This window comes from Haliotis rufescens, unplaced genomic scaffold (assembly GCF_023055435.1).
Source record: "Haliotis rufescens isolate VD_foot unplaced genomic scaffold, xgHalRufe1.0.p SCAF_3, whole genome shotgun sequence".
Taxonomy (NCBI): domain Eukaryota; kingdom Metazoa; phylum Mollusca; class Gastropoda; order Lepetellida; family Haliotidae; genus Haliotis; species Haliotis rufescens.
The window spans coordinates 42,143,345-42,215,433 of record NW_025964001.1 but is presented as its reverse complement, the minus strand read 5'-3'; the positions used below and the strand labels follow the sequence as shown (position 1 = coordinate 42,215,433).

The 72,089-nt window shown below is 41.4% G+C and overlaps 1 protein-coding gene across 11 annotated transcripts; it reads right to left on the bottom strand.

The window, feature by feature from the left end:
• Positions 1 to 12,362: 12,362 nt before the first annotated feature.
• LOC124123194 (homeobox protein OTX2-like) lies at positions 12,363 to 68,761 on the bottom strand. Of its 11 annotated transcripts, none has more exons than XM_046486513.2 (6): positions 68,709 to 68,761; positions 23,319 to 23,387; positions 21,110 to 21,166; positions 17,459 to 17,734; positions 15,349 to 15,503; positions 12,363 to 13,760 (listed from the first exon to the last, which is right to left on the bottom strand). In XM_046486513.2, exons 3-6 carry the CDS (start codon positions 21,114 to 21,116, stop codon positions 13,188 to 13,190), a joined length of 1,011 nt encoding a protein of 336 aa, XP_046342469.1. In that variant the 5' UTR covers positions 21,117 to 21,166; positions 23,319 to 23,387; positions 68,709 to 68,761; the 3' UTR covers positions 12,363 to 13,187. The 11 variants fall into 11 exon arrangements, with proteins under 11 accessions (XP_046342469.1, XP_046342476.1, XP_046342446.1 ...); XM_046486520.2 differs by lacking the exon at positions 68,709 to 68,761 and adding an exon at positions 45,934 to 46,060; XM_046486490.2 differs by lacking the exon at positions 68,709 to 68,761 and adding an exon at positions 23,587 to 23,857.
• Positions 68,762 to 72,089: the final 3,328 nt, after the last annotated feature.

Genomic DNA, 72,089 nt, shown 5'->3' with positions numbered 1-72,089 from the left:
TGCTTTACTCGCTACATTACGTTAAGTCGTCACGCCCGACATCCCCGCCCGCCGTGACGCTGCCGTCATTGGAGCAGTCGCTGTCGACCCTCGATACCCGGCTATAAATGTTCCAGCGTCCAGCAGCATACAGAGACAAATACTGCCTCATAAATCCCTTATTAATCTGATATCTACCACGCACAATCCTCATTACCTGCCAATCCGTGCGCTGACATGCCCCATTGCAGCCAGGATCAGATCAAATGGTTATTTATCAGCGTACATTAGACTCCTATCATATTTCTAGCTGCAGAGGGAGTGGTGTATTGATCTCATGAAAACGGACGGCACACGAGGGGATCGGTTGAGAAGAGGGGACACAGAAGTATAACAACGTCACTTCCGGGAATATCAACTGCTGAAATGAGTGTAGCGATGCCTAGGCCGGACATAACACATTTATTATATACTACTTAAAATAACTTAAGGAACACACGATCTTTTTTTCATTTGACTATAATTAATCTTTCAATTCATGGCAGATTAACTATAGTCATCTTTTGAGTAGTATTGTTTTTCAACGATAAAGTTTTCGAAAAACATTAAATAATAAAGAGGCTAGCACGCTTGTCTGTTTTGAAATGGTAATTATGCTGTATTTGGAATAAACATTGTGCATTTAGCTCCCAAAGGCTTGCATAATACGATGTTTATTCCTAAAACAGGATATTTACCATCCTCATCCCACTTCTCTGATAACCTCTGTGTATCATTGAGTGAAAAGGGACCCGTGAAGATTCCGGGGTTGAATAGGCCTTTAGCAACCCATGCTTGCCGTAAAAGGTGACTCTGCTTGTCGTAAAAAACGACTAACGGGATCGGGTGGTCAGGCTCGCTGACTTGGTTGATGCATGTCATCGATCCAAATTGCGTGGATCGATGCTCATGATATTTATCACTTGATTGTCTCCTCCAGACTCGATTATTTACAGACCGCCGTCATAAAGCTGGAATTGCTGAGTGCGGCGTTAAACAACAAACCAACCAACCAACCAACCAACCAACCAACCAACCATTGAGTGAAAAGGAACACGAACAAAAAATAACTGAATAAATGGGATGGGATACATTAACGAAAACATTAATAACTAGGTAAATAGAACGGGATGCACCGGGCCGATGCGGTTACTAAGAGTTTTTTTTATGAAAAAACGAAATTTTCAAAGACGGGAAACAAAACCAATCACAACCAGTTTTAAAAATAACATCATAATTTATTATCATTTAGGTTTCTATAGCAAATTGTTATGGCCTTTGGACTTATTTTAGGCAAATATATTACCCCCATGTATTTTTGGTCGCGTAACATTGTCGCAACCCTAGCAACATTGCAATGACCAACTCGTTCCAAAGTTTGATGCTGGCGTCATGGAGAAATGAGTGAGTGAGTGAGTGAGTTGGGTTTAACGCCGCTTTTAACATTATTCCAGTTACATCACGGCGTGTCAGCTTGTGATGCAGGTCTCAGACATTTACCACTTCGGTGAAACCCACGAGCACGGGTATGGTGCTGACAACCCTCGAAACATAATCGGGGCGAACCGGGATACGAACCCACAATCATAGGTTTCTGACATGCCCAAGGGATGCAACTCTGTGCTGCGAATCGCGGCGCCTTAGACGACTGGGCAACCCGTGCCCCCTTCATGGAAAATGCCTAGTTGGAAATAATGTACATGCACTTAGTTTAACCATTCATAAGTTGCTCAAAATAAGTACCGTCAATTGAAATACATACATAAGAAAACAAGAACATTGCGTTTCTTTACCAGAAGATATTAAAACCTCATTAAACCCGAAGACCATTCGTACTTGATTCCAAATCGCAAAAGTGGACATTGCAGTGTCCATCAAATAACTGTCATAAAAAAAACTATAACCTTCAAAACAATCACGAAAGGAATGTCTTTATATTCACAGAAAGTATTTGAGACAAGTGGAATTAATACCATGTTCATTCTCAAAAACCCAAAGGATTTTCGTCAACTTATAAAATCTCAGAAAAGAAGTTCATTTCTGTCAAAACGTTTGATTTTTCAACACGGTATACCTCTATCTCATAACACAAACTTAGGGAGAAACTTCATTCTCGGATCCTTCTAGACATCCCATTCTTCCTCCCAGGCTGATCTGATTCTTTACGCACATCAGTCGGAATTTCTGTTCGGATTGGCAAGGCCAAAACATGGGAATGTGGCCAAGAAGTTTAGCTTCAGGAATATCAGGGGCCTGATATCATTCAACCTCCTTCCACAGCTTTACCCGTCTGACCTGGAGATGGAGCAGTACAGTGTTTCCTGTATCGTCTGTGTTTCGTGTTTGAATCTGTGCATAGAGCGTTACAATGGGGTATCCACGGGACTATGTGTTGACTTCAGCTTTCCAATGGTCGAGTTTCCGTTCGTGTCAAGCTCTACTCCAGCAGCTCCAGCCTTTGGTGTCTAGAACCTATTTCACAATTGTTTTCAGTTTTGTTGTTTTGTTGTTTGGGGTTTGTTTTTATGGGGGGGGGGGGGGGGGGGGGGGGGTAGGCTTTTTTTTGGGGGGGAAGGGGGGGGGGGGGGGATGAGGGTAGGACTCTCGAGCTTGCATCTTCTATGAAACCTTCAAAGAGCGCCATACGACTGGTGCCCAAAGGTTTCAAAAGAGTTGCAGCATCCAAGGCTTTGTATGGGCTGTCGGAGAGTTTCGTATTGGACATGTGACGGACATTTCCAAGTTTGACGCATCTGTGGCCCAAGTGATATCCTATGCGGCTCCCTGTCCTGAAATTGTGCTACGGGTGCCACGGGTGTTACGGGTGCCAACCGCTGGGGCAGGATACGCTCACTTCGACATCGTCACTTATTGTTCGAAATTTACAGGCCCGTGATTGTGATATAAGCCGTAATCGTACAACGGACTCTGCATTTACCAGAGATTTCTTATCATTATGCTTTTTGACATTTTCATTCATATTAAGCGCGACTTTACATAGAGAAAGACCCGTGAATATCCGGGGTTGAATAGGTCTTCAGCAGTCCATGCTTGCCGTAAAAGGCGACTATGCTTGTCGTAAGAGGCGACTAACGGGATCGGGTTGTCAGGCTCGCTGACTTGGTTGATGCATATCATCGATCGCAATTGCGTGGATCGATGTCAATCACTGGATTGTCAGGTCCAAACTCGATTATTTACAGACCGCCTTCATACATTTACGGCGTAAAACAACAAACCAAACAAACATAAAGAAAGAACGAATGAGAATAATTGAATAAGAAAAAATAATTAAAAGCTAGATAGATAGTTGAAATAAATAAAGAATAGATGAGTGAGAGAGTGTATCGGTGTCAGTGAGTGATGGACTCAGTGTATTAGTGCAATTAAATATATAAATAAATATATATCAAGAAAGAAAGAATGTGAGAAATGAAATGTTTGAAGTAAACAAACAAATAAATGAATATTAATTGTCTATGCTTTGAGTATTCAAACAATTCAAGGTCGCTAATGCGCCGGTATTCAGTAACATAGTCTGCAGAAGTTCTGCCAGCTTGATGTACCGCTGCCATCTCACCGCTCTGCGTGTGATGCTAATCAGCAGATGGAACTTGCCTTGAACCGATACGTCAATACCCTTATATAACCCACAGAAGGTGCCTACAGGTTAAACACGACCCAATGTTTCCCATAGATTTCTATAGAACGTTATATATGTTTTAAATGACAAGGCATTAAACGGCTATTACATGTTTGCACAGCCTGACTTTAGGCATTAATAATAAAAACACAAACTTAGCCGATACTTTTCCTAGGAAAGGATGCTAAACACATCAACCCCACTTCTGAACCAAATGTCACCAACTTGAATATATCTGTGATCACATTCACCATAAGTTATCATGTTAAAAAAAGACAGTGGTAATATTGAGAAACGTGGTCAGTTTGAATTACGTGATCGATGTACAATGTTTTTAAAAAAAGTTCCATAATATGATCCAATCACAGCTGCCAGATATATCACTGCACACTCAATATTGTGAAAGGGGCTGTCCGAACAACTGATTCTGATTTGGTGTAGTAGAACCTGTAGCGACAGTCTCCTTGATACACATTGACAATGGGTCTGTCCTATAACCGCACACACATATTCCTTAAATAACCACACACATATGCATCTTTTAACATGCACTTATGTTCCTTATATAACCACACACATGCGTAGCTGCTACAACCACACACAAGTGTACCTCCTATAACACATATGTACCATATATAACCACGACACATATGTACCATATATAACCACGACACATATGTACCACATATAACCACGACACATATGTACCACATATAACCACGACACATATGTACCATATATAACCACACATATGTGTACCACATATAACCACGACACATATGTACCATATATAACCACACATATTTGTACCATATATAACCACAATTATTTGTACCATATATAACCATACACGTATGTTCCTTATAAATTATAACCACGACACATATGTACCATAAATAACCACACACATATGTACCGTCTATAACCACGACATGTACCATATATAACCACATATGTATTTACCATATATAACCACACACGTGCATATCTTATATAACCATGCAGACACACATGTACGTGGTGTGAACCGAGCATGAGCTACACAGCCCTACACCCACGATGTATGAAATAAAATAAATACGTATATGTATCATATATATAGCTTCACATATGTACTCAAACCTACAAGCTATGTCAGAAATCAAATAAATTCTTATGTATCATGTCAATTATTTTAAGTGTGTACATAAATCGACCACAAAATATACACGTTTCTTTAAAGTACGTCCGCGATGTATTAAATCACACACATACACATCTTTAATTACACATTTGTTCATAAATCTAAATGTGGTCACGATAGTACGTCCGCGATATATTTCATCAGTCATAGACATCATTAATTATACATGTGTACATAAATGTAAATAGGGACACTCTATAACTAAACACGCATGTCAATATGCACTTTTCACAAATACATGTATGTGTATGCGCTAAAAAACCACCCACGTGTGCACAGGTACTGCATGGAGACACGCATGTTTTGTCGGGCGTATTTTCAAAGTCAGCATAGATAGAACTGATCACGCTAACCATTAGCAGCGTCAACCTCTCCCTGACTCCCTCCCTCCCCCGAGAATCCTTTCGCGGAGTGGTCGCCATGCTGTTCATCTCGAAGCCTAAAAACCTTAAATGGATTCCCGCTTTTAGATATTCATCGAGAGAATGAGTTGTCTGTAGTATCAGTCTACCCGAAACCCGCCGGTGCCAACTAGGGGGATTAGTTGCTATGGTAACAGTTTTAAGCTTGAGAGCGAGCGAGAGAGGTAGAGTAATTCCTTATTTTCAGAATGTCTGGGTTCGACAGTGCAATGTGACAGTCGGGCCTGGGAGAGAAGAGATGAAATATTAATGTTACCGTCAACTGCATGGGGGAAGGGATGAGAGGGGAGGGGAAAGATGCTTCTACAGCCCATCACACACACACAATGGGGTTGAGTAATTGTAAATGCGATCTGAATAAGGTCTTTAAAACATTATGCCCAAACTTGATGATATACAAGTATATATGGTCAAAACAATGGTTATGCTAAAACAGTATTTTACCTAAGTTACATATACGTATTTTAATATACATGTATATAATTATCAATTTGGTTTGATTCATCTATGTGCTCTCTGTTACCTGCTTGTGTTGAAAGAGTCAGGACTTATGGCAGATCAATGCAATGACTGAGGGTGTAGGGCGTGTCTGCATCCACGGTCACCGAAATCACGTGATATCACGCAGATTCGACTCAATATGTCTGGTAGTCTTACCGTAACTTACAAAAATATCTTCATCTACACATTAACAACAATTTTAAATACTACTATTTATACCTTTATCCGAAACATATTATTGCGTTATCTAATTTTACCACAAACTCGTAACTTGCTGGGACAGCGAATATCTATCAATCTGCCCGATCACTTATAACAAAACATACCGATAGATATAACGACCATTGTCTGATTTGCTCCTGTGTGTCTTAATTTATTCCACATGACTATTTAACGGAAGGGGTGACGCGCCACCTGTGATACAGTGATAAATTTAACTAATTAACTTAAAAATAGGAAAAGAAAAAAATTGAAGTCAGATTTATTTCATAATATTATAATTACATCTGATTCATTCAGACTAGATAAAAAACGAATGATGAACACCATTCAACAAGATAAATTTCATCTCCTAAAATTCTTAAAGCTTAATAATCTCACGATGGTCTTGTTTACAACTCGTGTGTATTTTATCCTTACAGAACTTGCTTCCTCGGCCTCTCAAAATTCTGTTTTCCTATTTAATTCAATTTTAGCACATAAGTACAATTATGATACATTTAAAAAAATTCTACTCCTCTCCTAAAGTTTAAAATTCATCAAAGAATGTACCTCATTTAAATAGGCTTATTAATTTCAACAAGGAAAAATATAGCTTTTCAAGATCAATTTACTTCTGTTGTATAGAAACACTCAGTTGTGCTTGAAGGTAGTGAATAGCAACGCAGCGTCACGTGCAGATTATCTTAATCCAACTAAATCGGATCACCATTTCCAGGTATTTGCTATTTTACACTAGTTACATTAGTCACATTTCAGTTGGTAGTATTTTCACTAAACACTTAATATTAGCGTAATTACAATTGATGAGAGCCGTTGTATTATATGTAGGCTGACGCTAAGATGATTGGCTCCGCGTCGTTGATGCCTGGAGATATTCCGGAATCCAACGTTCAACAAACAAGAGCTGTAACGCTCTTTAATTGACATGTCAAGCTTTATCATTTCCTAAAAATCCTTTAAAATTTTTGATCGAAGTGTTTGGAATTTTTTGCGGAGTAAATGTTTAAGAAGACAGGCGTACTGCGTTAAAGTGTCAAGTCTGATAGACTAAAATCGGCTTACCTCCGTGTAGCGAGTGTCCGTATATTCAATTACCCGTAGAATGATAACATCTTTCTTACAGCCTGCCTTCTTGGGGGGCTTAAGTTGTCTTTAACAACATTTAATAATCAATCTTGATAATTACGTGATTTTCGGAGAACGGAGAGATGTTGTTGATGTTTCAGTCGTTTCAGAACAACATGCGGCCTGCTATTCAGTTCATATATTACAATTAATTAATATTTACATAACAAAATAGTACTACCTTTGCTGTGCGAATTTACAATATCATACATATGTAAAAAATCAAAAATACACTTTGATTTTTTTCTTCTAATTTTAATTTTCTTGATTTAACAAAGAAACGAAGAGAATAAATTTAATATATATTCTAATAGAAAATTCAGGGCACATAATAACATTTGGATGGTAAACACGCATTTTTTGTTTTATTTATTTTATTTATTTACGCGCGGTAGCAACCACAGTGGCAGAATTCCGTCTCCCGCTCAACGTTCAGGGCAAAGATTTGGGTGATGTCATCGATACGCCGGAGAAAAGTGATCAATGTGCCCCCAATTTAATCCCCCGGCGTTATGCGTCCCCTCAGTCTCCCTGCGTTATCAGCCTCTACACCTTGTCCCCCCTCCTCCTCCCCCTCCCGGCGGAGATTACCCCACACTCGCCTAGCTCAGCTTCCAAGTTAATCTTCATGGTACTAATCAATAAGATTACGGAGTTTTTCCTTCGGTTATAGCCTTCAAATTTTATTCCCCTGTTTGAATGATACTTTATTGCAGATGTTTTTCGTTTTTTTCAGTTTCTGACGATTTTTTAAAGTTCGAGAATTAGCCCGAGAATGTTTATGTGTCAATGTGTTGTTTATTCCAATATTAAATTGTAAGCGCATTGTTATTTACTTTTCGGGTTATATTCCAGAAAGTACATAAAACAAGCCTTTGATTCCCACACAAACAATATAAAAGATGGAAACAGTTTCTGCCGAATCATGAAACCTAATCTTTTTTCGTTTCAGAACATGTGTGTCCTTTTGGTAAAATGACTATGAATGATCTATAGTTACATTTCGAAATGAGTATCGTTTTACAGGGTGGGAGAGAGGGGATTATGTGAGCGCTATACGGGTGTCAATATCCCGGTTAATATGCGTGGAAACATATCGCGTTTCTCAACTTCACAGGAAATATAATTCATGTAGAAAGACCACAAACGAAAATGTTGAACATATTTGGATTTAATAAAACAGTTCACAATCAAACCTCTTTACTCGTTTAGCATGTGTTTACTGTAAAGAAAATGAAATAAATATAATAATAAACAATATTAAAATCGTATTTTTTTTTCTTGAATTCAAGCAATGGAGTTGTTTTTCGTATCTTCAAATTGTGAAACAACACAATTTGATTTTTCTATTTAATAAAATTCAAATAAAGTAGTGTCACGGCTTTGAACCTTATAAAGATAAAATCACGTGAAATCAGAGTAAAACAACTTATAACGAGCGGAATTTCTGCAAGGATATTCGACTAAAGCTTATCCTTACGGTCAATTGGCCGGGCTAAGTTTTAGCCGAACTAGCCCCGGTGTGAACTAGGGTCAACCACATGGAGCCACCAATCCCAGCGAATATATATTCCACGAGAACAATCACATACAATTCCATCACAGTAAACCATAAACACACAGGAGTGGTTGGATATTACATGAATCAGCGTTATAACGATGACAGTCTAATGTCCTTGTCCAAAATACCAATATTGTTCTGTATATTAGCAAGGTAAAATAATTATTTAAAGATAGGATACTTCTATAGATCAACGGTACATGTATTTGTTTTGTTCTAACATATACGGATTGGGGTTTGTGATGGGTTCAAGCGGTGGGCAGGATACGCTCACCTTTTCGAGAACACCTCCTGCCTTGACTATTTGATAGTGTTTCAAGAACGCATGTTATGATGTAGTCGGAATCGTACAATCGACTGCTTTTGGCAGAGATTTCTTATAGATATTAATGATTTTTGTCTCTTTATTTATATAAATATTAATTAACTGTAATTGTGGCAGTAACGTGGGGCGTTAAACTCGAGGCGTCACTGCAATCTTTCGCTAATGTCACTGGCGCCGGAAGCGTTAAGAACCGATTCCCTATAATTTTCTATTCAGGAAGATTTCATTTTCACAGATATATGTGTACATCTTTTACATTGAGTAGACTGCTTTGCACATGACGAAATGTGATATATGTCGGGATATATAGCGTCATATCTCTTTCACAGATATATGCATACCCATGCAATGTACACCACATAATGTGATCATCAAATATTAACATTGCCGAAACTGACATTGAAAGGATGCTTATACCCATATAGAATAAGAATTAATGTTTATTTCAAATGACTGAGCTTTCCTTTTCTTCCAGTCAGGGATAGTTAATGGGTACCTTTGTTATTTTCTGCGGCGGTATGATAAAACATATGAGAGGCATCGACATTCGACAGAGGGGCAAGAAAATTCAGACATAAATATATCAGATCTTCAGAATTCATTCGGATTAATGAAACTTGATTGAGCATACAATATTGGGTGTTTAAGACCATGGGAAAGAATTTAATTTATTGAAACACAATTAGATCTCAGTGTCAACATCGCCGCGCTCATTACAATAATGCCAGGAAAACTAGCAACAACACCTCGGCAATATTTCGTTAAAAATTTAAACTGTTGTATTCATAATTCTTAAGAACGTATTATGAGACGGAGACAAGGATGTTCACTGCATACGTAATTGTAAACAAATATTCATTGCATACATAATTATTGATAATAGGGTATTAAAGAGCTTACATTCTGCGAAATGGTAACTGTTGTGGCCAGGCTTAGTTGAATTACCAGGATCTGCGAGCACATGAAACGAAGTAATCCATTTATTAAAGCAACTTCAGAAAATGTCAGAAAGCGCATAAATACTTTGCCTTGAATCAAATAGGCACATATACACAGGTGCCCCGTACAATTCTTTTTTAAACAGGGAAAATGTATATTTTTTTTAATACAATCTCCATGATGTGGTTAGTAAGGACTCCGAGCAAACATTAAATAACAAAATAATGTTTATTTAAGTTGCGCTTCTGTAAATCCGGTTATAGAATGCCATATTTCTAAAACACTCAAATGGCCGTGAGTTCATATTTCCGATAAACAATTTTTTTGCATAAAAACATGATTTCAAACTGAAAACACGATCCGTTCTTAACCATTGTAGATTCTGCCTCTGTTGAAGAAACCTGGAGTATTCCACAGAAATGCATTGAACTGTAGACACAAGCTATTTAATTTTTTTAAAATATTTAAAAGCACAATACAAGTAAAATCAGCCCCATTGTTGACTAGTGGTTGTATTGGTGGTTGGTGTAGTTGTAATATTGGTCGTGGATGTGTGTGTTGTCCGAGATGTCTGGAGAGCGGTGACGGACAGTTCAATACGTACACGAGAGGTCCAGAGTCCTGGGTTCGGAGTCTGCAGGTGTCGGATGTCAGACCTACCTTCCTCATCACAGACACACAGACACTGACACCGTGTGTACAGACATACAATACAGACACACGTCAGGGTGGGGCTCCGAGGGTCGCGGTGACTCCGGGGGGAGAGGGCAAGGAAACTACACGTCTTGCATGGGAATAGATGTAGATCAATATTGTACATGCACTAGCAATAATCATTGCCACTTCAAACAAGTCTACAAATTGTGGTTAAAAGGGTCATATTGATATTTACCCGGACGTTAAATAAATAAGTACACAAGTGTATAAGAAATGCGAGCTTCATGTTTTATCGGTAAAATGTGACCCCGTACAGTTGTCATGATTGATCTGTATAGCCTAACCTATATATCACAGTCCAACTTTTATTAGATTGTTGCCGTTGTTGACAGCTGGAACATTGTCCTGGGCAGACCGATGGCACAGCTTATGCATTGTTCAAAATACATGCATAGTTATTTTTCATCTATTTCTTCCGTTTCCACGGTTACCGATGTACAGTACTCGGCGTCGTGCATCCGGCAGACTGGCACGGCCAGGTGCTTGGCCAGCTTCCGGCATCACGATGCCATGCCTATTGTCATCCGGACAATATCGACACAATGTTTCGTTGCATATCTACCCCATTTGAAGATACCCGTGCCGTTAGTTACCCTGATGTACATCTCGAACCCGTAAGCCCCATGTCGTCAGGTTACCGCCTCCCCCTAAGCCCACCCCTTCCCTTCCCCACCCCCTCAGTTACCACGTGTCTGCACATCCCACCCGCATACCGCCAGTTAACCTGATGTGCACATCAAAATACCCCTGCCGTCAGGTAACGCGTGATTGTAATGAATATGGTAATTATCCGTGGCATAAGTCCACCCTCTTGCACATGGTATAATCGTGAGAAACATATATACACCTACATAAGTATATATTAAATATAGACTCTATTAAAAAAATGACAAGTAACCAGCTTATGGAATCTACAATTTCTACTTGTTCTCAGTATTCGTTTCAAGCTTGAGTCGGTGACTACGTCGTTGACGTTTCCGTAGTATAGCGTCTTGCCCCTCAGATATGCGGGTCCCCCCTCTTGTATTGTGTGGGGGTACAAAACCCGAGCACAGGGTTATTGTCACGAGGAGGGTTGAGAGTGGCGGCGCATATCTTCCCCAGACACTCTACACATGGTGTACAACGGACACACGCACGCTAGCGAATTGGGATAAAATATGAAAATTAAGTCATATCGATAACAGATTCATGGCTTGTTATTGTGCCAGTACTTGATAGAATATCATTTGTACTTTGTCCGTAAGGAACACTCTTGAAACTAGTCCTCGTTAACAACACGGAGAAGAACTAAGGACAAATAGTTGCACGAGCAGGGAATCACCATGGCAACCAGAGGTGTGAGATCAAAGCAGGATATACGACGAGGTCATACAGTGACCGTATTTAAAGTCGTAGAATAATCCTCAATTGACAGATTGGATTCAGATTCGGTCCCTCTTCAATACATGATTTTTAGCCATCAGGATACACCACTCTGTCCACGAAAACATCCCTGTGGTTCGCCGATTAAAGCCTAAGTTATGCTGCGCTGAGGATGTACATGAAGCAATAGGGATCAGCATCTAGGCCAGATGTTGTATTCGTGAACACAGATGGGTGTTTCGGCTATTGATATATGATCCTATACAAATATTAACTTGAATAAAGCTCAGTTTACAACCTCAATCACTTGAAACAGTGAAAATGAAAACAAAATATATTTCTTTCATAAAACAACGATTTATTCACTAACTCAAAATTTCTTGAGTCACACTAAATATATTAAAAGTGCTTAATGGTCATCGCTTTGTTGCACCTTCTGGTGCCATAAATAGAGAGAAATGACAAAGAAAACAATTCAAGAGTACAGGTGTAAAGTAATACTACATTGCAGCTCAGGTCACGTGGCGATTATAATTTACAATTGATGGACAGGGCATTTCGTTGTCGCTACAAAGTAGAATCGGGCGACGACGTCGCAAGCTCACGTGGTCGTCGAGATGGTGTCGTGATGGCGGGCGGGGTGACGTTGTGACCGTTTAATACTGGTGGCGTGTGCCCGGGGTCGTAGCGTGCCCCTGGGGTGGAGCACAACTTTTTCTCTCTGAGTATATACAGGCTTCTTACACAACAGCCCTCTCTGGCCGTCTTTGGGGGTGGAGGGCACATCGATGGACGACACCGGCAATAATGTAGTGCGCATATAAATAATGGTGTTCCCACCGGAGCGGGAACTTGCACGTTTCGCTGGGCATAGAGGTTGTAACGAAACACACAGACGGGTAGGATTCCTGACGTCACACGGATGACGTCAAACGGATGACGTCACTGGTCACAAGACTGTGATTCACAACATCTGTGGTCGATTGTCTGATAGTGGCCATGTAACTGTGGACTTCACGGGAAGCACGATTGTACAACCGCGCTAGGATGCAACTCAACCTAGGTTGTTGCCATGCCAACGTGGCCACCAGACTAGCTTAGTTTCCAGTGACGGTAGTCCCGAAACCTCACTTGGTAAATGTTCACGAAGTGTCTCATTGCACGGCTCATAGGACCTGGAACTTGGGCCACGAGGATGTTGTGTCTTTGTAGTCCAAGCAGTCACCGTGGTTACCTCTTGAGAGCGTTTGTGCGGAGGGTAGCGTACCGTATGAGGCCATTTGGTTCCCGTGTGTGTTGGACATGCTGCCCATACCATTGGTCATCTGATTGGACATGACTGGGAGCTGCATCTGACTCAGGTAGTCCATATTGCCATAGTAGGACGAGTGACCGTAGCCCTGGGGGTTATAGGAATGTGCTTGACCATTGCTCATGGGATAAGAACGTTGCATGCAACTGTTGTTGGACATCAATTCGTTCATGGGTGGCATGGATGCTGCTGGGTTCCAGATGGAGGTTGCGGCGTTGAGGGAGCTGCCGTTGGGGGGTGTGGTGCTGACGACTGGGGGTTTGTACGTGACTGGGGAGGGAGCCTGGGGTGGGGGTGTCTTCGGCTCCTTCTTGGGGGACTGTGACGTCTGGGGTGGGCTAGGCTGACCCCCCTGCTGTTGTTTGGTCTTCTGTTCCTGGGCCTTTTGTTGCTGCCTGCATTTGGCACGGCGGTTCTTGAACCAAACCTGCAAGATAAGGGAGAAGGTGAGAATTGGGGCAGGTCAAGCAGTCAAACATAACCAGGTTGATACAGGTGCAGTCAAACATCAGATTGATACAGGTGTTGAGAAAAACAATACTTCTCACGATGATTGCATAATTACAAACAAGATGCTCACGCGGCTGATGTTAATCTCTCATCGATAACAAAATACAAAGGTCGACCAAGTCATGGATTAGCGTGTTATCAAAGATAGAAGTAAGCATTTAGAACAAAACAATCATGTTTAACACGATACGTATTTATCGCCTAAAGATATGCAGGAGTACCCAAGTGTGAGGGAATGGTCAAGTTTGGGGGAGGGGTAGGATGGTGACTGGAGAGGCCACTAGAGCCATGCAGGGGGAACAGGGGTGGTATAGCTGGAGGCAGAGGAATAAAAGGGTCGGGATTTCTAGTATCACTAAAAGAATATATAGTCTTTACAATAAAGTGTATTCGCCGTCCGCTGCCTCCATGGGTGTAAAGGATTAATGGTGTTGTGTACAGGGCAGCAATTAACACACGAGTAAGATGGCCAACTAGCAAGGTCCAGTTGGGGACTGGTTGGCGTTGAAAGGAAGTCTTACAAAGGGTAGTTTTCAAGAGGGTGGACGGGGCGGGTGAGGGGCCCCTCGGGGTCGGACCATTAGGAGGTGTTTACAGGGCCTAATTGACTTGTCCAAAGTAAGTGTACACACCACCCCCCGGGGCACACATACCGGGGCTGGCCCACTGGTCTTGCATCATACCCGTCAGGAGAGACAATGTCCACACCCAACACACTACACGGTCAAACAAAGACCAACTCCAACAAACTGGTTCTTATACAATTAATTTTTACCCTTCAGCGGAGGGCATCATTGAATTTGTGCCTATCACAACAACCCCCCATTAATACGTCATTGATAATTGTGTTGTTCCTATGTAATCGAAAATATACAAAATATGCCGCCAGGTTTCTGGGTGCACAGTCTGTGAAGAGAAAGAGGTGTTTTTCTGTGCATCATCGTGGTTTCACAGCCACCGGTATAAGAGATAATAATGTGCGACAGATTAGCGCTAAATGATGTGTAATTGCCGCGTGAGAGAGACTGTGATCCCTGCCTATTACAGTAATGAAGTGTTGATGAGTGATTAGCGATATGGGACCCATAGCGGCAGAGTCTGGGGTGGGGCGGGGGGCGGTGAGAGGGTTCCGTTACCCTGGCTCCTGTACCAGATGGTCTTTACTGCACTACACAGATCCGACACAGACGGTTAAACCAGGAATTAACTTGTAACAACCCTGTCAGATCCTATCGTTGCCTTGTTTGACTTCATTATGAAGACGTCAATAATATGAAAGAAATATTAAGCACTGGATTGTTTAATGCCTTGTGTATTGGTTATCACACTAACAGATACGGACAGTTAGTAGATTCGGTGTTTACGCGATTAGCGAGTTAAATGCCGGCTTACAGGTTTAATTATCATCAGATATCAGCAGTGTCCATGGTTGATGAAGCTGAGGGACAGTGTTGTGTATGCAGGAGTCGGGTGGGAAAGGTAAGGCATCGGGTATATATATTTACCTGGACTCTAGACTCGGGTAGGTTGATCTTAAGGGCGACTTCCTCTCGCATGAAGATATCAGGGTAGCGTGTCTTCTGAAACAAGCCTTCTAGAACGTCCAACTGGGCGCGGGTGAAGGTGGTACGCTCACGTCTCTGCTTCCTTGGATTACCGCCTTAAGAAAAGAAAAAAAACAGTGAACATACTGCAAAGATAAATCTCATACCAGGTCTGGACGTTTCGTGAAGAATACCCCTTTAATCTTTCATTTCCCCTGATTGGAAATGTCAAACCCACGTAACGCCCTTTCTGTGAAGCTCGTTGCTTTCTGACACCTTACACAATGTATTGTGGAGCCTCCGTGAAGATGGCCCGGGTCCATAGAATCTATGCACGTCTACCTGCTCAATGATCTACATATTCCCCTGATGGTGATTAAATCATTCAACACCACCTTTTATTGTGTCATAAATCCTTGAAATTGCCATTTCGATTTCTATAGAAATCTGTTGGTTTTTAGGTTGTCCGCAACACATCTTAAAAAGCCGGAATCTTTGATGGAAATAAATGAGGCATGGAGTGAATGAGTGTAAAATTGCTTCCATTAAATCGAAATTTATCTGTTTGCTTTGCCAGTTGAATGCCGAGAGAGAAGCGGACAAGGGACAGTCGCGCTCGTGACTCGCAACTCAGATACATCCGGGCTTTTACTGCCGCATGCAATAATAGTTTTAATTACAGATACACAACAGGGCTAAATTGACAATTTCAGTATTTTGTTAATACTGGTCCGGAGACAGTGATATGGGGTGGGGGGCGCGCTCCCCGTCCCCATCAAAGGCCCCCTTCAATCTGCCCAGTACACAATAGCACCCATCAACGCTGCCACTAGCTTCGCTTGCCCCCAGAGTACCGTCCACCCACCCTCAGCGAGTCTATCTCATAAAAATGCAATTTTCTTTTCAGTTAGGCTAGGCAGTTTTAAATGGAAGTCGTGACTGTCTGAATACCCGTGCTGGGGGCTGTGGGATCCCATGCAGGGCCCATGGACAACAACGCACTATTGACGCGAGTTTATTTTTCCTGCAAAACGTGTGAATTGGGAGAGCCCTACCCGTCTTTGAACGCCAGATGGGAACAGAGTAGTTAGTGGGTCTGTAATCCCCAGTACAGAAATAGAAATTTGGGAACAAGTAGTGTTTAGACCGGGAGAATCGAGGGAGAGAATAGGTTTACATGGGATTATGAAAACTGTCAACAGACCTGTAAAGAGGCCCTCGGAGTATGGACACCATTACCCCGGATTACAACTCTCGTCAACAAAGTACCGCAAATAAAATATGTCGTACTGTATTAATACTGGGTCAGTAAATCCAACGAGGAGTCGATATCAGGATTAACTCAATGCATGTCAATCAAACCGTAAGCCGATCTTTGACATTTATTTGTATATATTTCAACGAATTGTTTGAATAAACAGGTGTATGTAATCACATTCGACTAAAACCATGTTCTGCGATATAAAGTTTTAGGATATAAATACCGCGGCTCTCTTATAATTATGAGAAGGTTGAAGTCGATGTGAGGTCACAGATAGCATTGAGACAGTTTCCAACACGACTGTCCTTCATTCTCTACCCTTTCAGGCGAAAGTCGACAATACGGCTTTACCTGCCGCCCAAACACAGGTATAAAAGGTATGAATGTTCCTCAGTAATGGACACCCTACACCCTACCGGGCCTTCTTTCAACCTATGTCTCAAACACTCTAACCCGCCACCGCTAGAATTGCTATATAATTACTTCTTTGACACCCAACCATACAACTTGCCTCGCCTCGCTTCAGAGTCCTAACGCCGCTTTTCTCCCAGATCGTCTAATACATAGACGCGAACACTACATTTTTCAACTAGTAAATAGAGTTAACATTTGGATCATTTCTTCGAAATCATTCGTATAATTTGCAGAAAAATATATTTATTTCTTATGAAAGGATATGCGATATAATCGGTAATAAAATTATATTTCAATTCTAAATATACTTTTGAATAATTTGAATTAGGATTGAAAAGCGAGGTTGGCTTTATGGGTGGTGGAAGTGAAACGAATGGAGAAAAATTGTTTTCTTACCTTGGTAGCCCATAGCTGGATGGAGCAGGTCCACGTTAGGGGAGGTCAAGCTGATGCCGTTGACGGAGTAGGGGTTGCCGGCCTTGGACATGTGAGAGGATGACACGGGTGGGTAGGCCATGGAGGCCATCCTCAGGTCGTCCGTGGGGAGAGAATCCAGTGTGGGGATGAGACCACGGGACTCGGTGGTGGGGGTGAGGTAGCGATCGGACCACACTGCAAGAGAGACCGGACAGTCAGCGGCGATGGTCGGGGTGCAGGTTGAGGGGTATAAGTCTGTGGGAGGGAGAGGAGGCACCGTGAGAAAAATCACCAGGGTAAGGACAGAGTCCAAGAGAGAAAAAAATAAAAAAATTGCTTGGAGTACGGGTAAACGCAGGCAGTTCGGGTATGGCTGTAAATGGATGTTAGCTCCGTGTTAAATGAGGGATTACATGCGTCGCCAGGTAGGGAGCCGATCTAATGAAGCCTAACTCGACCGTAATGAAGTGTAGCGGATTATCAACTGCCGTCTTAGCCGTGCCACCCAATGAAAACCCGCCTGCCAAACAGCTACATTTGGATACATTGTCTTACACATAACCCCCCCACCTACCCCGAGGCCGGGGAAAACACCCACCCAATGCCACCTGCACGGGGGAGGTCGATTGCAACATGCCCTAGTTACCAGCATACCTCCATTGCAACGTATTCAGGCTAATTTGCAACAATTCTATTTTTGACATGTAATTAAAAGTTAAAGAAATAAAATAAAGGAATGTCACTGATTGTGATAATGTCGTAAGAATTAGCAGTATTAAAATTATGGGATTTTTATCAAGACAACAATTGAGCAACGCGACACTGCCATAACAACAATTTACACATTGCTGCACTGTGTCAATACGGTTCCATAACTCACACGATAACATGAGATAAGCAAGACGATGCAGAAACATCAGAGATAGATCCGATGTTTGTTTACATCGTTATCAGATACGCGGAAGAAGCACAAATAGTCCCACGAACGTGAACAGTATTGAGATTGTGAGACTTGTCTTGTTCCGCTACTCTGTCAGATGGGCCGGTAATTTACATCTCGCCTCGAGCTCTGAACACAACGTGCCACGTGCGGGCGTCCAATCACTGCCTCAACACTCTACAATTATCACATCTTCCATTATTTCCCCTAAATTATCATCAACGTTATCATCGTCTTGACTTTACACATCATGTGAAGCTCGTGCAGCACGTGCAGTCGGTCTGACACCGCGTCCCAACCCGACCCACATATGCCCTGCCTTGTTAAGCGTTACATCGCGAAAGTCAATGTTGACAACACATATCAAGACTTATGAAAGAAAGTAAATTGTTGGATACTCATATAGGGGGTAGGGTAGATTTGGGAGAGCGGGTAGAAACTTTAGATCCCACCTGTGAACGTAACGGTGGTACCGGCGAGGGGAGGGGAGGGGTGGATAACAACATGGGTATGTCGGGTAAAATCAATTCAGTATCTACGCTATTCGTGCAGGTATTCGCTTGGTATTGACCAAGGCGACGTGTTGGAGGGAAAAGACGTACCTGAGGGCAAGACAAAAACCTCGGTCCCCACCGAAACGCTGCCCGCGACATATGTGGACAAGAAGATCGAAGTTTCCAGCCAACTTAAGCTATGTGCCTATACAACATCTCCCGAGCCCCACCGACTCACAATAAATACTATGCAAATACGTAACGATTTATACGGAATATCAAACTGAGATCACATGTTGTTTCAAAATGCGCTGACATTCTCGACCGGGGCAAACCCGTATTGTCCTTCACAAGTCAGTTCTTTTCAAAATTTGTACAAGTCAATTTAATTGTGGTTTGAACCCAGACCCAATTTCACAGATTGGAATTAAGCAGCATATGGCAATGTGAAGGGCGGGATGGGGTCGTGGTGTGCACGTGCATTCCCCGACCCCTACCAGCCTCTCTCTCCCTCTTCCCTCCAAGACAACGCCGGGTAATATTAGGGTATTTGAGTCGAGAGGGTCTAAGGGTGGGAAGTGTGGTCCCCTGGGGTGAGGAAAGTCTTATCATTAAAACAACTGACTGAAGACGACCCTGTCGACTGCTTGTCCCCATGGCCTACACGTGTTGACAAAGCTGTCACCAGCTGAGACATATAGCAACTTTTACACATAATTGGATTTTATCGAATATCTGACATGCTACCGTAAACTCCATATCAAACTTTATCACAACTGAAAGAAAAATTCTTATCCGCAACCGGGGGCAGCCTAAACAGAAGGTGGTTAGCACAATCAGTTATAGTAAATATAGTTAATAAGCACCTCTTTGTGTAATAAACTGCCTGACTCGAACGAATTTTTCTGGCCTAATTTGTAGACTTCAAGTCTCAGCTGTGTATAGCCGATTACCCGTGATCCAATAAGCTATTCATAGGGCTGTGTAATAATGTGTATACACACCATCGCAAGCCTGACAATAACAGGCCGGCTTCCCTCACAAGCCACGCGATGAGAGGGTCAGCGGTCACCCGTGGGACACTGGCTATTTCTTATATCACGGGTAGAACTCCCCTCATTCGTCCATCACTCTGATGACCCTACTCTCGGGCGAGCATGCGGAAAATTAGCACTAAATAGCGAGCAGCGGGGACAGCGGTTTTTCAATTATTAATACGGTTTAACGTAGCCTTGACGATGGATAGCAGCGGGGCGTAACATGACGTTCTTGGTGTCGACGATGTCGCTAGGAAGCTGTTAGACAATGCATGCTCACGGGGCTGTCTTTTGTTCGCCGTTAACGATGCAGCGAGTGCAATCTAGCTGATGAAATATATATAGTCCGATGTTACCGAGCTAAAAGAACTTCCGTCTAATTTGCTATTTCAAAGCTTGCTGTTTGCTCTAAGACGAAAAATACATCGGCAGAGAGCTATCTGTGTCCAGAAATGGTTACTTTCAGTTGAGATATTAATCTAACAAATGTATTTATAAAAAGCCCAGCTACACGTGAGACCCGCGCGTGCTATACCGATGTTCGGATCCGCTTCAATTTCATTTAGTGTAGCTTTGTTGTGAGGCTGGTGATTACTCCGGAGATGCCCTAGCTTCAATCACTGCATCCCAGTTCAATGTTGATGTATTAATCTGGTAAATGCTAGGACGAGCGGGGAGTGCCTTTGTTGCCCTACCCGAAGTTACCTGACGAGCATTGATTGCTACCAGACAAACTGCCACGGTAATTAGTCCCAGATCCAACAACCCCCAACACTACAGCGAGTCATTTCTCGTCGCTATTACAACTTAATCTAACCTCGCTTTACAAATTACTCCGTCTCTCAGTGCACATATGTGCGCCATAATTATCGGCAAATCACTCGAAACGGCTTCTAAAGAGCAGCGGGTGATTTGAGCGTAAATTGATGAATTATTGAGGTAAACAATGACATATTTAATCAGAAAGTCACGGCGATATGCATGGACGAGACGTCCCTATCGGCGTTAAACATCACATGCATTGAAGGTTTAGCTCTTCTAATACTCGTGTGTTTGTCTTTAATTGTTCATCCCAAATACACCATAATAAAACTAGTTTCAGGTATGGGTGTGTGGAGAGGGTAGGATAGTAGATAGGTAAGTGTTACAATATACATACTCTTCATTTGGGCAGTGCTTGAGGCCGGGTCGGCTGCAGGATAAGATTGGAAAGGAGCTGAAAAAGGGGGAGATAATTCCGTCAAAACATACATATACAAAACTTGGGAGTAAGTTTTGAAAATATGACATGGTAAAAAATGATATTTTCACGATTAAACATTTTTAACACTTCTTTCGGTTATTTTATAAATAAACGAGAATAAATCCAGTCGGTTCGTTAATTCATAATAATTTCAACCCTGTTTCAGTCCCGTGTTTTAGATTGTAAGGTAATTATTTCAGAATATAATTGAATAATTTAGAGTACACATTATTGTAAAATTATTTTCTAAACTAAACGTTTTCACCATAATGTGTAAATGGATATGCCTGGCTATCTGACAATTCCTCTAACATTAAAAGGAGATTGTGCTATTTTTTAAGGTGAACGTGATGTGGATGTCTCGTCGACTATTTGGACTTCCCCGTGGAAGCCGGACCCACAAGGAAGAGGCACAGCCCGAATATTTGCTTTCATCTTAATTCGTCACCAATGTAATTAGGTCGACATTATGGCATCGTTTTAATTCTCAGTGGTATTTACAACGAGTCAGTTCAGAAATAAACTACAAACAGTTGTTGATTCACTAAGAAAATTGGGTTACAAACATTAGAGATATTTTCTAAATTATTGAAAATATTATTGAAATTAGAATCATTATTAAGTGACGTTTACATAAGAAAATATATTTATAATTTTAACTATTAGTTCGACGCACAATAAAAATAGTATAAAACTGCAGTCTACACGTCGAATCTTTGTTGTCCGTGTCAAGTATTGCAAGTCTCATAGAACGGCCATTTATGTACACTGTTTGTGGACAAACTGCAATAGCTTGGGTAAACATTTGACCATTTGGACATACTTGTTACAACAAAACATTATTCTTAGACAAAATAAAATAGCAAATAAACAAAACAGGTTTGAACTTACATAATTCATGTATGTTTGTTTTTTTAAATATTTTGATATTGACGCATTTTACGGAAAGACGTACACTCCTTTGAGGTGGAAAAATTCAAAAATAGTATATGCCAACAAAAACATGCGCAGTATCGCGTGTTGCAAACAAACAACTGTATATTTTAACTTGTTTTTAACGAAACTGTGAATGACGATTTGTCTTTCACAGTTTGCTGTGCTGAGATTTCTGAAAAAACAATTTCACTTCCTGTATATCGCCATTACTTGTAAAATAACAGTACATTACAGTAAATACAAATAATAAATACTTGTAAAAACATATACACCATTATTTTCAAAAACCGATGAAGACATATCGAGCCCATTTTGATGCTATTTGTGAGAGGAAATATTTTGAATACAGATAGCGTGATAATATTTATTATTACGTTTGTACCATGTGCTGAAATTTCTGCCAGTTCACACGCCCCTAAATTAAATAAACGTGGGTACAAGTAAAACTTGCCTGTATGTTGGTGTATATATCGGGTACCGAGAAGTGTGCAAAGGTATTCCTTGTGAACCACGTTCAGATAGGCACAGCAAACTACCCGTTACTTGGCGTTAGCGAGTCGGGGGGAATATGCGGGGGTACTGGGCGGTGTGGGATGGGACATTCCTATATAGGGGGACTTCTCCCGGCGATGAGTTGTTATCATTATTGGCCCACCGAAGAAACAATACCTGTGTTCCCAAACTCGCTTACCTGACTCAGTACAATAGCCTTAATTACGGCCCCTTTGTCTCAATAGAGCAATGTTTATACTCTGATTTGGAGCAATTTTCAAAATACAGTTGTCACTAATTAAACATTATTTACAATTGTGAGCAAGGGTAATGTGCCAGTTTTAGTTAAAATTATTACAGATAAAATTGAAGGACAAATCATATTAATTTCACTGTGGGAAAACATTTTAAATCATTCAGAAAAGCACACGAAATGATATTTTACATTGCTAATATCCGTAACCTTAATTTGCCATTATATTGACTGTTTATATCGATAAAGTATGGGAGCTGTGTCATGGCGACCCAGGGTGGCGATAGGAACCGTTCGGGTGGGGCAGCGTTTCTAGTCCTATCCTTAAGGGTAGGGGTTGTGGGGGTCGGGTAGGACAGCCCGGGGGTCGAACTCGGGACATGAGATCCGGGACAGGCACCCGAGAGACAGAACATACGGAATGTCACAACACACTCAACTTACCTTTATAGGTAGAAATATCAGTAGCCAGTTTGGATGTTTTCCTCACGATAGTATCCAAGTTTTGTCGACCTGTGAAAGGAAATCCAAGATACTATGTTAGTTGCAATCACATGGGCAGAGCCGCGAGGCGAGTGACTCGCTTGGAGACAACCTCACAAGTGCAGTTTAACAGGGATTTCGGGGCTTAAACTTATTAAAGTAATATGTTGGATCGCAACGTGTAAAGCATTAAGTGAAGAAATGCCATTCCTAAAAGACTCGTACTTACTTTGTGAATGTGGCTTAGCACCGTAAAACCCGCTTACGTCTGATAAATGCGAATACTCCTGATTGATCACACAGCATCTTATCGCCCAAATAAATAATAATAGCCACGCCTTCAATTCCCAGCGAGCCGAATCAGCGCCCACCATCAATTACAGCTGGTCCGCCATTGGCTGACGGTGACGAGCGATCATGTGACTGACAGCGTGGTCCACGCCCCCCGCGCTGACAGGGAGGACAACTCGTTGCAATGTGTTGAGGCCGAGAGACTTTGAAAGTTGCATCTATACATTGAATCTGTTCGTAATCTCCCTCGATTCGATTTAGCGCCATTGTAGAGAAGCCAGTCACACGTGTGTCTCAACCTCGTCGTTCTTCCGTTGTGCAAACACACAGACTTTTCTACCGGTATTAAATGAAATAAGATCAACTAAGATTTAAGTTGGTTAGAGGTTTATAATAAGAACTCAGTTTACGAACGAAATACAGTGTACGAGAAGGCCTCAGCTAGGATAGACGTGTATGTGGGAATATTCTATATTACGGTTACGAAAAGAAAATATCAGAATCCTTGGCGGTGTCATTAGAAAATTGAGGATGCTATGTGTTGTGAATGTGCTGTATAAAAATCCGACCTGCGTCACGGTTCTACAACGGTCGGGGCAAGGAGAGACCTCCACTATTCTATAGGGGCTATTTCACGTGCTACATGCCGATCACAAGCTATAGAAACACCCAACTTTGAGGATTGAATACATCATGAACAGCCGCCATTGATAACACAACAATGCCAAGTGAAGGCATTTGGATGACATTCGTATTGGAACATAGGACTTGAATAGCACCGACAATTTCTACCGGGGACTGAACCAGCGACTGGTCTCCCCTCATTCTGTTAGAGAAACTGCATTATAATATTTCAATCTAACGGTTACCACAGCATTCGGTCTTGTCAGAACCACCCATTCTCCACGGATGTAAACAAATCAACGTTCTCATACAGTTTCTCGTGGACAATCCTTTGCATACATGTATCACATTTGGACGGGAATTACCGTTCCTTTATTAAATTATTCCGGTGTGCGGTACTCCAGTTATTTGACAATTACATCATTAGTTTTATCGGTTCTTAATCAGTTTTATTACTAATATTAATTAATAAATGTCCCCAGGCCGGATGACGCCATGGGGTGGATAAAGAGGGTGGGTATGTCTGGCGCAACGAGCAAACAGATAAATGGTTCATAGATCTACTTCGTGCAAAACGAATTCTTACCCACAAACACTATAAATTAGAATTTTCAATGGCCTAATGATTACAAAGCCGGTTATTTTGTGGGTTTACACAGTCAAGACAGTTCAGAACCAGCATAATGAGATAATAGTTGTTTAATTATTCCCTATATGTAATTCATGATATAGATGAAAAGCACAAGCGCACCTAATGAAACAAACAGACTTTTTGCATAAATATTATTTTGCTGCCCGAACGTAATAGCGAAAATAGTTAATATTAATATAAAACTAGAATAGGTCACTCAATTATTATTTATTGTCACAATCCGTATCGGCACATTGCGGTATATTTTATAATCATGAAGAATTCAAATGTTTCTTAATTATTCGTGCCAAATCTGGTTGATCATGAATGTAATGCCTCATTTCGGCAATAAGGTTCATCATGCACTGTATGAAAGAGTGTGTATGAAAATTCTATAATATTTATTCAGATTCCATACATGGAAATATTTTTATGTAAACAATAGAATTGATACAACGTGGATGTTTATTCCAAAATGACATAACCCAACACTCACTGAACCAATTTAATTTTCTGTATTTCATGTCGTAGAAAAACGTTCCACTAACATTTTAAGTGTCAACAGTCACGCTCATTTGTGCCAAAGCAACCTTGTTTCGCTTGCCATATTTTCTGTTACATGTATTTTTATCAATCAATCTAACGGACAAACACTTGCACTGGGGAAGTGTCGGCAGGTATTGTGTTGCGGTCACCTGTGTATACACATACAAGTAAAATACAGGTAAACTCACTCGCATCACCATCTACACGTGTAGCGCTGTTATTGTTTTAGTGTGTTGATGTTGCGGTCATCAGTGCCACATGTTGACATTAACAGGTAAGACACCTCTCCATCAGGTAAGTGTTGACGAAACAATGTCGAAACACCATCTCAATCAGCACAGTACAGGTGAGCATTGTCCCAGGTGAGAATTGCATGTCACACCTGATTGTTCTGTTTCAAGGCGCTGATTGAGACAGCGTTAGCGTAATGTGATTATGCTCAGATACGCTTTGACACCAAAATAATGACATTTAAGTCTATCAATACGTGTATAACTTGATTTAAAACCTACAAGATAAATCTTTTCTAAGACTCTAATACACTAATATATTTCAATAAAACATAGACATCAGCAAACATATACATAACATTGACAATAGCTTATTATAATAATCGGTTAAGATAACTTATCCGGAAATAATAATATTAAAATTAATATTATGAACCAAACATAAATTAATATATTTCCTGTCTTGTTTGTATTATTTTATTTTCAAAGATGCCTCTTATTAGAAAAATATCTAAAGGTTTATAAACAAAGGGTGAAATAAGGCTTTACCTCATTTGAATAATTTTTACATTTACTTTCTAACTGTATTTCTAAATAAACAGCATAAGATATAACAATTGAAGCAACTTAACTCACTTCATTAGTGCATTGAGTAAATAGAGCTCACTTCATTAGCAACCCTAACGGTGAGAGCCGGGGGAGGGGGGGGGGGGGGGGGGGGAGCACTCTACTGTCACAACACTGATACTCAAACACAACAACCCCCGTAATTACATCCTTGTGTTGTTATGGGATTTATCGCCGTAAAAACACATTAGTGGTGCTTTTAGGAAATCACCACGTTTTGTATCGTGCGGCTTTGGTTTTCGCTGCCTTTGGAAATATAATAGTTTCAATATGTGTAATTTATGAAACACTGCCCTTAACATTTTACAGTTTAGTCTCCTATTGTGACTCAGCTGTGATAATTATATGCCCATATACAATAACAGCGCTACGGCATAACGATCACACGCAATTATTACACTTATAGTAATGCTGTGTTTTCATACAGTTACAAAATTGTGGATATCCATGCTAAAAACGACAGCCTTTGGGTGCTCTTTGTCCCTTGATGAAATCAGGATGCATCTTTATATGCTGAGTATTTTATTAGAACATGTCAAATTCAGATCAATAACATTTCTTTAAAATACATAATTCCTGGAGTAATCTTGAAACAACCAAGTGTTTTCGTTTTACATATCAGAAATAAGTACCGTTCATATTACCAAGCAAGTCAACAATAATGTTACGAAATGATGTGTGATTAGTAGCGGATTAGGGATGTTACGGGTCTGTGATCGGGCTAAATCTGTACCCTACAATATACGCTGTAGACGAGACGATACAAATATTCTGATCCAGTAATTTATTCCCTGGCTATATAAATGTATGTCATGTATATATCCGATTTGTCATGCTGTTGCGTGACTACCAGTGAATACATATGTATATTTCTATCACTCTGTGTAGGTAGAAATTCATCAGTGTAAAACAACTACATAAACATGCGCTGCATATATCCAGAAACATACATGACATCGCGCGGTGTATATGTACAATATCAATATAGCGTACAAACAAGCACATGCTCGGAAGTCTTTTGAAGATATCGATCGTATTTCTTGAGAGAAAATCTCGACCTCTACCGATCTGTTACACGATTAATCAATACCTCAGTTTTCCATTCATAACGTTATGTTTAGATCAGCTGAAAATGGTCTTAAAGACAGAACCGGATCGCCTTGTAACTGTCTGGGTAGACGCATGAGAGTCTAAAAGTAGACTTGACTTGCAATATTAAAACGTATTTCATACTTTTTTCCCCATGTACATTACCGCTACAGTGATTTTTTTAAATATGTAGCTATAAAATCCCACTGCTAATAAAAGTGGATGGTTATATAAATCATAAGTGATATATTGGTAGAGGTATAAACCTATATTTATACCTGTCGTATGTCTGTATCCTTTATTTAATTCAGCGTCAGAATTATAAGCATATGCGATCAATTGGTTCTATCAAACGTTTGGACATTACTCTGTTTCATCAGGTAATGCAAAATGGACTTAAATATGAAAGCATTTGAATGTGTTAAAATTATTTTACCTTATGATAGTGTTCTGAAAGAAAATACTTTTAAATTATTTTTGAGATAATAAATACTGTATATAGTACGTATAAATCACATGTCGAAAATTGAGAGTTAATAAACCCGTCTATAGTTTTGTCACCCAGTGGTCTCGAGACAGGCTAATTGTCCGTTATTTATTCCAAATTTCCATTTTGTGAACCAAATTATGGTATAAAATACTGTGAAAAATTAAGTCGATCAAAGTATGTATGCCCTCTGCGTCAGTTGCAGTTGGGGGCAGATATCAAAGCAAGATAGAACCTGCATGTCAATTAAATCCCGTTCACTGCATTTTTAAACAGATTTTGTTTGATCATGCGTAAAAAAATCTGATTGGCATTAACTTCACAAACATATGTGACACACGACACATGATTTTATTATTTCATAGATGTATTAAATCATAATTTCGTTTAAAGAAAAACAAGCGGCGTCAATTCTTTCCCGCCCAGGCATTAAGGGACGGGAAGGCTCCCAAAACGTGTCAGGGGAGAGTTCAAGGAAAGCCTCACATACAACTAACTGTGTGATGTAACGGTCTGCTATAGCTTGTGATGTAGGTTAATCCTTCGGGGCCAGGTGAACATAGAAGCGTGTATACCAGGAACGATATATACCTATGATATATGTATAATGCAGGAATAATAATAATAATAATCATCATCATCATCATCATCATAATGACAACAACAACAATCGTATAAGTAATAGTAAAAGTAGGTTATTAAAGTGAGGAAGAGAATTTATGGATGTCAACTTCTTTATTATGAGGAACACAACGTTTCGGAGTACATGCTTACTCCTTCATCAGGTGAATGGATACAATGAGGCGAAGAGCATATATATATATATATGTGATACGTGTATATGTGTATCACTTCTAAATGCCTTTCTAAGACTTTATTAAAGTGCCTTGGATACATATACTACTCAAAAGAAGTTAGAGAACACCAGATATTCTCATATGACTAGAGTTAATCTATCATGTCTGTTGGTATTGCAACGCAATCTTCAAATGGTGGGTGTTGTTTAATTTGTTTAATATACATATCAATTCAGCACAACTTTGTGCACACCGGGCCTAGCTGGATCTAAAATAGACTGTTAAAAACCCCACATATATGATATACAAAAAAATAACAATATTTGGAATAACTAAATTAAAGATCCTTGGCATCGTATAACATCCGAGGATGTGTCCTCAGGATAAGATAAGGGATGAGGAAATCGACATGTTTTTCAAATTATTATATTTTTTAAGAGAGAATGTTTCCCATCTGGGCATATAACGTACACTGCATGACAACTGGGTATATACCAGTACAGTGTATCCCATCTGGGTATATACTGGTACAGAGTATCCCATCTGGGTATATACTGGTACAGAGTATCCCATCTGGGTATATACTGGTACAGAGTATCCCATCTGGGTATATACTGGTACAGCGTATCCTATCTGGGTATATACTGGTACAGCGTATCTTATCTGGGTATATACTGGTACAGTGTATCCCATCTGGGTATATACTGGTACAGAGTATCCCATCTGGGTATATACTGGTACAGAGTATCCCATCTGGGTATATACTGGTACAGAGTATCCCATCTGGGTATATACTGGTACAGAGTATCCCATCTGGGTATATACTAATACACTGCATCCCATCTGGGTATATATCGGTACAGAGTATCCCATCTGGGTATATACTGGTACAGTGTATCCCATCTGGGTATATATCGGTAAAGAGTATCCCATCTGGGTATATACCGGTACAGAGTATCCCATCTGGGTATATATTCCGGTACGGAGTATCCCATCTGGGTATATATTCCGGCACAGTGTATCCCATCTGGGTATATACCGGTACATTGTATCCCATCTGGGTATATTCTAATACACTGCCTCCCATCTGAGTAGATACCGGTACAGCGTATCCCATCTGGGTATATACTGGTACAGTGTATCCCATCTGGGTATATACCGGTACGTTGTATCCCATCTGGGTATATACTAATACACTGCCTCCCATCTGGGTATATACTGGTACAGTGTATACCATCTGGGTATATACTAATGCATTGCATCCCATCTGGGTATATACCGTTACAATGCCTCCCATCTGAGTAGATACCGGTACAATGCATCCCATCTGGGTATATACCGGTACATTGTATCCCATCTGGGTATATACTGGTACATTGCATCCCATCTGGGTATATACCGGTACAGTGTATCTCATCTGGGTATATACCGGTACATTGTATCCCATCTGGGTATATACCGGTACAATGCATCCCATCTGGGTATATACCGGTACATTGTATCCCATCTGGGTATATACCGGTACATTGCATCCCATCTGGGTATATACCGGTACAGTGTATCTCATCTGGGTATATACCGGTACATTGTATCCCATCTGGGTATATACTAATACACTGCCTCCCATCTGGGTATATACTGGTACAGCGTATCTCATCTGGGTATATACTGGTACAGTGTATACCATCTGGGTATATACTAATGCACTGCATCCCATCTGGGTATATACAGGTACTGCATCCCATCTGGGTATATACCGGTACAGCATATCCCATCTGGGTATATACCGGTACAGTGTATCCCATCTTGGTATATACTAATTTCTTGAATCCCATCTGGGTATATATACAAGTACTGCATCCCATCACTGACATCGTATAGCATCCGAGGGATGTGTCCTTAGGATAAGATAATGGGCGGGGAAATCGACATATTTCTCAAATTATTTTATTTTTTAAGAGAGGAGGTTTCCCCCTTTTTGAATGATGTTAGAGGACTACTGAGTGTCTGCTGGATGCTGACACACCCGGTAACTAGGGCTCCTGATACCCGAGCTCCCTGTAGCAACAACCATGTTTATTTGTCGTTTTATGTACCCGAGCTTATATTTCCTGTTGCTCGCTGTAACGCCAGCTGGTAGTGTTTCCTTATCTGACACAATGAGTGTTTAATCCTGGTAAGAAACTTCTGTTAAATATGACAAACGGCTTTGTTTGACCATATAGCACTGATGGATGGTACAGCGACTGCAAGCGCCCACCACACTATCCTGTCGCCGCATCCTACCCTAGTATCACCGCATCCACCCGGATATATTCAGTGTATCACACCCTGTTTGAAATACACTATATGCCACCCGATATATACATTGCATACCGACCCGCATATATTGAATCCACCCTGCTATATACCGGTACATTGCATCCCATCTGGGTATACACCGGTACAATGCCTCCCATCAGGGTATATACCGGTACACTGCATCCCATCTGGGTATATACCGGTACATTGTATCCCATCTGGGTATATACCGGTACATTGCATCCCATCTGGGTATATACCGGTACATTGCATCCCATCTGGGTATATACCGGTACACTGCATCCCATTTGGGTATGTACCGATACATTGCATCCCATCTGGGTATATACCGGTACACTGCATCCCATCTGGGTATATACCGGTACATTGCATCCCATCTGGGTATATACCGGTATATTGCATCCCATCTGGGTATATACCGGTACAATGCATCCCATCTGGGTATATACCGGTACATTGCATCCTATTTGGGTATATACCGGTACATTGCATCCCATCTGGGTATATACCGGTACACTGCATCCCATTTGGGTATATACCGGTACACTGCATCCCATTTGGGTATATACCGGTACATTGCATCCCATCTGGGTATATACCGGTACACTGCATCCCATTTGGGTATGTACCGATACACTGCATCCCATTTGGGTATATACCGGTACACTGCATCCCATTTGGGTATATACCGGTACACTGCATCCCATTTGGGTATATACCGATACACTGCATCCCATTTGGGTATATAACGGTACAACGCTTCCCAGCCTGGTAGATAAACTTCCGGGCAAAAGAAAGTATACACCCATGTTTGGTGGTGCCAAAAATTGAAACGAACAAGAAATGTTTTGGTCAAATCCAATTTTCAAGTGTAACGGTTTTTTTTTACCTGCAGTTTACACCGCATAGAGGTGTAGCTCAAGTATCCCTTTTGGCGTACGTACTGTTTACTGCCCACATCCATGTTATCATACAAACACCAGGCACCGTGATTTATGCAATTGACTTTTCTCTTCATCGCCAAAAAAGATCCAACTAGATCGCGCAGATTCTAAATTCAGATTTTATTACTATGCCACAGTGGGTGACTTATTCTGTTGTCTAAGGAGTTAGTCCAACGATAACTCCCTCAGGAGGCTTAAGCATAGTCTATCATACAGACCCTATATATCCAATACAGCCCATGCAAGTCTATAATGTTTGGCAAGTCTAGAATACTGCAGTATCTGAAAATGAAGAAAATCTCTGGGCCCCGCCTTTTTATTACATTTTACAACTATAATTTAACAACTGTTTTTTTCTGTAAAATATGTTCATTTCAGAGACTAGATGTTAGTCTAGCTTAAGCACAGATTAAGCGATGCTCATGATGTCGATCACTAGATTGTCTGGTCCTGACTCGATTATTTTACAGACCGCCGTCATATAGCTGGAATGTTGCTAGAGTAAATTGTTAAACAACAAACAAACAAACAAACTTAGCGTCCCATTACAAATGACGATGCGCGCCAGACAGGGGTCACACTAATCTGACGATGTCTTGCATAAGTACCAAATACCAATGAGCACGGAAGCACCATATTACTGCAATGTCTTCCACATCGCAACCTGAAATGCCGTTTATACTGCCTCTGATATCCGCAGAAAGCCCTTCACATACACCACGCTTGTCTTACTTTGTTAACAACCTCGTTGTGATGCAAAATATCGCTTATTTTTACTGGCAATACGGATGTTTTGTAACATCTGTTTTTCCTCCTTACGGATGAAAAAGCATGGGTAACACACACCTTAAACTCTAGACCCATGGAGCAGATATAGGGATGTTTGCCTTGCCAAATCATCATCATCATCATCATCATCATCATCATCATCATCATCGTCGTCGTAAGCGTCGTCATTATCATAATCATCATCGACGTCGTCACCATCATCGTCGCCGTACTATCGTCTTCGTCGTCTCCATCATCGCCGTCATCGACATATCATCATTATTTTATTTTTTTACTTATTTTTTTAATATTTTATTTATTTATATTATTTGTTTATTGAATAAAATGGGATACATGATAAACTCTAATGAGTTACTTTCAAAACTACAATATTTCTAACGGCGTACAGATTCCACTAGTTTCTGCTTTCGGGGTCCTGTTATATTTTCATCACGGCCTTGGGACTGAATCATTGGGACTGTCAACCGATGATCTAATGGATTGAATTTCTAATATGTTTAATTACGTGCTGGGACTGTTGGTGTAGTGACTGTGGATTGATCTGTGTTGGAGTGTATTGGCAGTGTCGCTGAGCAGATCGATGGCATTACTTAATTGCCATACCTGGACCTACATTGCTGGGATACATTTTTAAACGTTTTTACCCCAATTTATTTCTTTGACGAGCTTTTGACCCATCGTAAATTAAGAATATGTGCAACTAGCGCCGTCTTGTTAATGAAACAGTACCGAGGACGTTTCCATTGACTTGCTACAGAGCAGATTCTTGTACCGGTGATGCTTCAAACCAGAGCTATTTAACACAAAAAGCTCTCGATCAAACTGACCGTTTTTGTTTCACCTGTTTGGCGTGCTGCAGGGGATTTTATCCGCCCGTGCGGGGCTGGAAATTACAGAGCGGCATGGGCGAGATCATACGGCAACGCCATGCAAGGTGCGCGAACATACTCCATTAAATTAATTTAGACATCTGAGCAGTGAGCTGCGCCATTAGCAAGAAATTAAAAGGGTATTCTGTCTATTCTAATAAACTAGCATAAACTGACAGAAGTCATCAGGTAGGCCGCGAGCGTGCACATCTGGTCCGTGCAGGTAGGTGTCACAGAACGCCATGTTGCAGGTCGCTAAAGTTGGGGAGGGGGCAAAATATACCGGTGTCAGCTGGTACTTTATGTTTATTGGATCATGAATAACCACAGGTTTATTCATACATGCCAAGCGGGTGTATATGGCGGTTGTTTCTGTCAGTGTCACGTGGTTCCAGCTCGCAGGTTCATCCTTAGATGTTGCAATATTTTACATACCGTCTATGTTCTCCTTACCTGCTAATACTGTTGTTTTGATACTTTAACAGTTATCAGCTACAACGACACTCGCTACACGCTGTTCTTTGTAGCTGTTCTTTGTGATATCATACCCTGGCTACAACAGTTGAAAATGTATATGTACAAATGCCCTTTAAGCTGCAGAACATCAGTAATCTACACGGGAATCTACACTTCAATTAATTATCTCATATTCCAGGGTCAACAAAAACGAAAAAAGTCGTTTTAAGACATTATATTCTAAAATGCAAATGGATTCAAAACGTACTGGGTCGATATTGTTGTTAGGTTAGCCTTCCGCTGGTTGCTATTGACAGAGTGATCGTTAACTAATTGTTGTTAATAATCTAATGAGCAGCTAAATACCGACCTTCTCTTGTGTCTTCATCATGTAAATCTGACAAGATTGTTTAACTAGTCCGTTAATTAATTAGGTTGAAAGTATTAATTAACTCGCGGTTTTCACGTCGATGAGCAACGCAAGTCCTTAAACAGCGGTGTCTTCAGAGTGGAAAATGATACGTATTTACAGATGGGTCCTTAATTACGGCAGTTGTGTAGATCATTTTGGTGATGTATATGGTTAATTAATGCAGTTGATGTGAATAGAGTTAATCATTCACGCTTTGAAGAAATAATGTGTTTACCTAACCACACTGTTGTCATTCATGATCAATTAATGGGGTTCCATACGTCACAAATTTCACAAATTACTACCAAAGGTATATACACACACAGAAACAAAGATAAAATACCCAAATGATTTGTATACGTAATTACAGATAATATACACTATATTTCAACTGCAAGGGATTATTTCAGCAGAGTGCGACTTCAATCAGGGTCATCAACTTCTTTGATAGGCATTTAGAAGTTGGAGTGCTAAGTAAGGATAAGAATTTATGGATGAACAACATTTTTATTACAATTACAAGAACCACACTCTGTATATCACTTGCTTGATAACGGTGTTAGAACCTACACCGAAACGTCGCTCTTAATTGTAATAAAGAAGCTGTTCATCCATAAATTCTTACCCTTACTCTGAGTCATCAAGTCTACCATGCTCCATTTTCAAGTATAAAATAAAGGCTATAATATATGATTTCGCCATCGGTTACCTATCCAGTTTGGCGTTTATCGCTATATACTGGAAAAAAACACAAAATCTTAAAATATTAATCTGGATGTTTATATCACTTTTGACAATCATTGTTCAAACTGAGGATCGCTACAACGGCATTAGACACAGGAATAGCATTCGCTACAATATTGATGCTTATGTATAGCGTGCTTTGTCGAGTACCCGTGCTCTTAATGAATACAAACAACTCTGTTATTGTAGACGTCCTTCTGTCACTCGCCTACGTATTTTTCCTGCATCGCTAGCTGCATGGAATAGCATTTTCTTCAGCAGCACAACACAAGTATATCTGTATGCAGGATATATGTCATCTATAAAAGTCCTGTGAATGTGTATAGAGTGAAACACTGTGAAACCCCGTGAATGTACATGGAGTAAAACCCCGTGAATGTATATTGAGTAAAACCCCGTGAGTGTATATGGAGTAAAACCCCGTGAATGTATATTGAGTAAAACCCCGTGAATGTACATGGAGTAAAACCCCGTGAATGTATATTGAGTAAAACCCCGTGAGTGTATATGGAGTAAACCCCAGTGAATGTATATCTAATAAAACGTCGTGAATGTAAATGGTGTAAAATCCTGTGAATGCATATGGAGTAAAACCCTGGGACTATATATATAGAGAAACCCCGTAAACGTATAAGCAGTAAAACCCCGTGAATGTATATGGAGAGTAAAACCATGTGAATGCATATAGAGTAAAACCCTGTGAATTTATATGGAGTAAAACCCTGTGAATGTCTTTGGAGTAAATGTGAATGTAGAGTGAAACCCCGTGAATGTATAGAGAGTGAAACTAAGGCTCCCATTCATTGCTAAACAACGAAGGAAAGTATTATTCATCTCCGCTTAAATGCTACAATCGTATTTTTTATTAAAAGAAACACGATTTTGTAATAAAATGAAAGCAAAGTGATGGTGATGTATGGATGTTGCTGCCAACAGCGATGACGAGTGGTGAGACGCAGCGACCAGGTTCCCTGCTGGGGATGGGGGTATGGGCCATCGAGGCGGTTCCAGGGAATCGTACTGTTTGATTGTAGGTATAGTAGTCGGCAATATTTACACCATACCACTCCTTAAACCCACTTCTTTAACAACCAGTAATTACCCACAGCGACAATCAACAGAGGACAACGAGTATCGGCAAAACACAAACAGCTGCGGGAGCACCGTAAGCGGGGTTAACAACGGCCCCTAGGGTGCGAGCTGGGACCCTTGCTGGGACATGCTGGGGCCGATATGAACTCCAACAATTTACTTACAAGAAGCTAATTACGCGTGCGCAGGAGATTCACGGGGAGACTATACGCGAGCACATTAGGACTTACAATAGGACAGTTAACTCCCCATCGGCTCTCGGCCCGCCGACTAAATCCCTTGGGTAGAGACCTGGCTGGGATCATTATGTAGATTAATGTAAGTACGTATATAGATATCGGCAACTCCAGAGGGATTAATTCACTAGTCCGGCACTGATCAACCCCGTAATCATATACAGCCAAAACACCAGTATACAAAATTAGAGAAATTGACTTCCGATTGTGTAAATAAATCCTCTGTTACACAATCCAAACACATAGATTGTCCGACAAGCACAAGCCTGTAGTTCTCCTTGGAATACCGACATACTATACCTTCACTAATTTTCACATGTGTTTTACTATATTTTTCATTATTTTCACGTGTAAAACGTTTTTCCACTCATTTTTTACCCGCGCACCGAGAACCCACAGTGGAAGAATCTACATCGACACGTCGCTAATACAATAAACAAAAGTTGAAAATATTACATTTTGTTAGTCATCTCCCAACTTCTCGTATAGCAGTCAAACAGTTACAACTCATGGTTTCTTAACCCTTTTCTGTCCCCCGATTGGCAATGTATATTCCTGTTTTCACTTCGATCAGCGTTTAGAAGTTGGTGGAACAACAGCTTTACGATAGCATAGCCGTTTACAAAATAAACTTAGCGCTACGACTTTCGTAAACCAACGTTAAAGTATAGGAGTTACGATCACCCTAGCGCTAAGATCGCTTTGTACAACGGCACCTTTGCTTAAGAGTGTTATAGCCTAAAGGCAAGTATTTCTTCATCGTAGAGAAATAATTAAGTTTCATACTTTCAAGATTCTTACTTTGGTTGAAATGGGTATAAAACCATTTCTAACTGGCACCGTCTTCATGGTGTACCCTCTCCGGGTGTAAATGTCCTTATCAATACAACTGAACGCGGAATTCTCCGAGTATTAACAAGGGTGCCATTCAATATACGTTGACGCAACTCAGATTATTGGCCCAAACCAATTATGCAATGATATCAATATAATCATAATGTAATCATATGTCAATATGTTGTACCCTGATCTTCACCAGTGGGCGACAGATCCAACGGAATCTCGAGCCCGGGCTCGTGAGACCGACTTAGCGAAAATGGTCGTCTTTAAATTATATTTGTCACGTGTAAAAAAACAGAATGTTACAATTTTAGGCAATAGCTGCTGCCACAATTCCACAATCAGAGAACCCTGTACGTGCAACACACGCATTTCTGGGGGTCAATGATGTAATACAACCTTGGCACTACGACTGTCGTAAGTCTCTGTGAAGAAATGGGAGTTACGATCACCTTAGTTCTAAGATCGCTTTGTACAACGGCACCCAGGACTGTCCCACGCAAGTTTATGTCTTCAAACAATACTGTCTACTCCGCCACCCTCACCCCCACCCACCCTTGCATGCTGTGCCACGCCCAGTCAGTTCCTTCCATGCAACTAAGAAATATTATCTGCCTTAATGCAATCATAACGCAGTCAAATTCACAGATCTCAATTGTTTGTCCATGGGTATTATTCGAATTGGAAAAAAAAACAAGTTCACAAACAAATAAAGTCATGAAAAGCAAAGTTTATTGGTGATGACACAGCCTTGATCTTTTGCTCGCATTGCGTCTAAAGTTACAAATAACATGTGCTGCCTGTAGCTCTAACGTCATCCCCCCACACACCCCGCCGGTGGGAAAAGTCGTGCCACACCTTGGTGGAAAAACAACTCGTGATGTGTTACTTTGTATGTTTACTGTATTTGTCTTTGTTGGGCGTTCTAAACGTTCGGACGACAGCACCCAGGTGCTATGACGTTGTATTTGTTTGTTTGTCGTATCATTCCAGCTATATCATGCTAGCCTGTACATAACCGCGCCTGGATAAATCGAACCAGTGATTGATATTATGAACAGCACTGTCGGGGTGCGAGGGCACGCATTCATCTACGTCACTGACCACCCGGTGTATAGTGCCTCTTACGACAAGCATAGTTTACTAGGTATACGTCAAGTATACGTTACTGGGCATACAAGCATAGGTTACTGGGCATGCAAGCATAGTTTACTGGGTGTACGTCAAGTATACGTTACTGGGCATACAAGCATAGGTTACTGGGTATACGTCAAGTATACGTTACTGGGCATACAAGCATACGTTACTGGGCATACAAGCATAGTTTACTGGGTATACGTCAAGTATACGTTACTGGGCATACAAGCATACGTTACTGGGCATACAAGCATAGTTTACTGGGTATACGTCAAGTATACGTTACTGGGCATACAAGCATACGTTACTGGGCATACAAGCATAGTTTACTGAGTATACGTCAAGTATACGTTACTGGGCATACCAGCATAGGTTACTGGGCATGCAAGCATAGTTTACTGGGTATACGTCAAGTATACGTTACTGGGCATACAAGCATACGTTACTGGGCATGCAAGCATAGGTTACTGGAGATACGACAAGTATACGTTACTCGGCATACAAGCATACGTTACTGGGCATACAAGCATAGTTTACTGGGTATACGTCAAGTATACGTTACTCGGCATACAAACATAGGTTACTGGGCATGCAAGCATAGTTTACTGGGTATACGTCAAGTATACGTTACTGGGCATACAAGCATACGTTACTGGGCATGCAAGCATAGGTTACTGGATATACGACAAGTATACGTTACTCGGCATACAAGCATAGTTTACTGGATATACGTCAAGTATACGTTACTCGGCATACAAACATAGGTTACTGGGCATGCAAGCATAGTTTATTGGGTATACGTCAAGTATACGTTACTGGGCATACAAGCATACGTTACTGGGCATGCAAGCATCGGTTACTGGATATACGACAAGTATACGTTACTCGGCATACAAGCATAGTTTACTGGGTATACGTCAAGTATACGTTACTCGGCATACAAACATAGGTTACTGGGCATATCAGCATATGTTACTCGGCATACGACAAGAATAGGTTACTGGGCATACAACAAGCATAGGTGACTAGGCATATCAGAAAAGGTTACACGGCATACAAGCATAGGTTACTGGGCATACAAGCATAGGTGACTAGGCATATCAGCATAGGTTACTGGGTATACGACAAGTATACGTTACTCGGCATACAAGCATAGTTTACTGGGTATACGTCAAGTATACGTTACTCGGCATACAAACATAGGTTACTGGGCATACAAGCATAGGTGACTGGGCATACGACAAGCATCGGTTACTGGGCATACAAGCATAGGTGACTGGGCATACGACAAGCATCGGTTACTGGGCATACAAGCATAGGTGACTGGGCATATCAGAAAAGGTTACTCGGCATACAAGCATAGGTGACTTGGCATACAAGCATAGATGACTGCATCTTCTCTAGGCAAGATGTTAACTGACTTAAAAACCCTTAAAATGGCAAAGTTCTGCTAGTCAGTATGATACCTTAACTACTGGGCTATTTGGCAAGGACTATAGGACTAGTGCTAGTTTCTATCGCTGCTAGTATGGGTATTTTGTACCATGGCCAACAAACAGAATACTGACTGTCACATCGACTTCAACACAGGTGCAGCATCCCTGGATATAAATCTCTTTATGACCCAAGGTGCTACGAATGAAATTGCACAAAGCTGTGCATTAATATGACTTTTAACCGTGAACATTAATTGATTGTGACATCAAACTTAAACTAGGGTTGTAGCTGCCTGCCCCAGACACCACTACCCGCCGTCCGTCACGTGACCGGTGTCCTATTCGACATGGAGAGCCCTCGCCAGAAGCCTCTAACATATTAGCATTTAACATGAAACTTGAATTTATTAAATTGAAGTGCTGTGGTTATCGAGTGGCGAGCACGTGGACGCTCTGCTGTAGGAGGATATATCCATATGCATAGGGGGGTGGCAGTTATTGCCTTCGAATGTGTCATGAATGACGACGAGGCACGAAACCCCTGTCACTTTAAGTACAAGACATTTCAATAAACGGATGAAGAAATTAACTTATAATTGACAAGGTTTTTTCAAGTGCGGTGTATTCCTGACTAAACTCGTGTTACTTGCTTGGCATAATGTCAGGAGGTAATTGAGAAAATTCAAAAGGTTTTTAGCATTTGCATCACTTAACGTCACACTGTGCGTTGGTCTTATAAAAATGAATGAAACTCCCGAGATATCATTAAACACTTATATGTACATTAATATACATTAAACAAAATGGATCGCAGAATATCAATAAAATTTATATTAATTCAAACACGCCATTTGACGGACAGAGTGGCACTAAATTATTAATCTAAATTAAATATAATGCATTGATGCGATTTTTTAAACAGGAAAATGAACTTTATTATAGTGCCTTATAGTTTTCGTATGTTAAATAATTGGTGATGTTTAAACAGCCGTTCTACAGTATGTATGTATATATACCATGTTTTAACTTTGTGAAGTAAAACCAATGTTCAAGAAGCTAGTTTGGAGAGCGTGTGTTTTTGTTTGTTTGTTTGTTGTTTAACGGCACACTCAGCAATATTCAAACTATTTTACTTCGGTCTGTAAATAATCAAATCTGGACCAGACAATCCAGTGATTGACAGCATGAGCATCGACCTACGGAATTGGGATACCATGCCAAGTCAGCGAGCATGACCACCCGATCCCGTTAGGTGCCTCTTACGACAGGTATGGGCTGCTGAAGACCAGATATAACCCTGAACTTCAAGGGTAAGAGAGTGAGTGAGATGAGTTGGTCTGGGTGTGACGCCAGTGTCAGCATTCTTTCCCTGATAGGGGGGTACGGGGGGCCCAGTCGTCTAAGGCGCCGGAATTCGCTGTGCAGAGTTGCGTCAGGGCAGGGCACGCCAGAAACCTATGATTGTAGGTTCGAATCCCTGTTCGCACCGATTATGTATCTAGGTTTGTCAGCACCATATCCGTGCTCGTGGGTTTTACCAAAGTGGTAAACGTCTGAGACCTGCATCACTTCAGGCTTTCCCTTATGTCACTGTGGTCCAGCGTACTGTGAGAGATATACTCGGAGTGGCGTCCGTCGCTGACTCATCATGTCGGTGAAGTCACGGTATTGGTGTTGACACACCAAGGGTCATAGTCGGGATAAATCTGGGATTCGAACCCGTGACTGCAGATTCTGGCACGGTGGTGCATATCTGCAATTCGGTTCCTTAGACCAGAGTAGGTGTTGGTATATGGTTGGTCACTTTGAATATATAAGAATACCACTTATTTTTCCTTGATGACCACAGCCTTGTGGTTATATATATGCCCTTACTTATAGACAGTACATGTGGTCGACAGCGGGACTCGTTAATCCATTCATGTAGATCACTATTTAGATGGTGAGACATCTGTCTTCCTTAACGAGTCAAAGATAAAAGTCACGAATTGAAAGATTCTTTAATGATACGCAAACCAGTTTCACCACATAAAACACATTTCCCCAATACCAGTACCTAGAAGTGTTGGCCTATGATAACGCCATACAGGTCTATGTTAGTCTGGTAATACCATATGGGCCTGTGTTGGTCTCATGACGCCATATGCTTTGTTTGTTTATTGTTTAATGCCGCACACAGAAATATTGCAGCTAAATGACGGCGGTCTGTAAATAATCGTGTCTGGACCAGACAATCCAGTGATTGACATCATGAGCATCGATCCTGTTAGTCGCCTCTTACGACAAGTATAGTCGCCTTTTACGGCAAGCATGGGTTGCTAAAGACCTATTCAACCCCGGATCTTCACGGGTGGGCCTGTGTTAGTCTGATAATGCTATATGTGCCTGTGTTAGTTTGATATCGCCATGCAGGTCTATGTTTGTCTGATAACGCCATGCAGTTCAATGTTAGTCTGACAACGCCATGCAGGTCTATGTTATTCTGATAACGCCATGCAGGTCTATGCTAGTTTGATAACGTCATATAGGTCTATGTCTATCACTTAAAAAAGTTTCGGGATTTATATTTTTATTTCGTTCGCCGACTGTGTGTCTCTGTCTCTGACGCTGCATATATTATTTATTTAACATTTCCAACGTCTCTAACCCTCTATATATTATTTATTCAACACCCCCCAACGTCTCTGAAGCTGCATATGTTATTCATTTAACTTCCCCAATTACGTCTCTCACGTTGCATATATTATTTATTAACATCAGCTACGTCTCTCACGCTGTATATAGTATTTATTTGACATCCACAATTACGTCTATAACGTTGTATATATTATTTATTTAACATCAACTGCGTCTCTCACGTTGTATATATCATATAATATTCCAAACGTCTCTAACGCTGTATATATTATTTATTTAACACCCCAACGTCTCTCACGCTGTATATAGTATTTATTTGACATCCACAATTACGTCTATAACGTTGTATATATTATTTATTTAACATCAACTGCGTCTCTCACGTTGTATATATCATTTAATATTCCAAACGTCTCTGACGTTGTATATATTATTTATTTAACACTCCAAACGTCTCTAACGTTGTATATATTATTTATTTAACACCCCAATGTCTCTGAAGCTGCATATAGTATTAATTTGACATCCACAATTACGTCTATAACGTTGTATATATTATTTATTTAACATCAACTGCGTCTCTCACGTTGTATATATCATTTAATATTCCAAACGTCTCTGACGTTGTATATATTATTTATTTAACACTCCAAACGTCTCTAACGTTGTATATATTATTTATTTAACACCCCAATGTCTCTGAAGCTGCATATAGTATTAATTTGACATCCACAATTACGTCTATAACGTTGTATATATTATTTATTTAACATCAACTGCGTCTCTCACGTTGTGTATATCATATAATATTCCAAACGTCTCTAACGCTGTATATATTATTTATTTAACACCCCAACGTCTCTCACGCTGTATATAGTATTTATTTGACATCCACAATTACGTCTATAACGTTGTATATATTATTTATTTAACATCAACTGCGTCTCTCACGTTGTATATATCATTTAATATTCCAAACGTCTCTGACGTTGTATATATTATTTATTTAACACTCCAAACGTCTCTAACGTTGTATATATTATTTATTTAACACCCCAACGTCTCTGAAGCTGCATATAGTATTAATTTGACATCCACAATTACGTCTATAACGTTGTATATATTATTTATTTAACATCAACTGCGTCTCTCACGTTGTATATATCATTTAATATTCAAAACGTCTCTGACGTCGTATATATTATTTATTTAACACTCCAAACGTCTCTAACGTTGTATATATTATTTATTTAACACCCCAACGTCTCTGAAGCTGCATATAGTATTAATTTGACATCCACAATTACGTCTATAACGTTGTATATATTATTTATTTAACATCAACTGCGTCTCTCACGTTGTGTATATTATTTAACATTCCAAACGTCTCTGACGTCGTATATATTATTTTTTTAACATTCCCAACGTCTCTAACGTTGTATACATTTTTTATTTAATATCAATTACGTCTCGGACGTCGTATATAATATTTATTTAACATCAACTACGTTTCTGAAGCTGTATATTTTATTCATTTAACATCCCCACAACTCCGAAGCTATATATATATATATTATACAACTACGTCTCTGGCGCTGTCCTTTTTAATTAATATAACATCCTAGCGTCTCTGACGTAGTATACATGGATTTTATTTATTTGACATCAACATATCTCTGACGTTGTATACATGGATTTTATTTATTTGACATCAACATATCTCTGACGTTGTATACATGGATTTTATTTATTTGACATCAACATATCTCTGACGTTGTATACATGGATTTTATTTATTTGACATCAACATATCTCTGACGTTGTATACATGGATTTTATTTATTTGACATCAACATATCTCTAACGTTGTATACATGGATTTTATTTATTTGACATCAACATATCTCTGACGTTGTATACATGGATTTTATTTATTTGACATCAACATATCTCTGACGTTGTATACATGGATTTTATTTATTTGACATCAACATATCTCTGACGTTGTATACATGGATTTTATTTATTTGACATCAACATATCTCTGACGTTGTATACATGGATTTTATTTATTTGACATCAACATATCTCTGACGTTGTATACATGGATTTTATTTATTTGACATCAACATATCTCTGACGTTGTATACATGGATTTTATTTATTTGACATCAACATATCTCTGACGTTGTATACATGGATTTTATTTTTTTGACATCAACATATCTCTAACGTTGTATACATGGATTTTATTTTTTTGACATTAACATATCTCTGACGTTGTATACAAAATTTATTGAAAACCAACCACGTCTCTGACACTGTAGTGTAGTTGTTTAAGCAGATAAACGTCACAGATTCACGACAAAGACTATTATCACACAAATTGTCCATAAGCTGCGGTGAAAAATATTTATGTCTGCGGCAGAAAGAAACATTTATTCTGTCATTTACTAATGGAGATGTCTATCCGAACATGATACAAGAATATTTGCAAGGACGCGGGCAACATTCACCTCGCCATCATCTCGGCGACTACTGTGACATATCCCCAACAATGTCGAACGAAACAGACCGATTGGTTTGGCCTTGATAGACTTGTATATGCCTTGTATATAAAATGTAAATTTAGAAAATACGCAGTTTTATGTTTTCGACTCTTCCATTAAAAACCGGTATTTTAAAAAGCAATATATTTTATAATAGTTCACCCGAATATACATTCAAACCAACCATATGTGGATATTGGAAGAATGTTTGTCATTAGTAATTAAAGACATTGGGAGAGGTGTAAGTGAACGCATATTATCTGTAACGAATGAATAATTAATAAAAGACATTTTTAAGATATGGAAATGTAATGATAAATGTAATAAACAAATTATGTTAATATTTTCAATAAAGGCATCTATCGTGACTGATAGTATAGACCGAAAATTCCTTCCACTGGGTCCAATATCCCAAAGACGTCAGCGTGCACGCTAGTTAAACATGGAGCAGCATCAACTACACTGTGCCGTCGGTTGCCGTCATTTAGCTTGCAGAACGTACCCGCATCGGTGGAGATGAGCAAGATCAGAGCGCGCTCAAACATCAAACACTGACGTTACATGTGATGGATGCTATCCCGTGTACCAGGGTAGTCGCCAGACAATGTCGTACAGGGTTACACCACCAGCCACAACATGACCTAATCTAGAGCACCCGGTGGCCATGAGCATGACCAAACAACGACACAGCCACACCTTTTGCGGGTGTACAATGTAACAATATCACGTCATTAAACAATCCTAATTTAACGAATATGCCCCCAAACTCCCTGCCCTCTACCCCTTCGTACCTGAAGATCGGTGTACAGTCAGGTGCTTCGTCTCACTCCCATGTCGGCATGTTTGATGTCTACCTGCACAGGTAGAGAGTAACGTAGAACTGCGAAGGGGACACTATTGGATATATGATGAGATTGATGGACTTTATTCTTCCAACACAAGTTAGGATATTGTCTGCTCACGTGCGAGCACGATTTCTCGTCGGTAACGCGCTTAGCTCTATCAACGGTCAACAATTTGCCTAGAGTCGCTTCATATATGATCAGCATTCTTGTCGGTGCTGCCTGGGTAATGTCAACACAAGGAACAAACAGCTTCATTGTCCGACTCCGCTCTTTGCATACGTGTGAAATATAGCTAAATAGCATTAAATATCATTGTCAATATTGGGAGAGCGAGCGCCATACCATTGACAGTGAGGTTTGGCGGGGGGAGCGTGTGGACCAGACCTAAACTCAGAGCAACGAGCAGCGCGAGGCTATCTAGTTTCACATCGCCAAATTGACGCCCTTCACCAAACGTGTCACATCGTCACCAAATGACAGACAATGCTATAAATTTCATAATTCATTTTTCTCAAGCACGCGTTTTTAATAAGACAGACAATGGCGGACTAATGGGTCAAATTTGCTATGCTCCTTCACAGCACAGGCCGTTGTGATGAAATGAACGTGTTTGTAAGCCGAGGTGATATGAGGTCTGCTTGCTTTACTCTCACTGGCTTTGTGCTGGCAATTACCAGCTATTTCTACCGTCATAATAGGGACTTTAGTGCAATTATTACCATATTATGACTTATACGCAGTCTCCGCTCTCTCCCCTCTTCATATCTCACATTATGTCATTGAGATCCCAGATCAGTTTCCGGGGGCTCATCCGGCATGAACCTCGATCCCCACTGTCCTGGTTTCGTATTACCGTCGACTTAATCACCCATCCCCGAACAAGGGGCGTGGATTGATCCCCCCGCGCATCTACACTTTGATACCTGCAATATACGGCATTAAATACACTCGCAGGAAACGCCACTTCACCTGCAAAACTGTTTTATCACACTTATCGCAAGGAAACACTCTCTAACCCCCTGTGTTGATCGCTGTCGGGTACATACGGGTAGGAAAGGCCGATCGCAGCGTGATCGCCAGCGGTCCGTGGGATTTAATAGGAAATTATCATCACCGGAAATTATGGTAAAATAAACATGGGGAATATTATTGGGGCTTCGAAGATTTGTTTTTACTAAAGGGGATGAGGTCATGTATTGACTGCGATACAGTTAGCCATTATTATAGTTTAAGAAATAAGATTAATTATTGATTAATCACGCCGGTGATAATGTATACACTTAGTGAATTAGATTTGTGTTTGATATAACATAATCTCTGTAAACACTAGTTTGACAGATATTTACAAGATGGGCGTTAGATTGGTCGCACTTCCATGTTTAAACACGTTGGTAGGGGTTCGTAGTGTACCACGCTATCTGTATATCAGAGAAGCCAATGATCGTGGGTTGTGATTGGACAAGAACACAACGACTTTAGAGTCAGAGGGTTTGGGCCTGCTTACAAAACTACGACCGCGGTAAGTCTGTCTTAAAATATTGGCGATAAGACTTTTGTAGCTTTACGATCTCTTGGAGAAGCCGAAATTTACAGTGCCCAGCGCTACGATTGTCGTAATGCCTATAGTTTAACATAGACTTACGACAGCCGTAGCGCTTAAATTTCTTCAAGAAACGTACACAGGGCTATGTTAGCGCTACGATTGTCATAAGTCTATGTTAAGTACGATCGCCTCAGCGCTAAGACCGCTTTGTGGAACGGGGCCCTGGGCCCCGTTCCACAAAGCGATCTTAGCGCTAAGTCGGTCGTAACTCCCATTCTTTAACACTGACTTACGACAGTCGTAGCGCTAAGATCGCTTTGTGGAACGGGTCCCAGGACCATAAAACAAGCATGGGGATTCCGTTTGTTTTAGCCCTAAAATAGCTTTGTGTCCCCTGACGTATCGTAGCTATGAGGCCGACACACATACTACCCGTCTGTTTTAAGGTTCAGCTTCAAAACCCCATTATTGCATTGTTATTTTAAACAAAAATATTTTTTTTAAATAAACATGACATGACTAGTTAAGGCGCTGCGAAGTGACGTCATCGGTCTCAGACTTGATACACGGCCGAGATCTGGGCCCACTTGCACAAAGCGATCTTAGCGCTAAGACTACGGTAAGCCTATGTTGAAGTATGGGAGTTACGATCATCTTAGCGCTTAGATCGCTTTGTGCAAGTGGGCCCATGTCACTGTGACGTCAGCACTTAGTTCAAATAGTTCTTGAACACTGCCTCTGCACTGCCTACTCTAACCACTGACCAGAAATGGCGAGTTGGTCAACTTCGGCGGCCATTTGGGCCTCAATACATCTTAACAACAAAGACAATGAGAACAAATACTTGTTTTCTTGCAATAAGACCGGTAGAAGTGTAGAGTGAGTGAGTGAGTGATAAGGGTTTCTATAGCTTTGTACACCAGTAGTGTACTAGCATTGCACAATATTGTACCACCATTTGAGTATTATGCCAATACTTTAGAAATATTGCTTTCGAGAACTTCACAAATAATAATTCATGGGAATCGAACTGGGTTGTCAGATCGTTTTATCTACGAATGGAAATGCGCTACACAGAGAGAATATATCTTACCCATTCATTCACATATATTTCAAGGATTATTTTCAGTTATTCCCACTGAGAAATGTATTTTGCTTATTGTCTAATGCAAACCAGTTTTACTGTTGTCGAAGCGGCCCTAAGCAAGGCGACGTCATCCCGGTTTATTGCCCGGTGTAATAGAACATGGCGTCATTCATTGTTCACGGTGTAACAAATAATTATATGACGTCAAAATAATACCTTTTAACAAGCAACATTCTGGACGGTATTTTAAAACAACGATCGATGAGATAGGAAACAGCGTACTCGTAAATTAGAATTGCAGATTATCCGTCCCTAGTTAGTTAATGCTGAAAAACCCTCGCCACATTCGGAATTTAAACAATTAATTCCCCGGGGACAGATAATCTGTAATTTGCCACATCTGACTCTTAGACAGCGATACCGGGTAGATCCGACGGCAGGTAGAGTGATGACAGACGCGCAGAGTCTCGGGGTAGACACGGGTGTTTATCGCGCACAGGAAGGTGAGGGCAAGACGTATTCGGTGAAAGTGTCCCCCAATAGCTTCTATGATGGCAAACGTGATAGCTATAGGCTCTGATGAATAGGACTACGCGAGATCTTTAAGATTGTAAAGAACTCAAGATGACTATGACAGAGCAAACATGGGGAACAAGCCCCAAAGTCGGCCGAGGAATAATTGCCACTGAACTCCGAAAGGCTGCCATGGCGTGCGCATGCATCTCAAATATCAGAGATGTGTGATAAATTTTCCTAGAGGAGGGTACATCATTGCATCGCCAATAAAAGAGTTGACTGAGATATTTGTTGGATACTGAGGGAGCGCGATATCGCTGAAAGACTATAAAAGGAAGAACGGGAGAGGTGGCAATGGCCGAGCAGACGACACGGCCGCGCTTCCCGCCACTCGCACAGCTTATCGGCCTCAGCCACGCTCGCACACTACACAAAACTGCACGTAAATTTCAGAAGTAATCATGATTCTATCAGCCTGGAGATGGACGTTCAGGGACAATTTATAGGAAACCGGCGTATCTTGCTCCAACAGCTATTGGGGTACACTTGGCCGTCAGCGCGGGGCTGGAACAAGGCGGATAAAGGCGCCATTACCAGGGTAAATATTCCGACAGTAAATCTCAGTCAACCGATCTGGGGCTTTGTTAACGCGTCTGTTGACGTCGCCGGGTCGTCGTTGTGGAGGTTGTAACTGTTGACGTGTGTGACACGACTCTGATGCTGAGGTACAGGTGGTGATGATGGTCAGCCGACGCGGGACGAGATGTATACCAGCGTCACGCCAGCCTCATCAACAGCTCATCTGCCTGCTCTGTGCAAATGATGATGTAAGAGGTTGTTGAAGTTACCAAACTTAACATTTCCTCATCGGATGGGATTAGCCAGTGTACATGCAAGCTCTGCGATGTTGTGCAGATTTCCAAAGAGAAGGCAGAAATTGCTACACTATATGCTGTATTTAAAATCCCGGCTCTGACAACAGGATTAACCAGTTAATGCAAACATTTAAAGCAGCAATTTATTCGTTCCTACTCGAATATCCTTGAACTGTTTAATCCACAACCGAATATTTCAATTAGTATTCTGCATCGTGGTGTCACAGATACACGATGGGCGAGGTTGGATGGCATATGGACGGACCGATAGGCTGTATTGGGGGACCAGATGGACGGACCGATAGGCTGTATTGGGGGACCAGATGGACGGACCGATAGGCTGTATTGGGGGACCAGATGGACGGACCGATAGGCTGTATTGGGGGACCAGATGGACGGACCGATAGGCTGTATTGGGGGACCAGATGGACAGACCGATAGGCTGTATTGGGGGACCAGATGGATGGACCGATAGGCTGTATTGGGGGATCAGATGGACGGACTGATGGGCTAAAGGGCGTGTATCGGGGGACCAGATGGGAGGACTGATGGGCTGTATGATATGTATATCGGGGGACTAGATGGAAGGACCGATGGGCTAAAGGGCGCGTGTATCGGGGGATCAGATGGAAGGACCGAAGGGCGTGTGTATCGGGGGACCAGATGGACTGACTGAAGGGCGTATGTATCGGGGGACCAGATGGAAGGACTGATGGGCTGAATGATATGTATATCGGGGGACTAGATGGACGGACCGATGGGCTAAAGGGCGTGTGTATCGGGGGATCAGATGGGCGGACTGATGGGCTAAATGATATGTGTATATCGGGGGACCAGATGGAAGGACTGATGGGCTGAATGATATGTATATCGGGGGACTAGATGGACGGACCGATGGGCTAAAGGGCGTGTGTATCGGGGGATCAGATGGGCGGACTGATGGGCTAAATGATATGTGTATATCGGGGGACCAGATGGAAGGACTGATGGGCTGAAGGGTGCGTTTATCGGGGGACCAGATTTAAGGATGAGTTCGTGGATGAGGAAATTGATCGTTAGGCTGAATGGGGAACATGATGGGAGGTGGATGAACCTAATGGTTGGGAAGACTACCCCCGGGTATGATATGACCCATCCCATGTTGAGCTACACGCGGTATTCCCCCCCCCCCCCCCCACCCCCCCCCCCCCCCCCCCCCCACCCCCCACCCCCCACCCTACCTGCAGGTGCAATATGCAAGTTCTCCCACCCTCCGGTTAAAATATGCAAGGTACCCCACCCCTGCGGAGATCGTGACATGAGTGGTATGCATGCCCACATTCTCTCCCTCTACAACCTCGCCGTTGAGGGGGGTATCTTCACTATATATTCCCCGTCACGTGACAATGTTTGCCCCGTCCCTCCCCCGCGGTGGTATATCGGGGCTGACCGCGTCCCCAGTTGCCCTGACAACGTCATACAGCAAACAGCAGCCAGTAATAGTTCAGCGTTGTTCTACTTCCTGGACTGGCTTCTCTCGCGGCCCAACACGGAAGTGGAGACACCTCGGACATGCGACATTCCACCAGGCTCGGCGCACACATGTAAGCTGGGCTTAGTAGTTCACACAATGTTATACATGGCAAGTCTAACGGGATATTTCCAACTCTACTTTCTTATCATCATTCTTATCATCAACGTCATTTTCATCATTATTATTATTATCATCATCTCGAAATGAGCCATGCCAAACAAAAAAAAATATCATCATTGATTCGCCATCATCATCATCACCATCATTATCATTATCATCATCATTCTTAATATGTCTAAATGAGCCATTCCAAACAAAACTTATTTATCATTGATTCGCCATCATCATCATCATCATTATTATCATCTCCTATTAAGTCATTCAGAACAAAACGAGGTCATTGTCATTTCTAATCATCATGATATTTACATCTCGAAAGACATTCCGAAAATACGCGATCATTTTCGTTATCATCGTCGTCGTCATCATCGTCGCCGTCGTCATCATCATCATCATCCATTCATTCCGGACAAAACGAGGTACTGACGTTATGCTAACTTGCTACAACGCAGCAGGGACTAATGGTTATTTTCCGTTCCCGCGTCTGGAATATTTGGAATACCCTATGCCCGAATTAAATTGAATTTTAACTCAAACGGAAGCGTATTTTTGTATGCGTGCTCGAGTGTATAAGGGCCAACTGCCTTGAAATCAATACACTTCAATTCAACTGTATACACTACCCACATAAGGCCTAACATGCCACTACGCGAATACTTATGTTTATGCCCATGTACAAAGGGTCCTTGAACCAATTGGAACTGTAATACGATACGCCATATAAGCAGGAAGTTCTACCTTGAAGCAGGTGACACTGTCTCATGAAAAAGTCAATAAAGTATACACGCATACCTGTACAGAAGATGCCCAATGCACTAGCAAAAACATAATGCAGTTGTGAGTGAGTTGGGTTTGATGCCGCCGCTTTGCGCCGTATTCCAGTCATAAAGTGAGTGAATGAGTGAGTTGGGTTTGATGCCGCTTTGCGCCGTATTCCAGTCATATAGTGAGTGAGTGAGTTGGGTTTAATGCCGCTTTGCGCCGTATTCCAGTTATATAGTGAGTGAGTGAGTTGGGTTTAATGCCGCTTTGCGCCGTATTCCAGTTATATAGTGAGTGAGTGAGTGAGTGAGTGAGTGAGTGAGTTGGGTTTGATGCCGCTTTGCGCCGTATTTCCAGTTATATAGTGAGTGAGTGAGTTGGGTTTAATGCCGCTTTGCGCCGTATTCCAGTTATATAGTGAGTGAGTGAGTTTGGTTTGATGCCGCTTTTAACAGTATTCCAGTTATATCACGGCGTTTCAGCTTAATGTGGGAGAAAAGCCCGAATAGAGGCAGTCCTCAGACGTTTAGCACTATGGTAAAATCCACCATATGTTGCTGACAAACCAAGAAACATAATCGTGGCGAACCCGGATTCGAACCGATCCTAGGTTTCTGGTGGGCCCAAGGACGACTGAGTCATCCGTGCCCCCACATAATGGAGTAGAAGTGAGGTGGCCGAGTTCGTAAGGCGTTTGAACGTCATGATGAAGCTTTGTCGTAAAGAGGGAGGCGTGACTGAGTTGTGTTTAACGCCGTTTTTGATGTGGGGGGGAAAACCCAAAGTCACTCAAGTCGTAGACGTTTAACCCCAAGGGTCATAATCGGGGCGAACCCAGGATCAGAGAATCATAGTAAGCCGACATTTGTTCAGCAATATTCCAGCTGTATTAAGGAGATCTGCACAAAGTCGAGTCTGGACCAGACAATTTAGTCATTGACACCGTGAGCATCCATCAACGCAATTTGGATACGATGACATGCATCAACCAAGACAGCGAGCCAGGCCATCCGATCCCTTTAGTCGCCTCTTACGACAAGCATGGGTTGGTGAAGACAAATTCTACCCCGGATCTTCACGGGTTGCTGAGTGATGCGATTCTTCTGGCCCACTGAGAAGATCCGCTGGTATCCGCGAGGAGATCCTTTTGGGTCAACTGAGGAGAAAACTTTGGGCCAAATGGTGAGATTCTTAGGACCCAGCGAGGAGATCCTTGGGTGCCTGTGAGAAGATCTGGCTGGTTCTGTAAGGAGAACCTCCTGGGTGTAATAAGAAGTTGTTGCAGGGTTCAAGTTCCAAGTGAGAAGGGGAGAGGGCCATCTTCATTGACCGGGCATCGATGTGTGGTGCTTTGAGTGACGGGGTGCCAGTCTTGATCCATCACGCTGCCCCTTTCCCCCATCTCTTTGGCAGCTGTGTCAAGACGCACAGCCACATCCCCACTGAACGCTATCATCTAGCTCCTCCCGAACCTCTCAGCAACCCGCCATAGAATCAATTGGAGGCACACTGCGCGTCTTTTGCAGCTTGCAGACGATCAATAGCTCTGAGATTTGGCGGGAAAATCGATCTGGTTGTGTGTTGTGTTGCTGGCGGAAATTTGTGTGACACGATGTATTCAAGCGGACAGGCCTGGCGTGAGCACCGGAAGTCAAGACGGAACACGTATTGAACTATTAGAAACAATAAAAGCATACAAAGCCGAAGAATAAGCATTCTAGTTGATTTTACAAACCCTTTGCGTTTAGCGTTTACACGGAATTAGTAGACGCTGTCGATCTCATTGAAACGCTCGCGAGTTGGCAGAGGAAATGACGTCCTATTCAGACGTGCGTGACGGTGGCCGTCCTCATACACGTTTGCCGTTATACATCAGGGTTTCATTTCGATGCTATTCATTGGGATAAATGATGTCTTTTTTAACACACTTGTGCTCATCTGCAGAGAATAATGCTTATTATTTGTGCCGACGTAATTTCCCGTTACTTCTCGTGGTGGCGTTATTAAAGCTTTGTACGTTTCTCTTTGAAGAGTGGGTGACGTCGGGTGCAGGGACGCTGGATGACGCCGCCGAACACCGGGCGCATTCACACACACTGCGCATGCCCGTGAACGGCAACTTCCTGTGTGCGCGACGAACGGGCGTACTTGGTTGACAAGCGTATCGGTTCCAAATCCAAACGCAAATATCGAAAAAAAACCTGTTTAAGTGAAGTTGTATGGAAACTGGACTTACTTCACGTTTTACACTCAGAGTTAAATCGGTTTGGGACATATTTTTCTTTGGTACTGTTTAGTCGGTGTTTGTGAGGGTGGTGCATGGTGGGGGTCGGGGGCTCGGGGAGTCGGGGAGTCGGGGGTATAATCCGAACGGCCTGTATAACCAACGTTGACACCGATGCATGCTGGGGAGTATACAATCCAAGATCGGTTAACAGTCACATTACAATCTCATCCTACCGGGTACCCATCCATTGCCGGGTGAACACAGTCAGTCAAATAAGGAACCAACAAAAATGTTATAAACAGCAAGTAATTACAATAGGAGTACATGTATTTAACGATTTACAAAGATACCCTCTTCGGATTTCGCTGTCGAATACTAAAATATTAAATTTTCGTCCGTTTTTTAAAAAAACTTTTTTTCTCACTACGAAATGATAGTCCATTATCATAGCTATATAGCAGTGAACATTGGCTGGAAATTACGACCTGATAATAAGCTAAAACACAATATGATAATTTTATGATCTGTGCCCGAATGGTTTACCCTGACCAGATTACAGTCACATGGTACAGGAGGTACAAGTACGGTAATCACCTCACCTTTTTCGAATTAAACTAATTCATATAATTCGGGTGAAAACCGAAATAAAAAAAGCTGAGATTTAAATAACATAAATTAACGCCCTTATACATAATAATCAATACTCCCAGATACGGACTTAATTAAATTTGGTTTCTAATTGTCTACTTCTTCTAATTGAAGTACTACTCTGGTTTGGGGTTGTTTTTGTACCACTGGTGAGGGTGTGAGTGAATGGTGTTTTGTACCATAGTCAGAACTATATTACTCAGGCCTGCAAATAATCTAGTTTGGATCAAACAAACCAATGGTCAATAGCATGAACCAATTTTAATTCTGTGGTTACGATGACCCATAGGACCAGGTCCAATAATAACAACCCAATCCCTTCTCAGCTGTTATTGCGATGAGAATGAGGCGCCGGAACCCACCATGACCTTACATCCCCAAGGGGTAACGCCTACGGGGACACCTTGGTGTCACGCCTCCCGCATCCAGCTGGGTACCACGTGGGGTGCAGTGTAATGTGACCTATTTGAGATACGGTATCAACAACATGCGCAGCCTAAGTGGGCCGGATATATAACTGTAGCACCTGCAGATGGGCCCTTGAACACCCCTGCCACCCAGCACACTCACTCACATGCCTTTAGTTCACTTCACACCTGAAAAGAACACTGCTCTCAAAAGCCACCCTGCCTCATCCCACCTTGAGGTGAATGTCGGAAATGGTCACATGAATACGGGTGGAGGTTACAGTGGTGTTGGGGTGGGGTGTTATCAGGGGAAGGTTTAAGTAATTAGTCCTCAGATTCACGACATAATAGCCGCATATACAACATGGAGATGACAGGTGCGCGAGATGGGGGGTGGGGTGGGCGTGTGTGTGTGTGTGTGTGGGGGGGGGGGCAGAGAAAATGATATATCTGGGTAGCTTGTACTCCTACGGTGAATAACTGGAGATATTTCTTCCAGGATGGGACTGCATTATAACCGCGCCATATCACTCATAGATGGAGACAGTCACAGTACCCTCGCCATATTATGGGGGCGGTTGGGTAGCTTGTGGATAAGGCATTCGTTCGTCACGCCGAACGTCATGAGGTTCGATTCTACACATGGGTGCAATGTGTGAAGCCCATTGTGGTGTCCCCCGACGTGATATTGCAGGAATATTGCTAAAATCGGCGTAAAACCATACTCACTCCTATTTTATGCTCACATCCGTCTCAAGCAATATAACACCTAATTTCTACATTTCACAAATAGTAAAATCTCATGGTGTAGTGCAATTTCGACAGTCTTCTTTCCGGTTTAAATCAAAGAACTCTATTTTCTATGTTTGTATTTATTTCCGTCTACTGAAATGCAAACTACAAATATGACTGAGCAGGGTCGACATTTCCTTTTCTCTAGAATAAGTCTACCGATACATGCCTGTTCGGCTCCCTGCCCGAGCGGCGCTCCTCCTAAACATAGCCCTGCTATATATACAATGCTATATATACACGCAGCCATGTAGACATCGCCGTCAGTCGTGTTGTTACGGCTGCCGCAGTCGTCTTCCATCTGTATCAAGCCGTCTTCCTCCAACGAGGAAGTAGCATCCTAAGTTGCGGAGGGTTACACTATCTGGTCGATATGTGACACAGCCATGAAGACATGCTCTAAAGTCACTCACTAACAGACGTCAGCTCGAAAACGGAATTTTGTCACGTTCCGTCGCAATGGGTCAGCGCTGAAGTGTCATGGCGGCGTGACAGAGGCGAGATGTCGAGCGATGATCTCGTGTTGTCAACGAGATTTGGTGGAAGCCGATACATGCATAAGTTCTGTGAAAGGCTCTGATTAATGTTCTGCCTGGCTGGCATGTTCCTCGACAGGTGATACAGCATGAATGCAATCAATATATTATGACATTTTCATATCTAGGTATTTGAGATGTTGTCGAAGTAATTCGCCAACAGCCTGCAAAGTCTTCAGTTCGTGCCTATTCTTCTTTAGCTGTGACTAGTCGAGAAAACACTCGCGTTGTAAGTTTTACCACTTGAAAATACACATTATCTCGACCGCTATTGCACTTATCGCAGTTGTTATCGCAAATGAAGTACTAACCATATTACTTTCAAAAGGATAATTCCTAACTAGTTTTGACTTTTTTTCAAAGCAAAGATAAATTAAACATCAATTGTGTTCAGGGTTCATTTGAGATTGGTCAACATAAGAGATAAAAATTCAAATATCAAAACCAGCATTTATTCCTCCGAATAGACAAACGGTTTATTTCAGTATTGTCCCATTGTATAAATGAGAATTCATATTTATTTATTGCCTACAGAAAAAAGCATTCTGATTTTTTTAAATATCGAAGACAAGTATCATTCGTGAACGAGAAGAACACTGATCTGTCCCGTTCAGATTGTTTCGGAGTGCGTATATTAAGATGGCGTACAAATGCACGGTGCTTGGGCCGTGATCTGTTGAACTACACGTTTGTGTTATAAGGAGGAAACTCATCAATCTAGCAATGACTGACATTTTCCGTCACTTTACATAGTGTGGGCAACATTTACCTTGCCGTAACTATGGTTACCGTTCCGTATCCCAGTTTGTGCCAACACGCACCCTTCCCACTCATAGCTGACCAACCCAGACATGTCCCATTCTCCCATCTATAACACAACAGTCCCATTTCCTCCATAATATGTCCCCATAACTATGCGTGCCACATCTTAGATCACATCCCAGCCTCCCTCCCTTGACGTGGGTGATGTCACAAGCCAAATCATCCCCACCCCCAGCAAACATTCCGCTACCCCTATCGCTCTCCAGAAGATCACGGCTCCACCCGAACCACCCTATTGCCGGCCCCTAGTCAACACGACTGATGTCACATCACACCCTGTCATCAGCCTTACAAATACACCCCTTCCGTCGTCACATCTCCACCCCTCCCACAACCACTACACGTCCCCCTCTGCGCCAAGGTGACGTCACATCCCCACCCCTCCTACATTCCCCTACCCCTGTCTGACACCCCCACGTCCCAGCCATGTTGTCGATTGTCATTCCTCCCCGCCCATAACGGCTGCCGGTACGTCAGCACCACTCAATGAGTTTGTCCTACGTTTTTCACTGACCAAGGCGACACGAACGATGGATAGTTATAGTTATGCGCCAGACGGACGGTGGATAGTTAGTTATGCGCCAGAAGGACGATGGGTAGTTAGTTCTTTAGTAGACGGAAGATTTTGGTTTGTTTGTTGTTTGACGCCGCACTCAGCAGTATTCCAGCTATATGACGGTGGTCTGTAAATAATCGAGTCTGGACCAGACAATCAAGTGATTGATACTATGAGCATCGATCTACGCAATTGGGACATGATGACATGCATCAAACAAGTCAGTGAGCCTGCCGGGAGATGGGTAGTTAGTTCTATGGTAGACGGAAGAAGGATAGTAAGTTTTATGGTTGACGGAAGATGAATAGCTTACGACGGATAGTTCCTAGCAAATCTAGACCAGACAATCCAGAGGTTATTATAAAAGGTAATCACACTACCTGGTAGTCTAGCTGACGTGGAGCCCCTAATGGTATCGTCGTTTTCTTTTGAAACTAGCTTCTTCTACAGAAACGACATCAACTAAATGGGACGCAGGACAACAGCTGACACGTCATTGTACACAGCATAACATGGCGGTCAGGTCCTATGATATTGTTAATTAAGTTGACAAATGAGATCAATAGCATATATTTTGTATAGATTTATCTCCTTATTTACTAAACTGACCCGATCATTTTCCAGCAATATACCAGTAAACCTTTTCAAACGCACTTCTACACTAAAATTGACGCTTGTTTGTATATATCAAACATAATGCCAACTGCTTCAAAAACCAAAATTATGTGCAAAGAGAAGCAGAACAACCTGAGGACAAATTTATGGAAACCCAGAAGGGAGATTGTCGCGTTGTGCCCCCTTACAAAAAGAAGTAAAAAGTGTCAAAATTAACCAAATTAAGACAATGCGATAATGTGGCAATGCGACATTTTGGCCATTTGTTGCATTGTCGCGATTTGAAGAATATTTTTTTTATTTTACCAAAGGGCGACAATGCGACAACGCGACAATATCTCTTCTAGGATTGCATCCAAATTACATTATGGTACAATTTATTTTCTTTCCAAAGCTGGACGAGAAGACCATGCTGAAAAGGAAACGCCGATTTTTCTATAACGAAATAACAAGTTTGGCATGATTATTCATTTTGTTCCCCAGCGACTTGCTATGTATTTGGTGTCCTTCTTCTGTTCCGTTTATAAGAGGAATATCGCCAGCAGCCACTGATTCTGTTGTTGTCCACACTATGTCCTTAGATATATATAGCGTGTTTACTTCCTGTTTATTTCAATGTCTGTTACAATATGTTTCTTCAAAACAACAACACAAAGACATCACAATTATCAGTTTAAGGCAAATATTTTTTGTTATTCAGGGTGTCTGTGAACTATACACTTTATAGAAGTTGACTTACTGACAGAGTGACATGCCTGCGTTGGCGATACGACGATTTAAATAAATTGAAACAATAATAATATATACAATATCCGAGGAATATTTACTTTCTGAATGTTATTAATGTAAAAGAAACCTTTAGTTTATACGTTTTTCGCTAAAAAGGCTTCAAGTTTTTAAAACGGTTTTGTGTAAAACTTTGTCAGACACTTTGTTACAATTAAATACTTTTGTGTTTTTGTTTCTTTGTTGTTTAACGCCGCACTCAGCAATATTGCAGCTATGTGAATAATCGAGTTTGGACCAGACAACCCAGTGATTGAAATCATGAGCATCGATCCACGCAATTTGGATATGATGGCATGCATCAACCAAGTCAGCGAATCTGACCACCCGATCCCGTTAGTCGCCTCTTACAACAAACATAGTCGCCTTTTACAGCCAGCATGGGTTGCTGAAGACCTATTCTACCCGGAATCTGCACAGGTTAATGACGGTGGTTTGTGAGCTCTAAGTGTCATATACACAGGCTAAACAGGTGGTGCCATCATTTAGTGCTAACAAGGTAGAACGTTGATCGAGATGTTCACACTGTACAGCGTAAAGGGGGTTTAATCCCCCCGTTACACTATCAAACACTTTGATAAAAAAAAACTGGTCAAAGTCCATTTATACCAAGTTTATGATAGTGTAACATGCTGTCAACAGCTTTGACAAAGTGTTTGACCGACTTTGATGGAATAGAAACCGATCCTATATTTCGTCAAATTTTTATCAAAGTTTGATGACGTTGATTTATTTTAGCCAATCAGAATGCAAGGAACATTTACCGCTTTTCAACCAGAAGTGCATCGAGTTCAAATGAGCCAACTATTTTGGACTGACGAGATGTTGGAAGAATGAATTGATTTGGTTCAACAACGAGCAGCCATTCTTTGGACCAAATATGCCTTTGTCTTCCCCGACTCCTTTTTTTCAACATAGCAATACACAAAATACATATGGCAGCAGCAAAACATTCTTCGTCAGTAGCATCAATCTTGGCAAGATAATTCCCGCGAAAATTCTGACGGCCTGTCAAAAACTTTGATGAGCGTAAACACCCACCTTGGACCAAGAAAACTTGGTCAAAGTTTTCTTTGACCAATTTTTTTATCAACGTTTTGGATAGTGTAACGGGGCTATATTGTCTGACAATTGAACACTGTACCATGTTCTACTTGCATTGTGTGTTATCCGAGACTTGTGTACGTTGTGTGCAGTTTCAGGAAACAATTCTACAGCAGCAAATAGTTACACTAACCACTTCAATATACACCTGTTTACACGGAAACACTGCTATATACACCTGTCAACACGGAAACACTTCCATATACAACCGTCTACACTGAAACACTCCGATATACACAGGTTCTGTAGACTACACTTAAAGACTTCAATATACACCTGTTTACACGGAAACACTGCTATATACACCTGTCAACACAGAAACACTTCCATATACAACCGTCTACACTGAAACACTCCGATATACACAGGTTCTGTAGACTACACTTAAAGACTTCAATATACACCCGTTTACACGGAAACACTGCTATAGACACCTGTCAACACAGAAACACTTCCATATACAACCGTCTACACTGAAACACTCCGATATACACAGGTTCTGTAGACTACACTTAAAGACTTCAATATACACCTGTTTACACGGAAACACTGCTATATACACCTGTCAACAGGGAAACACTTCCATATACAACCGTCTACACTGAAACACTCCGATATACACCGGTTCTGTAGACTACACTTAAAGACTTCAATATACAACTGTTACACCAAACTATTTCGATATACCGCCACTTACACTGAAACACTTCGATATACAACCGTCTACACTTAAACAATTCCATATACAAATGTCGACAAGTAAATACTTCGATAGTAATTGTCCGCACTTAAACACCTCCACGTACAACTGTCTACACTTAAACATTTCCATATACATTTGTCTACACTTAAACACTTCGATAAACAACCGTCTACACTTTGATATACAAACGTCTTCACTAAAATACTTCTATATGGACTTGTCTGCACATAAACACTTCCACTTACAACTGTCTACACTTAAAAATGTCCATATGCACTTGTCTACACTTAAACACTTCGATATACAACTGTCTACACTTACAACATTTTCATATACAACTTTAACACATAAACATTTTGACATAGAACCGCCTACACTGACATATTTCGACATACAACCGTCTACATTTAAAAATTTTGATATACAAAAGTCTTCACTTAAATACTTCAATATACACTTGAATGCATTTAAGCACGTCGATCTACCACTGTCTACACTGAAACACTGAAATACTCGTCTACCATGAAACACAGCTATATACGTCCGTCTACACTAAAATACTGCTGTAATATACTCATCTACCATGAAACACAGCTATATACATCCGTCTACACTAAAATACACAGTCATGGCACCGTATCTCCAGTGCACCAAGGCGTCCGGGCGTGCGTAGTGGTGCGACACGTGACGGGGACAAGTAGCGGTCCAGGATCAAGTGGTGTGTGGTAACCGACAACAGCGCAACACCTCCTCTCGACAGCATCATAAATCTACTTTACTGAGGTGGAAGTCAGTCCATTAACTGATACAATGGACTAGCTACCCGAGAGACTAGCTTTCTACCATTACGAGGAATAGCAACCATGATAAGGAATAGTTACCATGACAACGACTAGTAACTATGTCGAATGGCTAGTTATAATGGCGAAGAACGAGCTATCACGAAGACGAATAAATACCATGAAACCGATTAGTAACTTTGTCGAATGGCTAGTAACAATGGCGAGGAACTAGCTTTCATGACGATGAACAAATACCATGACAACGGCTAGTAACTATGTCGAATGGCTAGTAACAAGGATTCAATCATGAACTTCGAACAATTTCTAAGGATATGTGTACAATTACTGATATTTGTTAATACAGATTTGTTAATTTGTCCATACTCTGGCAAATATTACGAATAGAGTCATAGGCTTTACACTCATACATGAAACCCGTGAAAGATCCGGGGTAGAATAGGTCTTCAGCAATCCATGCTTGCCGTAAAACGTGACTATGCTTGTCGTAAGAGGCGACTAACAGGAACGGGTGGTCAGGCTCGCTGACTTGGTGGATGCATGTCATGGTATCCCGAAGCATGGATCGATGCTCATGATGTCAATCACAGGATTGTCTGGTCCAGACTCGATTATTTACAGACCGCCGTCATATAGCTGGAATATTGCTGAGTGCGGCGATAAACAACAAACAACAAAAACAACACTCAAACATGAAATGGACTTTGTTTTCGTTTGACCAACATTCACACACTTTACATGTCATATTCATATCTTTACCTCTCATGATACACTGTAGTGGCAGCGCATGTGATCTTAGTAAACATATATATAACATTCGGCTGATTAACGAAGCTTACATAACATTCAACATTTATAACCAACCATGAGATAAGGGACCTTATGGGTGAAAAATCACAGTTTGACTTTTCAATATATTTTAAAACTACAACATCTTCGGAACACAAAAATGCAACTCCCAACCTAAATATATCATTATCAAAGAGATGCATGAAATAACATCCGGCACTTAAGCATGTTGACGTCAAACGTTTTTATGACGTCATAGCACAATTGTATCTTAGCACCCATGACTGATTGACGTCACCAAGGAAACGCTGCTTATCACAATCCATGTCCTGTTCTTAAAAGTAGAAATAAACTGTTTAATATTACATCCCAACCGTACCAAACAAATACAAAACCATAGAACTCAACAAATATAAAACAGATGTAGCCCAGGTAACTCTTTCAGCCAGATGTAATTTCCTCATAAGAAAATAACACTATTAAAGGTAGCTGGAGTGACGACGGACTAGCTTCAATGCCAACTACCAGTAAGAATGGCGAAAGGCTAGTAAAATGGCGAGGAACTAGCTACCATGACTAGCCCTTATCAATATGACAAGCGACAAGCCCAAAAGGCCATGACGATCATGGCGATGTGTTCACGAACATGTCGAGGGGCTAGTGGCCACGAAGAGCATTAATTAACCTAAAACTGTGTTAACCAAAGATGTATGTTTGTTTATGAATGGAATATAAGGGGTGTGTGGAGATATCTGGTCTGTTCTGTCTGAATACTTCCAGGACCAGACTAACGGGGGTCACAGGGTCTCTACAAGGTTTGTCTCGCGAGTTCCGAGACCCCTAGGGTTTGTTTGTTTGTTGTTTAACGCCACACTCAGCAATATTCCAGTTTGATGGCGGCGGTCTGTAAGTAATAGAGTCTGGATCAGGCAACCAGTGATTGGCATCATGAGCAGCGATCTTCGCAACTGAGATACGATGACATGCATCAACCAAGTCTGTGAGCCTGACCACCCGATTCCGTTAGTCGCCTCTTACGGCAAGCAAGGGCTGCTAAAGACGTTTTCTAACCCGGATCTTCACGTTTGTGGGACCCCAGTGGATGAGACCTCCACCTAATATACACTGCTGCCTATATCTCATCGCTTTCAAGGGGTCATTTGGAACCGATGCGTAGTCTACGACTTCCGTTCGGGAATTAAGCGATATCATCATAGTCGTCATTCAACAGAACATGTCGGCGTAAAGCACATTTGTCTCTTGACCGGATCGCTACCATACTGCCAGACACGTGTAGCGACATAAACGCTTAACTCCCGGATTAAACTCAAATCCTAACTTTCAGTCTATCTTGGCCAAAAGATGGATTAGATCCGTCTGCTTCTATTATGCTTGTATGTTGTGTGACGAGAGACGAACCCTGCTGAATGTATTGTGTTACTGAGTGCCAACCTGACCGTGTGCATTGTGTTCTAGAGTGCCATCCCTGGCGATCGTATTCTGTGACATAATTTTAACCCTGAGTTGAAGAAAGTAAGGGGACACTCGATTTCCAGAGTCAGATTCATGACTCCTGATCATAAAAACGGGAACAATTGATGCAGACAGAAGCCAACCATTACCTGCCTATATAATGTGAGATATGTGTTGAGGGGGTCGGGTGTATGTGGTGGGTGACGGGGCCTCATTCTGTGGGTGAAGACATCACACGTCATCTCCTTGACAGACCCAGACACCGCCTCAATAGATGCAATTAATGTCATCCCTCTCTGTTCACATCTCTGATGCACGTTGCGCAATGCCGTTCCGCCGTGGACTCCGATAGCCGTGACAATCAATTTCACTCTCAATTGACCAGTTGAAATTACACCAATAGATTGTTATGGCCGATTTGATTACGTGAACATGTGACAAATATCGCTATTGAGCAGCGGCTTGCGTCTCCATGATCGCCTTGTTGGTAGAGTCTTGATTCTCGGTACTGGCGATATGTGTTCTGTCTGATGATGTTAAGTACGGGGGATATTTGTTCTCTGTCTGATGTTAGGAACTGGAGATATTTGTTCTCTGTCTGGTGTTCGTAACGAGGGATATTTGTTCTCTGTCTGATGTTAGGAACTGGAGATATTTGTTCTGTGTTTGATGTTAGGTACTGGAGATATTTGTTCTGATGTTAGGTACTGGAGACATTTGTTCTCTGTCTGGTGTTCGTTACGAGGGATATTTGTTCTCTGTCTGATGTTAGGTACTGGAGATATTTGTTCTCTGTCTGGTGTTAGGAACTGGAGTTATTTGTTCTGTGTCTGATGTTAGGAACTGGATATATTTGTTCTCTGTCTGGTGTTCGTAACGAGGGATATTTGTTCTCTATCTGATGTTAGGAACTGGAGATATTTGTTCTGTGTCTGATGTTAGGTACTGGAGATATTTGTTCTGATGTTAGGTACTGGAGACATTTGTTCTCTGTCTGGTGTTCGTTACGAGAGATATTTGTTCTCTGTCTGATGTTAGGTACTGGAGATATTTGTTCTCTGTCTGGTGTTAGGAACTGGAGATATTTGTTCTGATGTTAGGTACTGGAGACATTTGTTATCTGTCTGATGTTAGGGACTGGAGATATTTGTTCTGATGTAAGGAACTGGAGATATTTGTTCTCTGTCCGGTGTTCGTTACGAGGGATATTTGTTCTCTGTCTGATGTTAGGAACTGGAGATATATGTTCTGTGTCTGATGTTAGGTACTGGAGACAATTGTTCTCTGTCTGGTGTTCGTTACGAGGGATATTTGTTCTCTGTCTGATGTTAGGTACTGGAGATATTTGTTCTCTGTCTGGTGTTAGGAACTGGAGATATTTTTTCTGATGTTAGGTACTGGAGACATTTGTTCTGATGTTAGGTACTCGAGATATTTCTTCTCTGTCTGGTGTTCGTTACGAGAGATATTTGTTCTCTGTCTGATGTTAGGTACTGGAGATATTTGTTCTCTGTCTGGTGTTAGGAACTGGAGATATTTGTTCTGATGTTAGGTACTGGAGACATTTGTTCTCTGTCTGATGTTCGTTACGAGAGATATTTGTTCTCTGTCTGATGTTAGGTACTGGAGATATTTGTTCTGTGTCTGATGTTAGGTACTGGAGATATTTGTTCTGATGTTAGATACTGGAGATATTTGTTCTCTGTCTGGTGTTCGTTACGAGGGATACATGTTCTCGGCATGCGGATACTTGTTCTCTGTCTGGATTGTCGGTGTGGTTGTTTTATACTGAACTGAGTTGAGGAAAAATTTCTGACAAAGTGAGCATATCTTTCAAAGGTCTTCCCGACATTTTAGCCACGGGCAGGAGTGAAAGGGTACACCCACCCACCTGTTGACGACGGGCTCTGTTACCGACGTCTTCCCTACCCTAGAATCAAACAGGCCCTCTTTGATAGGCCTGACAATTAACATGGTATTTCGGTTGTTGCTCAACTTCAACCCACATTCCTCGCACGTCCCTGATTGTGGAATGTGAGGCTGCAGTCAACTCAAGTCTGTGACTGGTGGCTTTTGGGGAAAAAGGGGGTCGGCACGTCAGATCCCAGCAGGGGTGCGGAGGCCCCGGGGGACAATCACGCACAGAGGGACACTGACAATGTCCAGCAGTGACCAAATGACCACATGGGGTGGACCAGAAAGGAATCAGAAGCTTTGTGTTGGGGGTAAAAACCATCTCGCTGCTCCAGTGAATACGGTGATTACAGTTAAAGACCCTCCTCGTAACGTATATGACAAGACCGTCAATTATGTACTGGTGAGGAGCGGGGGCACCAGGCGTGACGACGTGGACAGCGGTGGCCGCCATCAGACTTCATACAACGACAGACACTTTCACCTCTTGCATAAGTAGCGATCTGTCAGTCAGCGGCAGGTTGACGATACAATCAAGTCTGGCGAGAGTAGGGCTGTAGGCGGGTGAACTGACAGTAGTTTGGTGGACAGGCAGGAGTCGGGTGGACAGACAGAACTCGGGTGGACCGTCTGCAGACGGGATGACATGAGGGGGACACGCTTTGATTGAGATGTTGGGTCGGATGCCAGTTGTGATTAACGGGGAATGTTGAATAATTTTGATACATTGGGTTGGATGCCACTTGTGATTATGTTGAAAGATTTTTATACGATGGTTGAGATGTGAAAGTTACTGGAATATACTGATATGTAGGAAGGGATAACGGTTGTTGAAGTATATTGGCATGTTGAGTAGGACAAAGGTCGTTCAAGTATATTGGCATGTCGAGTAAGACAGGGGTTGTTCAACAACCCTTATCTTTCTCAACATGCAAATATACTTAGTTGAAGTGTTTTGGCATGTTGAGTAAGATAAGGGTTGGTGAAGTATATTGGCATGTTGAATAAGACAAAGGTTGGTGAAGTATATTGGCAGGTCGAGTAAGACAAATGTTGTTCAGGTATACTGGCATGTCGCGTAAGACCAAGGTTGTTGAAGTATATTAGCATGTCGAGTAAGACAAAGGTTGTTGAAGTATATTGACATGTCGAGTAAGACAAAGGTTGTTGAAGTATATTGACATGTCGCGTAAGACCAAGGTTGTTGAAGTATATTAGCATGTCGAGTAAGAAAAAGGTCGTTCAAGTATATTGACATGTCGAGTAAGACAAGGGTTGTTGAAGTATATTGACATGTCGAGTAAGACAAAGGTTGTTGAAGTATATTGACATGTCGAGTAAGACAGGGGTTGTTGAAGTATATTGGCATGTCGAGTAAGACAAATGTTGTTCAAGTATACTGGCATGTCGAGTAAGACAGGGGTTGTTGAAGTATATTTCCATGTTTGTTTGGGTTGTTCAAGTATATTGGCATGTTGAGTAGGATATAGTTAGCTGAAGTAATTTCTCATCAGGTGGTACAAAAGAATGTTTCACTGAACATGCTGAATATTCTGAAAAAATATTGTGTTGTGAGTCCAAAGATATGAAAATCCTGTGCACACTGATTCACTGACTAGGGTGATAATGTAGCGCTGAGTATACGTTAGGCTGTGGATTTGGCGGGTTATAAATATGGACATTATTATTATTATTATTATTATTATTATTATACGCGCCCAATGTACACAGTGAAGTAACTTTCTGATTCAGACAGAACTGCCGCTCAGAGCTGCAAGACCGTTGATGCGGCGTTAAGCAATAATCCCTCACTCACTCAGACAGAACTAATCGGGAACGCTCAGACAATGTAGATGGCGTTTGCTGCATTCTGAGGACACTGACTTGGTAGAGTTTAATTACATTAAATTAAAATATCCATGTTGATATTGTTTTAGTCTTAATTACAACGTTTAGGAACCCTTTAGAGTGAATTTAAAAAGGTGTCTCATACCGTACAACCAACCAACCATCAGCTGATGATTGTTTGATACTGTGTACAGTCCGTGAACATGCAGCTCGACGGTAGCTGGTTGAAGTCAATGTAGAACTAAATATTGTGAAAACTAATTAATGCAACAATGACTAACTTACCTGAAACAGGTGTGTTTGAGCGATTCCAGCAGGTAGAACCACAGTACGTACACCGAAGAGAGGTACACGATATGCAAAGGTACAGTATAGGTATATAACCTACAGGCACTATACGTAGGATTACACTGGTCGAAGGTGCACTTTTGAAGGTAGCGAATCTGCTCAGAACCCGGATGTCGTCAACCACAGGTAAACTCCTCACGACATTGACAGTTTTTCACAAGGTTTATAGACTGCACACAATATTCGATAAGGACCCACAGGTGCAAGAGTAGAGTCGTTATAAACTACTTGATTATTGAAATGAAAGTTCAACCTGCTTCTGGTGTCGACTGTAGACCAACTGGAAGTTGACGACCGGGGAGAAGTCACGTCGGAAAGAAGACAAGTGCGTCCCGAGAAACTAGCGCTGTTTCAAACGTGCTGACAACTCAAAAACGCCAAACATGTGACGAATGTGTGCCATAGCGACACACAACACGAAAATAGGTACGATCGGCGATGTTTTTAGCTCTTTACTAATATCTGTTATGTTTTACGTCACAATGGCGGAATTCGAGTGGCCAGTTAGGGGAAAATAGAGGTGAGATCCAGGTCAGAGATGGCTGGTTGAAAATAGACACACGTAAATATGTCATCTGTTGAGCAAGGCGGACGGAGTCTCGTGACATCATCAACATTGTCGCAGTCTTCCCTCCCACCACGATACGGGGACGTATATAGTACAGAAGTGTTAATAATACCTCTCTCCCTCCCTACAAAAACCCCCCTCTTGATCGTGTATGTCGAACAGAGAGGCTTGGATACTAATGAGCTATTTGCGGAAGACATCTTGTTCGACACAAGTTTAGGAGGAATGTATAGATAGGAATAGTTGACAAGAGTGAAATTGTTGTTGACATGTCGATAGTCCTCGGGTAAAGCAAAATACAAACAGAGGGGTCGGGGGAGTATTTACGTCGGACAATGTGTAACCGTGTAAGATACAAGGGTGGACATTGTGGTCGAACGTCATCATGTTTTTGTTGTCTAACGCACACTGACCAAAATTCCATTTGTATTTGGTGGTCTGTAAATACTCGAGTCTTGATCAGACATTCTACTGATTGACATCATGAGCATCGAGATACGTCCACCAAGTCAGCACGCCTGACCACCTGATCCCGTTTGTCGCCTCTCACGACAAGCAAGGGTTGTTGAAGATCAATTCCAACGCGGTTCCTAACGGGTGTACACGTTATCGAAAGTTCATCCTGTTTGTACACAAGTTATTACGTGAGCATATTGCCACCCATGCATGTACTGTTACATACGCTTGGATATATTTTTTTAATCAACGGAATAAACGTTTGCATGTTTTTTTTAACCGCAATATTACTTGCAAAATAAATTGTTTTATTTGTTTTTAATTTTATTTTTGTTTTATCCCCCTGACAAGTAAACTCAATAATGTTGTACATTGTTGATATGACTCTCGTGGAATGTCCTTATGCTGAATCAAATCGGAAACGAAAGATGATAATAACTTGAAATTTCAACCGAAAAGGCTTCCGTACAAAATTACTGTATGACGCATCGTGACCATTCGATGTTATTTTTATTCGGATGTGACAGTCGTGGGCACCCAAGGATGCTGGCAAGGTGTGTGTTTAAAGGTGAAAAATATCAACCCTGAATCTCGATCAATCCCGACAGCATCTGTTTGACATTACCTACGTGACATTTAACAGCAACTGCCTAACGATGTAAATTTATAGATATATATTGGTAGATATGTGTCACTGAAATAACACGTACCAGAACAACTTCCATCTGCTTCATGGAAACTAAGATTTTCCGACAACAACATGTGAGGTCATTGATAAAAACAAAAATAACTTCACGCGTAATTCTATTTAAACATCAATTTTGTCAGTTGGTGAGATATAGTATCCTTATACATTTTGTATAATGCCCATGGAGTGTGGGGATGGTGGAGAGGTGAGCATCCTCCCTTGACGAAGCATTCTGGTTGTGAAAACATGGTTGTTGTTTTCAGCATGTTTCACTAAGTGCACGTCACTTTTCAAAATAACTGTAACTTCACCAGTTCGTAAATTCCGATTAAACATACATACTTGAATTGACATATTTAAGAAAACGAAAAAACAAAGATACTATAATTATAATTTTAGTATGGGAAAGGTCAACATAAAAAACGCATGCGTAATATTTTGCCTTTGAGCGAACAAAGACCATAGAACTACTACCACTACATTCTACAGCTTTGAGAACGGCGGGTTAGCCTAGTGGTTAAAGTGTTCGCACGTCACGCCAAAGATACGGGTTCGATTCCCCACATGGGTACACAGTTTGAGGGACATTTGTGGTGTTGATATCGCCGTGATATTGCCAAAGGCGGTGTTAAACCGTACCAACTCATTCACTACAGCTTAGAAAATGTCTTAATGATATTCAAACATCAGGTCAAAATAAATGGTTAATGCATGTTCATCCATATCGGACTAATTAACATAATCATGACTACAAATGGTTAGCATGGGGCACTAATTATATATCCAAGTAGATATTCAATCAAAACATTGAAGCTTTAATATAGAAAACGAACCCATACAGACATTTTAAACTAAAGATATCTGTTCGAGTACGTTCAATTTTGTCCTATATGTCTAAAAAACCACAATAACTTTATATTTAACAAAAAAGAGTTTAAATTGTGATCAGCTTTCATACGTTCGTGTACACAACTAAATATACAAATATGAAGAATATATAGAACAAATTTTTATATATAGAACAAGGAGAGGTGAAATGGGGTTTAACGTCGCGTCCAAGATTATTGCACTTATATAGCGACGTGCAGGCACGTGTATGTGTGTGTGTGTGTGGCTGCTTGTAATAGTTCGGACTGATGCCGATTTATAGTGCTAGCCCACTGAGATACCATGCTGCAGTTTAACATGAATACCCCACTCAGACACAGTATACTGACTCCGAGCCGACCAGTCCTTGTTTTAGCCTCTTAATGCCGAGCACCAGGCAGGGTAACAACAAGTACCATCTTTGAACGTCTTTTGGTATGACGCGGCCAGGGATCGAACTCGGACCTTCCGCTATCCGGGCGCACATTGCTGTGTTTTGGACTTTAAAGGTTGCAGGGTTTCAGCGACAGTAACGTTTTGGAAACGTTTGTTATTTTTGGGTCAAATCCAATTTTCAAGTGTATATTCTTTTGCCCGACAGGTTACAAACCCATCGTTTCACGCAAAGAAACAATTGGGGAGGGAGTTGGTGGTAACGCCGCTTTCAAGGGGACATACTTCCACTCCTTTGAGTCACGGTGATTCACAGCCATATGACGATCATGTTCCGAGAACGTTA

What these genes read in the sequence shown, in the direction of transcription:
- LOC124123194 (XM_046486490.2), bottom strand. Translation starts at nt 23,731, where the DNA reads ATGGTGGGCGCTGATTCGGCTCGCTGGGAATTGAAGGCGTGGCTATTA. An exon ending in TGATATTTCTACCTATAAAG is followed by an intron (nt 21,167 to 23,318) that starts GTAAGTTGAGTG and finishes CCCCTTTTTCAG; the next exon opens with CTCCTTTCCAATCTTATCCT. An exon ending in TCCAGCTATGGGCTACCAAG is followed by an intron (nt 15,504 to 17,458) that starts GTAAGAAAACAA and finishes TCTTTTCTTAAG; the next exon opens with GCGGTAATCCAAGGAAGCAG.